This window comes from Adiantum capillus-veneris, chromosome 16 (assembly GCF_014529385.1).
Source record: "Adiantum capillus-veneris isolate H3 chromosome 16, ASM1452938v2, whole genome shotgun sequence".
In the NCBI taxonomy this organism is placed as follows: Eukaryota; Viridiplantae; Streptophyta; class Polypodiopsida; order Polypodiales; family Pteridaceae; genus Adiantum; species Adiantum capillus-veneris.
In genome coordinates, this window is record NC_140946.1 from 46,864,963 (window position 1) to 46,937,051 (window position 72,089).

General features: G+C 40.9%; 1 protein-coding gene and 2 pseudogenes across 2 annotated transcripts; 2 read left to right on the top strand and 1 right to left on the bottom strand.

Moving 5' to 3' along the window:
- Positions 1-11,216: 11,216 nt before the first annotated feature.
- On the bottom strand, positions 11,217-24,460 carry LOC147438981 (branched-chain-amino-acid aminotransferase-like protein 2). 2 transcript variants are annotated; one of them, XM_086484229.1, is made up of 3 exons: positions 24,108-24,460; positions 23,633-24,009; positions 11,217-11,489 (listed from the first exon to the last, which is right to left on the bottom strand). In XM_086484229.1, exons 1-3 carry the CDS (start codon positions 24,456-24,458, stop codon positions 11,345-11,347), a joined length of 873 nt encoding a protein of 290 aa, XP_086340355.1. In that variant the 5' UTR covers positions 24,459-24,460; the 3' UTR covers positions 11,217-11,344. The 2 variants fall into 2 exon arrangements, with proteins under 2 accessions (XP_086340355.1, XP_086340356.1); XM_086484230.1 differs by lacking the exon at positions 11,217-11,489 and adding an exon at positions 13,190-13,484.
- Positions 24,461-25,038: 578 nt separating this feature from the next.
- On the top strand, positions 25,039-26,275 carry LOC147438982 (ruBisCO large subunit-binding protein subunit alpha-like; annotated as a pseudogene).
- Positions 26,276-26,798: 523 nt separating this feature from the next.
- LOC147438983 (uncharacterized) lies at positions 26,799-30,943 on the top strand (annotated as a pseudogene).
- Positions 30,944-72,089: the final 41,146 nt, after the last annotated feature.

A 72,089-nucleotide genomic window follows, 5' to 3' on the forward strand; every position in this document is an offset into this window, starting at 1 on the left:
TCTACATCAAAGATTCTTGAAAGTCAAAAGAAACTTTACTCACATGCGATACACATGATCTCCTTTCTTTAAACCATAAGAGGATCTAGTAATCTTATCTACCTCAAGCAAGGAAACCCATAACAGTTTGTTGAAGACAGGAGCGTCATGCATAACAATCAAGTTCAGTTTCTCAAGCGTAGCCCCCAACTATCAGGACCCCATTTGAGTGCAAGAACTTGAACCATCCAATCCGGTCCAAGATTCGGATCAACAATATTTAGCAACTGTAGTTTTTGAGCAACGACAAATAGAAAACCAAGTTTAAACAGCTATTACACTATGTGCAAAACACCCAAAACAAAAATAATTCAACCACCTTCCCAATGCGCTCTCCATATTTGAGTGCTAAATCATTCAATATTTTTTTCTCCTCTTTTATAAGTTCTTCATTTGTCATTGTGTGTCTAGCTTGCTCTATTCTTAGGCCCAATTCCTTGGACATTTGAACCTTCAACACATACTTAAAAATAAATAATTTGCAAAAAATAAGCACATACTCTTTGGCTCAATTACTTCGATATTTTATCCTTCAATACACAGTTTAATATATGTAATTTTCACAAAAAGCAAATATAAGATCGTTCCAAAAAAGCAAGCCAAAGACACTCACATCGTATAAGAGCTTTCCCAAGTATCGATGAGTACGTGGGTACCAAGGCTGCACACCCTTTGAGTATTTCTTACAGACTGCAGCAATCAACTTTTGATCTTTTTTTGGTAGCCCTGTTACATAGGCTTCATGATCTGCTGCAAAAATGTGGGAGCAGTTGACAAGCTCATCCCTAAGATACGTGACTACAAGAGCATGTGTATTCATGCTATTCCAAAGTCATATACAATATATACAAAGTCAGAAACACAACATTGAAATTTTCAGCTAAAATATATAGAAAGTCATGAAGCTTACAAATTCATTCTTTGCAAGCTACTAATCAAAGCTATCTCTGGCACTCGAGTAGGATCAATAACTGTACAAAGCACACTACAATGTTTCTCTCGATCAATGGAGAATCTCTCTTTGATAGCAGCCATCCAAGTGACCGTTGTATGATTACCCTCCCAAACATAAAACATTTGAGAACTTGAAGATTTGGTCTTTTAGAAAGCTCAATTTCAAACTCTTCATGTATATCAACCCATATTGTGTCCCATGAAGTAAGAAGGTCCTCTGTAAAAAAGATAATCATAGGCAAAAAAGCACACTCAACTACTATTTATGAGAACAACAAAAAAGACCATAGAAACAGACAGTAGGAAAAACCAAAGCAGAGAAATGAAATACCTGTCGCATAAGCTTCCTCCTTCTTGCAATTCCAAACTGAAACAATAAAAGCTCCTTTTTCTTACATGTAGCCCTCCTTTGCAAAAGCAGCTTTCAATCCACTAACATCATCTTGTAAGCCTCTCACCCTTGCATAAGGGATCAATTGACATAAAGGAATTGGTGGACAATCAAAACAACTAAACATGCAAGTACATTGAAGAATATCTTGTCCTCTATGCATGTAAAGTTTGTGCTCTTCCCCTGTCTCAGTCTCTACTGCTACTTCATCTCTTACGACATAAGGCACTATTTGAAAACTTGCCTCTTGTGGGGCAAGAGATTCATCAACTTCAGGTATGGAGCCAAGCGCCAAGTCCTGACTTTGCATCTCCTCCTCCTGTGTCTCCAAACCATCTGTCATATCTATGACAGAGACTGCACTTATTTGATCGCTGCTCTCTAAGATACTGGAAGTTTGAGTTGAAGAAAGCCGTCTCCCTCTGTGACCTCATCCACGAATTGAAGGACTTGCAAAATCAAAAAAATCAAAACTTTATCTTATTGATCTCCACCTAAGCATCCATGTCGGCTTGGATTGCTAGAGGGGAGCTAACAATTAAAAAAAAAGCATGATCAATTATAAAATTTAATCTTGAGAAATTCCCTCTAGACATCCATGTCAGCGTGGATAGCTTGAGGAAGCTTAATGAGCTTCATAAAACATGATTAAATTCAATGCGAGAATGAATCACTACTTCTAAACCAATGTCACAAGAAACTCCTTCTAGCCATCCACGTCGGCCTGGATGGCTTCAGGTAGTTTTAAGAGAAGCTATGCAGCTTTGAAGATTTCTAGAGAGAGCTTATAAATAGGTAGATTTTCACATTCAAAACTCCTTCTAGCCATCCACGCCAGCGTGGATGGCTACAGGTAGTTTAGGCTTAGAATCATAATGATAAGAAAGCCACACAAAGTTTAGTTAATCCTGGCAGAGATTTGGCAACTTATCCCAACACAAGCACTGGCTAGAAGAGTTGGAGGTCCGACTTTGGAAGGCAAGTGGAAGGCCATGGAGTACCTTGCCTTGATTGAAAGATTGTCTCTGAGACTCTCTGTCTCTCTGTCTCTGTCTCTCTCTCTCTCTCTCTCTCTCTCTCTCTCTCTCTCTCTCTCTCTCTCTCTTTGCGGGGGGTACACTACCCCTCCAACATCTCTCTCGGGCTGTGCAGGGCACGCTCCCAAGGCTCTAGGTTGTGGGAGGGCTATATAAGCCCAGGTTCAACTCCAATACAAGATTTATAGAGAGCCTTACAACAGAGAGCGTTACAGTTATAGAAGGCTTCTAATTTGTATTTAAACATAAGCTTTACAAATGTTATCTAAACATTGAAAAAAAAACTACCTATAGCCATCCACGCCGGCCTGGATGGCTACAGATAGTTTGCAAATGTACCTGGCAGGAGGTTTTCGGGCCGAGGTAGACTCCCTTCTCCCCATGGCCGAGGCAGACTCCCTTCTCCCTTCTCCCTTCTCCGAGCTTGGTTTGAGTTGCTCCCGACTCTCGAGATTCAAGAACGGCGAGGTAGTAGCGGTTGTCAATGAAGACGAAGTAGTTGTGATGGGCTAGGCTTGAGAGATTACCTAATTGAAGCTAACATAGTAGGGGAGAAACCTTGAAAGGGTGCAAGCAAGAAGGCGCAAACTGGCGCAGGCAAGAAGGCGCAAACATTGAGAGGGCGCAGCAATTTGAGAGCTTGAAAGGGCGCACAAACTTTGCCAAGGAAATTGCACAGAAAACGCTCAGAGATGCCTATGAGAGAGGCGAGCAGATAGATGCATTAAAAAGTTATATTAAGGACCTGCTAGCTTTAAAAAAATACAGTAGGGGCCTACAAGCCCCTTTTCACATAATGAAACCATGACCCTTGCATCTATGTCCATTGGACTGTTCAAGATTTTCTAACTTTAATTCTTTTTGACAATTTAGATCCTTTTTTGAGTTCTTAGCATGTAATTTGTCACAAATTACCATGCAGAAAGGGCAGTTATATCTAAAAATAAAAACGAAATTCGTCTCCAAAGCCTATGTAACATACCTAAACTCTATTTTTTAGCATCTTTTATTGATAGATAGTCAGTCTTCTTATGAAAAGCTACAATTTGTTTTGCCATTCAAGAAATTTAATCTCGCGACCAGGGGTACTTTGGGAATTTTGGAATACTTGAAGGGCATTTTAGGAATTTGTGACAAAATATTCGGGCTTTTTTCGGAATTTTTGAAATTTGAGGGGTATTTTGGGAATTCTCGCAAATTAGAGGGGTATTTTGGTAATTTTTCCTTTTGTTAACTAAGAGCAACCATGAACTGACACACCCCCATCCTTTAAACCTAAGCTATTGTTGCATGCTCTGTCTATCGATCCCCCATAGTGCTGTGGTGTAGCTCCTTTTAATTTCATTGGTGGCCTCTCTAAGAAACTCAATATGCAACCACTCTTTTCACCACGCAAAAACTTGTCTTAGAACACCCTTAACTTCGGCATGGGATATTGTGCATGGGACATTTAACTGGGTAGGTGAAGCTCGAAAAATCATTATTATGCTCGATTGACTGAAAATCGTAAAACTCAAAGAGCTAGAAACATGCTCGTTTTTCAGTGTTTTGAAAATTAAAAGCAAGCTCGTTTTTTAGTGTTTTTAAAACTAAAATAGGTTCTTTTTTAGTGTTTTAAAAACTAAAAGCAGGCTCGTTTTTTAAGCACTTTATATTTCATGTTGTGACTATATTATATAGTGAGTTGTTTTATAAAATAGTAATTGTTGTTCATGGGAACAAGAACGTGCAATATTCGTGGCGGCTTGTGGTTATGGATAGAATTTTAAGGATATCAACCTATTCTATTTACACCCTCTGTATCAATCATAACCATGCCACTGCTCTTTGATATTCTTACCTTTTGCTAAACACACTATTAACCCATGGGGAGATGCATTACAGTTTTTGGTCCAGGGCGTGGCCAGAAGCTAGTGCTTATGTTTGATACCAGAATTTATTCTTTGACAATTGCTTCTTTGCAAGAACATTTTGAACTTCGTGATGCTAATTTCTGTCTTTGTCCACTAACATTATCTGGACTGCAAGTCAAGGTAGAAGCTACCATATCATCAGATGGTGAGCAAACTTTTATGCTTGATCATGAACAACACCAATTCTACAAGGTGGATATGAGAAGTGAGGATCAGATTGATGCTGGCATTGGCAGAGTTTCTCAAGACATGAAAGACAATAAAGTACCTCTCTCTGAGATCACTATGAGTGTTATTGACATGATTAAGTGCATGCCATTGCAAAAGAAATTTATATATTGCCCTCCATCAAGCCAAGAAAGTGGTATGTACTGATGAGCTCCCAGCTCATTATGATGGGTATATTGCTTTTGAGTTACCGCCATCTGGTAATTCTTCAGGTATGAGTGGTATGGAGCAAAGACATGATAGTCACATGTGGACAGAGTATGTCACTTGTAGCAGTGATAGTTTTAATGGCATTGTCATATTTAGTAGATGCTCTGGGCATTTGCGCTGCATCAACATTGATTGTCCCTTTTATTTGCGCTCAAATATGTTCAATGAGTCTCAATGGCAAGGTCGGCTTGTTAAATCTAGTTCTAAAGGATTGATCTCTTCTCAGTATGGCACACTGGTATGCACTCATTGTGGACAAATTCTCGAATGTGTATCTATATGTCCTGCATTTATTTACTATTGTTTGCCTAGAGATAAGCATAATTGTACTAGGTGTGCTTTGCATCTTGGAGAACATAATCATCCATGTGCAGAAGGGAGGAGTCGAATGGTTGAAAGTCACATAGTTGCTTGATCGAGCAAGTCGGAACCCTTTGGTGACTGCGAAACAATTGGAGCGGGCCACCACTAATGATCTTATCATGGAAAAGCTTATTGGAGCAGGTTCAACTGCAAGTGCTATGATTGAAGATTTGGAATTTGCTGAATTCCTTGACAATATGACTCCCCTGTCAAATAAAAGGAGAGTCGAATGAAGTTTGGAGTCTGCAAAAAGATCAAAGAATATCACTTCAAAAGGTCTTGAGGCAGTGCTTGACTTGAAAAGCAAGTACAAATATCCTTTTATCCATAGTATCCTTTTTCCAAGCCAATTGGGTGATAAAGTACAACCTCATGTATTTAAAATGTCAATTAAGGGACCGGGCAGTGGAGTTGATTTGGTGAATCGCATGCGTCCTGGAGGTAATTTGGAGCAAATGTGGGTGCACTTTGATCATGTTCACCGTGTTCAAGGATGGCCGACTATGTCAGCACATGTCTATGACCCTTATGTACGAGAGCTACTCACCATTGCAACTGCTGAGTTTAGCGTGGAAAATAAATATGCTCAGATTGAATTTTGGAAGATGCTGAACAATGTGGTTAAGTAACAGGGTTTTGATAAGCCAGAGTTCAGGGGATTTATGGCAGATGAAGCCAGTGCCAATTGGATTGCTGTGCGTACTGTTTATTTTGGAGGAGCAAAGAAGTCTACTCCAAACAAAGAGAGATCATGTTTGTTTCATTGGGAGAAAAGTATGGTTTGACATACTGTCAAGTGCATCCATCCAGCATTTCAAGAGGAGTACAAGATTTTGTGTCGCAAGTGGAGAACTGCATCTATAGAGAATGCGGCTGAGAATTGTAAGGGAGAGCTTAGAAGATTTTGGACAACAAGAATGGCCATTGAAGGGTAGATTGCTTCATTGGAGACATGGTTGGCTTGGTGCGATGTACGAGTGCCTCATTGGGGGGAAAGATTTGTATCACAAGATGCTGCAGGTATCTTTGTCCCTAACACAAACTTGTCTGAGTCAAAACATGCTAGTTTGCGTGCCTCAGTTGGTTACAAGGATCACATAAGTTTGTATGAGTAAGCATGTGCAGATATGGCTTTAGCTGTGCTTCAAAGTGTGAAATATAATGCCTATTTGAAAGGTGTTGGGAGCTCCACCGGTCCCGACATTAAAGATTTGGCCGATCGCTTCATGACCGGACCTTCATCTACTTCCGTGGCAGCTGGAAAGAAACTAGTTGACCTCACACATTCTTCAATGCATGAAATGGGTATCAATAGTCCTGAAATGAATAGAAATATACTCCAAGAAAAGAGTATTAGAAAAAGAGGCCAATTTTTGCTGATGCAAATATTGTCTTGGAGGAGGATAGCCACAGGCCAGAGTATGTTACAATGACAACTTCAATTGGTGGGCTTCAGCACAAAAAAACAACTTCAAAGGATGTCCCATATCCCGAAGTAAATGTAGCAAAGTCAGTTTGCGCAATAAGGAGAATAGAACCTGGGCGAAAGATGACTTGTTTTGGTGTGGTGTCAAAAGATGGAGATCGATGTGGGCGGTTCATTAATGCCTGTTCAACGGATACCAAAATAGGGGTGCTAGCTCCTTGTTGTTGGGGTCGCAGGAAATATCCTCCATCTGGTTCACAATTGGGAGGCCTTGTGGAAGGGTTCATTTGGTTTTGTAACTCCAATAACATGCACACCTGGAAGATTCACAGCATAGTCGAAGGGCCACCAGGTCCAGCTCCCGGTGTTTGGATGGTTGCAGAGGGCACAAATTTGCAACCTCAAGAGGCAATGCAACTGCAAGCCAATGGTTTTGTTTTGCAAGCAAGAGTTACCTCAACATCAAGAATCCATGAAACAGTTCCATTGAACCAAAGAGTTTTTAGCAGCATCCGTCCCAAATTTAGAGCTGGAAAGATTGTGAAATACAGATCACGATCAACAAAGGAGTTTCATGGCAAGATTGAAATGGGTAGAACCATGGCAGCAGAGTTGGTGCAAGAGGTCATTGTGGTTTGCAATGAAACACATGTTTTCTATGTTAATACTGTGGGGTCAAGTGCAAAGGGAGTGACATACTCTGTGACAATGTCAGATTTTCCTAGATGTACTTGCGAGGATTTCAAAATCGGGAAAGCAAGCGCCTTGTGTGTATGCCATGTAAGCACATTTACTTCATATTTCTGCAAGTACTTGGCCTTGACCCCCATGCTCATGAGTTCATGCATCAGGTGGCTTTAACAAAATTTCAAATTGGAGTTAGTCCAAGCACTTGGAGGTTCACGGGTGCTGATGCAGCCTTAAAGGCTTGTGGACCTTGCTATGGTTTTATAGAAGTAGTTTTTACGGTGATAGTGCTTATGGCTATTAACTTTTGCCCCAAATATTCTACTGCGGCAGTATTTTTTTTGTTGCACTGTCCATTTTGATTTGTAGATGCAATACACCTTCTTGGTTAATTTCAATGTTGATGGAAGGTTTTTGGCATGTGTTAGAGATAGAACAATTTAAAATTATTTTTATAGGTTAACACTAGAATGGTAACCTAACAGGACATAAAAGTGTCCTTTCAAGGTTTTGGGAAAAAATTCCAAAACCATAGTAGATCCACTCATTTTGAAAAATCCTTTCATGAGCTTATAGTTCAATAACTACTACATATGGAAAAAATGAGAAACTTGTAATTTTTCTCATCCCTTGGTCACTACAAGCTTCCAAAGTTGATGGACCAGTGCATTTTGCCCAAAACAACAATTTCTTACGGTTGATTGCATATAAATAAGCGTGGAGATTTTTGTAGGACATGAGATAAAATGCCCCGTTAACTTCAATGGGTTGGTGACCAAAACAAATGGTTGCTTTTACCTCACTAAATTTTTTTTGGGCAAAAAAAATAGGTACAAAAAAGTTGCATTTTTGCCATTCTGCGGACCTATCATCAAAGTTTCTATAGTCACGCTCAATACAAATACTATATACATGTTTTCTTAGTTCCCTTTGGGCCTCTGGATTCAAAAGGAGCCATGGAGCATGTCAAAAGGATAATGGATCTCTTACAATTGGAACCTTGGGGGCAATGATAAAGTGCTAAATACAACAAACATAAAAAAACTGGGTTTAGCATTATGACCTCTAGAAACCCATAGAAACTACTCAATATCTAGCCAAGTTTGTAGTCTATGATTAGATATGGTCACTACCTACAAAATACACACAATTGGCCTAAGAAACTAGCAATATTGAGAAAGTTATACTTGCTACTCTAAAATGTATCGTATTCTTCAACAATCAAAAAACTCAACCATCATCATATACTATGCTATATAGCATATTAGGTCCCCCAAAACTCAAGGAAGATTAGCTTTATGTTATACATTACACTTACACAATCAAAATTGAATTTGGATATCAAGAAAGCCACCAAAAAAATCATAAAAGTGCTAATTTTGGCCAAAAAACAGGATCATGCAATTCTTGTAAATTGGTCATAACTTTCAATTTTAACACTTAGCTCTCCCTACAAGCATCAAAACATGTTGAGAACTATGAAGGCCTAACCTCTAGCCATCTAAACCTCACAAACATGAAGTTTAGAGTGGTATAGTTGCCAAAAATTGAAAAATAGCCAAAAACAGAACCCGTTTTTTCACACAGTTTAGGTTCAAAAATGTTGTGCAAGGGTAAGGTTGATGGTGAGATCGATACTAAAAAAAAAAAGCTAAGTTCTTTTCAGCTCATAAGGCAACTTTGTGGATATACAGCACCTAGAAATTCATTTTCATACTCTTCAAATAATTCAAGCAAAATGGTCACTTAACAGGACACAAAAGTGTCCAAGGACATAAAAGTGTCTTGTTACCATTCTAGTGTTAAGAAACTAAGTAGGGAGTATTTCTAACCAACAAAAATCCAAGATATTGTGGTGTGTGGTCGACTCTGTCTACACGACCAAACCAAGTGTGCCTCTCTCTCATCCGGCACCTCCTTATATTACCATCAAGCAGTTACAACCATAACATGTCTGACCACACTAGGTGGCCGGCCTCTACCTACACAACCACAGACCACAATATATACAAGTAATATATTGCACAAGGATATAAAAAAACATTGTAAGTTTTGCAAAGTTTATGGTTTGCGTAATTTTGTATTGCAAGGATATCAAAAAAAAGTTTGCGGATTGCATAATTTTGTATTACAAGGATATCAAATTTTTTTTCATGGTTTGCGTAATTTTGTATTACAACTAATATATTGCACAAGGATATAATTTTTTTTTTGTATTACAAGGATATCAAAAAAAAGTTTATGGTTTGGATAATTTTGTATTACAACTAATATATTGCACAATGATATATAAAAAAATTGTTAGTTTTGCTCGGTTTATGGTTTGCTCGCTTTTATTGGCTCGGATTTTGGGATTCCTCCTATGTTTTATTAAGGAAACATTGGAATTTTTAAGGTGTTGCTTCTTATATCTGGCCAGCACCATTCTAAATGTTTCAAAAATGTCCACCATTTTTTTTGGGTCACTACTGGTCCGCATTTGAGCCATGTACTTTCCATTGCAAGGAGCTTGAAAGAGAGATTGAGATAGGAGTACCTAGTCCCTTGTTACAAGTCAATCCAAAGATATTATGAGTGTGCTTTGGTACCCCTATTAGATATCTAATTCAAATATCTAACCTAACTTCTAATAATGAAATTGCTAAAACATTCTTATCAAGATCATCCTTGCAATTTTTTTTTGTCAATTATCAAAATAAGAATCAAAGCTAGTAGACTAGATAATCAGGAAGATTCTAAAAAATACCAATAGCGAAGACATGATGTAGTGCATCTTTAATAGTACACTAGTAGAAATAACTAACATAATCATGTCCAACAAGGGCCACTAATCCAAAAAGGGAGTGCAGATAAAGTAAAACACTACTAGCAACCAAATTGTAAACCACAGTAGCAACAAGGTTGTAAACTAGATAATCAACTAGATTATAAGACCAATGTAGCAATTAGGTTAATAAATCATTTGTTGCAAACCATAGCACTGACCACTAGAATCACTAGTTAATAACTAAAGGAATCATGCCCAAAAAGAGCCACCAAACCCAAAAGGGAGTTTTGATAGAGTAAAATATAAGTAGCGACTAGATTGTAAACCATAGTAAGACCTAGCTTGTAAAACCTGAGTAGCAACTAGATTGTAAAGCATAGTAAATTTAAGTAGGAACTAGATTGTAAACATAGTAAGACCAGCTTGTAAAATCATAGTAGTAACCAAGTCAACAATCCTTTTGTTTTAAACCATAGCACCAAAGGTCTAAAAAATAATAATTCCAAAAGACTACTATTGTAGCAAGCTAAAATAAATTAGGAAGATCCTTCCCAAGGTAGACAATAAGCATCTTGAAAAAAATAGGCAGAAAAAGTAAAAAGGGAAGATCCTTCCCAAGGTAAACACTAAGCATCTTAGAAAACATAGTTGGAAACATTCAACCTACACTAGGTTAGCAACCCAAAAATTCTCCGCTACAATGGACATGAGGGCCAATAAACAATTTTAGCCGACGAAAATATTGTAGAAAAACACATTTTCAAGGTGAATTATCATCAATAAAAAACCCTCAAGTAAAAGAATCTCTCAAAATTAATTAGCCGTCAAAGCATACCTATTGGGGAATCCGAGGGAGACCGGTTGCTTAGAACACTTCAACAATTGCTCACAAACATCACCATCAACCTGTCAACCTCTTTTTCCAATTTCCAAGCACGCGCACACACACACACACACACACACACACACACACACACACACACACACAGCATGGAAGAAAAGATGTAGACTTAATTAAGGAGTACACAGAGAACATAGAATAGCTTAAGAGTTAGAATTGACAGAGACAAGCTATAAGAGGGTATAAGAGCATGGAAGAGAAGATGTAGACTTAATTAAGGAGTACACAGAGAACACATAATAGCTTAAGAGATGGGATATGGAAAATTGAGAGCATCTACACAAGAAATGCTTAAAATCATAGCCCTAAACTCCACGACACCTCTCTTGTGGAGTTGGTATTTGATATTTGATTTATTCTTGGTGCCAAAATTGGAGGCCCCTCTTTTACACTTTAGTTCCACTTAAGTAATGAGTGGTACACACTAGTTATTGCATGACCCTCTTAGGGTAGGTTCTCACTGTCCTATTTACAAGGAGCCATAGTGGATTATTTCTAAAATACTGTGCTAGGATAAAATGACAGAGAATTATTATTTGCCAGCACCTCCTTGTCAACTCCCAGAGTTCCAACCTACAAACCATCATGCACTCATTGTTAGTAAAATTTAAATAGATAGCACATAAATAACCATTAAGCCAGCATTCCCAATTGCAGTTAACCACATGCAATAGGAGGGTGCCTAGTCTCATAATATCCCTCCGACTAGGGGTAGCAACTGTCCTCAGTTGCTCACTAAAGAATCAACTGGATCGTGAGTGATGGAAATGTGGAGAAGGTCTGGGAATTTGCGAAAAAAATTAGAGGCATCCATTTGCATCCTCTCAAGGGTGGCCTTTGAAGGCCAGAAGATAGCGGTTATAAACCATGCCAGTACGTGTGGTGGTGGTCTCGTGATCAACTATTTGTGGAGGGGTGAGTTGTTCTTCTTGGTCCACAAGTGAAGGTGGAGGTAAATGTGGTGTGTAGCTAGGGCTCTCTAAAAGGTCTTAAAAGACTAATGTGGAAAGCATTGTGAATGTGCCAATCTGAAGGTAGGCCTAAACAAAATGAAACGTCATTGATCACAACAAAAAGTTTGAACGGTCCGTAAAAATGAGGAGCAAGTTTAACAAAAATATTAGTATCAACACTTTTGATCCTTCGATTTTCAATGCGAAGCATAACATAATTACCTTCTTTAAATTGGTGTGCCTTGCGGTGCTTGTTAGCATGCTTAATGTGAAGTTCTTGTGAGTGTTTAATGGCAAAATGCACACTTGCATAAATTTCATAAAATTAACAATAAAATCATCAATGGCAAGCACAATATTGGAAAGACGTGAAGTAGGAGTAGGCATAGAATGACCATACACAATTTCAAATGGAGATTTACCTATGGCAATGTGAGTGGCGTTGTTATATGCAAACTGTAGAATATACAGATAATCATCCCATTTCTTGGGTTGAGAAGAAACATAAGCTTTTAACAAGTTAATGATGGTACAACTAGTGACTTTGGTTTGACCATTAGACTCAGGGGAATGCAGAAGTAAAATCAAGTGTTGTTCCATATTTTTAAAAAACAATAGTCCAAAAAGCACTACAAAATTTGGAATCTTGATCAGATATTATAACTTTAGACAAACCATGATGTGGAAAGACATCTTTAAGAAATAGAAGTGTAGCTTGATGTGCTATGAGAGTTTTCTTACAAGGAATGAAGTATGCTTGTTTGGAAAAATGGTCAATGACAGTCCAAATCATATCATGCTTGTGAACAGTGAGTGGAACTCTAGTGACAAAATCCATTGAAATATGCTCCCAAGGTTTTTCAAGAATAGGGAGAGGGTGTAAAAGTCCCAATTTCTTACATGTTGTTTGTTGCTTTGACCTTTTGACGAATTGAACAAATTGAAACATACTGTTTAGCATCAATTTTCATAGTAGGCCAAAAGAAATCACGACATAATTTTTGAAAAGGATATTTGATTTATTCTTGGTGCCAAAATTGGAGGGCCCTCTTTTACACTTAAGTAATGAGTGGTACACACTAGTTATTGCATGACCCTCTTAGGGTGGGCCGTTGGGGAATCCGGGGGAGACCGGTTGCTTAGAACATTTCAATATTTCTCACAAACATCACCATCAACATGTCAACCTCTTTCCCCAATTTTCAAGCACACACAGACTAAAGCATAGAGTTGATAGAGACAAGTTGTAAGAGCATGGAAGAGAAGATGTAGACTTAATTAAGGAGTACACAGAGAACACAGAAAAGCTTAAGAGATAAATTGAGAGCATCTACACAAGTAGGCCTAAAATCATAGCCACAAACTCCACGTCATCTCTCTTGTGGAGTTGGTATTTGATATTTGGTTTATTCTTGGTGCCAAAATTGAAGGCCCCTCTTTTACACTTAAGTAATAAGTGGTACACACTAGTTATTGCATGACCCTCTTAGGGTGGGTTCTCACTGTCCTATTTACAAGGAGCCATAGTGGCTTATTTCTAAAATATTGTGCTAGGATAAAATGATAGAAAATTATTATTTGCCGACGCCTCCTCACTAACTCCTAGAGTTCCAATCTACAAACCATCATGCACTCACTATTAGTAAAATTGAAATAGACAACACATAATTAACCATTAAGCCAGCTATCCCAATTGCAGTTAACCACATGCAACAGGAGGGTGCCTAGTCTCGTAACAATATCAGCGTTCAAAGCAACATCAACTAATCCAATCCTTTTGGGTGCAAGATCTTATTGTATATGAGATCATTGGCTCAGTGCTGTTGTTTATCACACTCAACTAGTCAATAAAACCACATGAGCATCAAAAGTATAAGTTGAAAACTTGTTCAAGAAACCATATATTTTGTGTAAAGAACTCCATGCATAGGCCACTAGCTCATCCAGTACATAAGCTAGCCTCAAGATTTAGGTATAGATTGTTAAGCTTGCCAACAACTGGATAAGCTTAGTAAAGACCTCGTAAGTGAGTTTATATCCAAGTAACGAGTATCAACATCTTCCCGGTTAAGGTTAGGCTTAGTAGAAACCACCAAGGAACTACTCAAATATCGTGATCACAAACAAAAATAAACAAGCGATAAAATCACGAGGCCTGCCTAGTAATGGTGGTTAAAGGGAGGAGAGAGAGTCATAATCTCGATGAAGCTAAGAAATTGCACCTTGGTAGTGATACATAAAGGATCTACATACAAAAGATGATGGTGGTGCAAAAGAGCTACTATGGCCATGGATACTCTACTCAATCCCTTATTACCTAAACTCCATGGATGCCAATATAATTTTCCTTGAGATTACATTGGACACCAATAGATATCACCGACTTCCTATAGTTATCAAGGCACAAGTCGAAGTAAAAAGTGATCACCTCTCTCTCTCTCTCTTATGGTATCATGTTGAGGTAAGGCAAACTCTCTCTCTCTCTCTCTCATGGTACCATGTTGAGGTAAGGCATGCTATTTGGCTACCAAATAAGCAAGTCCAACCTTGATGTATATCACCTTGATGCCGAAGAACTTTTTGAGAGAGCACACATGCACGAGCCTTAAGTAGTTAGTTGTGTGCAAGCTTTTTATCATATCATCACTAAATGGTAATATTGCAAGGTACATGGTAAAATCTTCTCCTACCTCAAAACCCAATTGATTCACCCTATGAAGCAAGCTTTGTGTGTGTGTGTGTGTGTTTGATTCCTAAACGTCTTTGGGAAGGGGTGATTGCCATCTATTCTTTCCATGATATCATCAAACTTTCTTGAGCTTTTCTCATCCCCTTCTCCACGGAGATCACTAAACAAGTGGTCAAGGACACTAATGGGGAGGATGTCATGATGGACTACATTGCAACACAGTAATTTGGGATTTTCTATGCAACATTTCTATTGTCTAAGTTGGTGAAGTTGAGAGCAGGGGAGGGTAATGTAGAAAAAGCCAGGCTAAGACGATCAAAAGCTTTCTCACAACTATCTACCTAAGGTTGGTCCATGTGTCCTCTTTCAACAAGGTCTTGTGCATCGAGGTGATATACATCAAGGTTAAGCCTGCTTATCTAACAACCAAGCTCATGGGGCTAATAACACTAGGGCTACATAATAGCCTATGTCGCCTTGTCGATAAGGATCTGTTAAGAGACAATCGAACGAGCGTCCACCTGGTCGGACACGTAGCTGGACACCACATTTGTACTCTATTAATTAGTTTTCCAAGCTAGTGTAGTAATACTCTGTGTAATCCTGATTCCAGAGTAGTGGATCAATTTCCTAAGTTGTAATGTTGTAATGATATTTGTAAAGGTCCATGTGAATTGGCCACTGGCCATTTAGAATGCCCTAGGTATAAAGGTCAATAACCTTAATGTGAAAAGGAGGCTTATTTTTAGAAGAGAAGAGTTCTGTTGTAAGTATGCTCGAGCTACGAAGTTGCTTCAACTTGTAGTTAACTTTTCTAACGATTGGGTAATCCATTTTCAATTCTGAAACTTGCATTGTGTTTCTCTCTCTTTGCTCTTTCATTTAAGTGTAAGCATTGTCAGTTTTGTTGTGGTTCGCGATTACGCGTCTGTGAGCTTTAATTGCAGATTTGAGTGCTTAAATCACTGCTTTTAGTCATTTTGACCATAACAGGGTGTTCTTAGACCATAGGCCAACCTTTCTTGACTGATTTGTTGTAATTTTCAGGACCTTTTTCATGATGGATCGTGATTTTGGTACCTTGTTGGATTGCGACCAGACTTGGTAGAATAGTGACGCTAAGTCTCCTAGACCTCTTCGCAAAGTTTCGTTGCATTTCGAATCCGTTCGAATACCGAAATGGCGTGATGACCTAGAGCTATGAGAAAGAACATAGGCAGATTTCCCTGATCTGTGAGTGTTGGTTTGCTTGTTGAGCTAGTGTGTTTGCTTGTTAAGGTTCACTTCTTGAGATTGACGATCTCAAAGAGTCTCTGTGCCCCATCCGAGTCATCCCTGAGTATTGACATTATGTTAGTGCCCGATAACTATGCTACAAACGTTCGTTGTGGCGCCAATGTTAGGGGTCTTTTTTAGAGTTTCATTCCTCAAGCCTTCTATGAAAAAAACTGATAGCCTGTCATCTTATGGTAGCTCTCTCACAAAACATCTGCCGATGTATTGTTTGAAGTGAAGCAGAGCTTCCTTCACTCTTTCATCCTTTTTTTGTTTGAAAGCGTAGATCTGTGACACCGTGTTGTGCTTGATTCCCCTTTTCAAGAACTCTTATGTGAATTCTTAGAAGAGTTTTTCTATGTTTGGAAAATCATCTTTGTTTAGTGGTTGGAACCACGTCAAGGCTGTTCCTTCCAATCTCAACCCAAATCCCTCGTACTGAGTATGGAAATTCGTAATTTGTTCAGCTCTCAAAACTTGTTTAAAGAGTGAGACATGAGCATATGGATCCTCTGACCCATTGCACTTTGTTTTAACACATTAGGCCACTTGATATGGTCTTAATCGTTGTGGTCCAGTCACTAATCTAACCAATTCGTTATCTCTTGCAAAGTCGGATCTTGTCGTCTCCTCTAGTCTTGGAGAAAATCCCGATGGTATCCTCTCTGATATGTGCTCCGGTATCGTTCTTGATTGAAAGTAAGTAGAGATCGGAGTACCCTCGTATGTGTATCATTCTAAGTCAGTTGGATCGACAAGTTTGTACTCACGTCCATACTTATCTGCCATCAAAACGTGTACTCCGTTGGCATATGTATACGTAAATGCATAGAGGTTCTTATGTGGGTGGTCAACTCTCTAGCATTGGGTTCTACACACTTGTAGAAGATATATGGATCCCCATTTGTGAATCTATATATGCCCTCATGAGGGTAATTTAAGCACTGTCATGGATTCATTGGCTTTGATGAATCTCACTTTCGGTTTGTTGATTAGAGGATGCCTCTCCTCTATGTATACTCCCAATCCCCCTGTTGTCGGTATTGCAGCGTTTTCATGTCTCTGAGTGGAGTAGAGAACCCTGGTGGTGGATGATTTGTCATGGTCAAGGCTCACTCAAAACTCTCAAGATAGTCCTTGACAAGCTCACTTGGCTTAGTGCAACTTATCCCTTTTTGCCCCTAGTAAGGTTCTCTCAAAAGTTAGGTCTTTGTGACTTTTTGGTCTGTGCTCTACTCCACTCAGAGACATGATTCACCCTCTTATTTTATGTGTGTGTGTGTGTGTGTGTGTGTGTGTGTGTGTGAGAGAGAGAGAGAGAGAGAGAGAGAGAGAGAGAGAGAGAGAGAGAGAGAATCAAATACTGGGTAGCACACCCACGTGACTAAAGGGTACGGGGTCTTCAATGAAGACCTCGTCATGGGATCGACGGCGGGCGTAGCACGTGGGAATCTCGAGGAGGATCAACGTCCAACAGAAAAGGTAGGTCAACGGCCTCGCCTGTGGTTCGAACCCACAACCTTGGCCATGGCAACACGATGAGCTAACCATGCATGCGCGTGTATTTTGTTGTCACCAACGTAAAAAATAAACTATATAACATAAACTACTATAGGGAAAAGTAAACTAGGACAGAAAAAGTAAACTCGGACACGTCCGTTAAAATCGGACGGTCGAGCCTACCTCGTGTTTTGCGCGCGTAGCTCCTCGTTGTGGATCCCATGATGGGTTCTTCATTGAAGACCCCGTTGTTCTTTAGTCCTGAGGGTAGCACACTAGCATAGCTCACTCTTCCAAGTTCACCTAGGGCCATGCCTCATCACTGTGAAGTGATGTACCTCTACTTTTCATGACTAAGTGTTAGAGCTGAGTTGCACCATGGGTCTGTGGGGGTAGCGGAGGGAAGCAAGAACCTTTTTTAGGAAATCCCAAAATCTGCTCCAAAATCGTGAATGCGCTGATGTGGTTTCACTAACCCCTTCAAAAACGTTGATATTAAGCTATATTTCAGGGCAACAATGAAGCAATGCAACTCTCTCAAGATCAAGGCAATCACTTCAGTTGCTTTTAAGTGCTGTTCTCGCTAGCTGCGTTACACCAGGCTTCCTCCCTTCAGGGTGTGACCAACTACCTCCTACCACACTGTTAGTCCTACTAGGCATGGCGCGACCCGGCTCTTAGTCTAAATATATTACCGTGTCTTCATAATCAAAATCTTCACAATCAATTATATATGCTATCATCCAACCGATAAAAAATTGTGCATTTTTTAAAAAAAAACCTCACTTTTCATTAAGAAAAAGGGAAGGCATCACTAAGACCTCACCCCTTTGGTACATTTGGTACAGGCCAAAAAAAAAGGCTGAGATTTCAATAATAGAATCATACAGCAAATGAAACCAATAGCTTCATGTTTGCTTATCATAATTATTTAACCAAAAAACCAATTGATCACCAAAGTGGGAGACTACATGTTTTGTGCAAATGACTTCATGAATCGGCCAATAGCCCATCACCATTTTCACAAATCAAATAACCACTATTAGTATGGCAGTTTAGAAATCCAGTTGGGCCAGTATTTCACCTTAGAGTCTATTTTCAAGCAATGGAACATTCAATGGCCATTTCCAAGTAGGAGAACATGATTTCATCAAATGAATTTAAGCTAGTTTTGTTTTCTAAGTTCAAAACAAGGCCATTATAGACAAAATTTGAAGGGCAAAAAGCGACATATCAGGTGGTAAGTATTACTAAAATACTTGTGAAGATGATGCTTTCCCAATCATCCCCATGTGTTGCACTAGTGAGTAAAGCCAGTAAATTAGTAAAATATAAAAAAATTAATCCAAGAATAATTGAGTGAAATAGAGTCCCTCACCTTAAATAGACATCTGAGAGCTTTGTAGTGTGATAGTAGCCACCATCCACAAAGCCAAGTCTTAGCTAGTCAAACAAAATTGTCATTAAGAGGAGGAGGGATAATCGGTGTACTACAAGGTTGATCCCAGTATCACATCAGAGGGAAAAGGATACATTCATGTATTCCATGGGTGATGTGGAGACACTGTACAGAGGGGAAAAGAGGAATAATCCATACAGTGTAGCATCGGACAGAGAGGCAAGTGGTAGATCCATGTACAATAGCATCACAAACTTACGCACGTCAAGGAACAAGGAGAGAAAGAGTTAGGCCACATTAAATTTACCACCATCTTATAAGTGACCAACCATCACACTTAAAAGATCTTATGTGAGACTACTATTCTCTGTATTGGCTTGCCACTATTGCTCTCTTTTGGATTTCCATAATATCCTAATAAGGAGCCTAGGTATGGACGAGAGGACAAATTTAGGGAAGACTAATTTGTAAGGATGAAGGACAAGATGACAAGGGTAATAATACACATACGAAACCATGCAAAATCACAAGACCATGTGGACATGATATCTTTCTGTTATGTGCGCACAATGTGTGTGTGTGTGTGTGTGTGTGTGTGTGAGAGAGAGAGAGAGAGAGAGAGAGAGAGAGAGAGAGAGAGAGAGAGGGTAGGGTAGGCATTAAGATGCATGGATTTTTGTTGTTGTCAATATATATATATATTTTGGCAAAACTCACAATTGTGAGTGATTGTATTAGAAAGAGAACAAAAAATTACAGATCAATCTCAAACCTAGGCCGAGCCTTGAGAGGTGGAAATTACATCAGACTTTACAACCATAAAGGTTTTGATCGAATGGCTTGTGCTACCCAAATCCAATCATCCGAGTCATGACTTTTACTTATCGTATATATCAATGCTTTGCTTTCTTGAATAATTACTGAAAAACTGACCACAGAAACTTCATTATTGAAGACACAGCAGTTCCTCCTCTCTCATGTTCACCTTGAGATGATCGTACATTCCCACATTTTATAGCTATTATCCTGGATGGGATTTGCAAGATGAAACAAATTGTTGTTCGCCATGTCTTGTGTCACATCATAATCTTTTTTTTTTCCAAAACTCACAATTGTGAGTGGATAGTATTAACATCAGAAATATACATCAACCTCAAGCTCAGACCGAGCCTTGAGGGTCAGAGGATTACAAGTTCTCTGCTTGGCAGAGCAACCGCTACTCCTAGGCTTTACTTATTACAAGATGTCATCATGATCTGTATGGTTCTGGACCAGTTCTCTGAGGCTTGTTTTCCTTTGATCATATGGATCGTCACTCTGCTCTCTTGTATGATTTCACAAAAACTTGCCACAGCCAGATCCCCCTCAAACACTCGGCGGTTCCTTGCTTGCCAAATATCATGAAAGAAGTAGTACCTGATTATTTGAGTGCAAACCATAATAGCGGGACTTCCCATCCCGTTACTACCAAAGATCAGATCATTCTTGAAGAACTTAATTTGCCAAGTCCTTTGAATCCACTTGCATATTTTTCCAGCCAGGCCACTGATAGCTTGGCATCCCATGAACAGGTGGGCTAGGTCTTCACTAGCTATTCTGCACCCCGAGCAACGAGAAGACCCGATTCCTCTTTCTTGTATCTTTACGCCCGTCGGCAAAGCACCCCACATCACTTTCCACAAAAAAACCTTCATATACTGAGGCCACCTTGGCTTCCAGATCTTCTCCATGACTTCCTCCCACCGTTTTTCCGTCCAGTGCCTCTTCCATAACTTGTTGAGGGGGCTACACCAGTTCTCCTCGTGCATTAGTGAATGGTAAATGCCTTTAGAATGAGGTTTCCAGAAGAGGCTACTCTCGGGCCATCTCCAAGCATCCCACTCAAAAATGGATTCACAAATTGGCATCACCACCTTATCAAGCTCCTTTAACACCTTGTAGACTAGTAAGATCTCAAAGCCATTCAGTTGATAATGAGTTGCTACAGAGTCGGCAGTTTTCTAGCACTTATTGTTACCATCCCATAATTGCTTCAGTCGAACGAGCCCCTTATTATTCACATTCCTGGCTATTTCTACCCAATAGGGGCTTTGTGGCGGCCCCAATATTTTAGAGAGCCAAGGGGACCAGTGCAAAATGGAGTTCTTGAAGTATCTGGTTTTTTCCCCCCATTCCAAAACCTCAGCTGCTCGTTTGCACTTCCTCACCAGTTCCCCTGAGAGTCCACCTGAACTAATATTAGACCACTTCGGGGCGAGAAGTTTGTCGTGCATCACAACCCCCTTCCACTTTCCCCCTTTCGATCCTAGATTAGCTGCATCAAGCATTTCCTTGGTCATGATAGCCCAAGCTTGGTCCTGTTTAACCAATGAGACCATAAATTTGGCACACAGGGCCTCAGCATGGGATATAGGGTTAATAATGCCGAGCCCTCCTTGGTCTACCGGCCGAGCAACTATCTCCCATCTAGCCCACTGCCATGGCCGGGAGGTTTTTGTGCCGTTCTTCCAAAGAAACCTTTTCACTGGTTTTAAGCATTCTTTAAAGTGACACTTGGCCATCTTGAGGACAGGGCTGAGGAAAGCAATATACGGGATCATATAAGAGTTTACCACTCTAATCCGGCTTTGGAAGGGGAGGAGAACAAACTCCCATCTTCTCATTTTTGAGCTTATTTTTTCCAGGACCCATTGAAATCTTTGCTTGTGGGTTACGTCCACCCCTAAATCTTATCAAGACCAACAGCCTCAGTCTTCATTCCCATTAAAGTAGTTTTTAATGAGAGCGTAATTTTCGTTGTGGATGCTTGACAAAAAGGTTACTTATGAGACTATCTTTTGTATTTCAAAAGGTAGTTGTAATGAGGTAGGTTCATCTGTATGGTATCATACACCAACTTGGGATATGGATACTCATGAATGATGGGAGGACTTACAAACTTTCCAAACCCAAAACTTTGCTGCGCTTCCCTGAAATATAACAAAATAGATAAGGGACATAATTATGACTCTTGTTAAGCACTAACAAGACTTGAGATGAAATGAGGTCAAGGAAAAAAAATCAAAAACTTGGTCATGGTTTGACTAACACTCACTATGAACGTCCAATTTTGATGCAAATATTAGAGTTCACTACACAAGAAGTTTTGGACAAATTCTCCCAATAATTCCCACATTGTGACTTACGTGAACATCATGAGCTTCTGTGAGGGACCACTCCATACCTAGCTAGGTACGATTGGGGGCAGGGGACCGCCGACGGCCTGGTGGGGGGGGGGGGGGCGATGGTCCTCTGCCCCCAATCGTACCTAGCTCGGTATGCAGCGCCTCTCGATTAGAAGCTCTTGACGTTATGCATTGTATGAAAAACACTGAAAAAGACTGTTTTCCTACATGAGAAAATTTCTAAATCTTCTTGTGCTATACTTGATAACTAGGTCGGTGGTCCTCTGCCCCCGATCGTACCTAGCTAGGTATGCGATGCCTCTCGAGCATAAGGTCTTGATGTTATGCATTGTATGAAAAGCACTGAAAAAGACTCTGTTTTCCTACATGAGAAAATTTCTAAATCTTCTTGTGCTATACTTGATAACATCTTGTACAGGATTAATGGGCAATGAAAGAATGTGAAAGGTGGTGCCTCGATCCTAAGGAGTGGCTCATGATGTTTAACACTAAAAGGATAAGCAACAATAAAACAACAAACATCCCCACATGGGAAAATGAATGTCAACAACTCCTTATGAGTACCACTCTTGCCATGGTGTGTACACACGTAGATAGATCATGTTTGTTTGAGTTTCATGTGGTACTATCTACAAACAACTCTACAATAAGTTTTTGGCACTTTATCTCGTGGAAAAATAAGCTTTTGAGCGTTTTCCTTCCTTAAGTGTTGTGGGATCATGAGATATTGGTAGAGAGAGACCCCATTCCTATGAGCTAGATGTAGTTAGGGGCCCATGATTGATTGCAAGCCCCACTCTAGACTGGCAAGCCCTTGGCAACGAGCTAGAGATAGGGTCTCACACTCAGAGGCCCTTTTCACATTCGGACAGGGTGTGCAAGGCCATGTTGAGATGGCATCACTCCATTCGCCATGACAAAGGCAAAAGTTGGCTGCGAGCCATTGTCAGAGGGGAGATCAAGAGAGGCCGGCCAACTTTCCATTGAAGCGGCCAATTACTACAAAAGTCGTGCGCACGAAAGAATCTCAAAGGATTTGAACTCCGGCCATCCGCATGGAACATGGACGCCCTACCACTTGACTACAACCAATTTGATGTAGGTAATAGGCATTAGGTTTACTAATGACCCAATGTGACTCTCTATGGTTGGCCACCTTCCAAAATAGGTGTGACCGCCCATCCTAGTGTCACAGGAGCCATAGTAACACATTTAGAGGTACTGGTTCACAATATAGAAATTATAGTGGGTCAAAAAATCTTCATGCGGTGCATAGTTAGGGTATAGTCACGCGAGGCTTAGTTATCTGTAAGCCTCGACAATTCCGAGTCCGACAGGTACGGTAGTTAAGAACGTAACGGAGAGTAGGAGGTAGAGAGAGAGAGAGAGAGAGAGAGAGAGAGAGAGAGAGAGAGGTTGATCGGCAAGAAACCGGCATAGTTTGAAAAGTATGTCCTTTTAGGCATAGTAACAATACTAAGCATGTGGAAAGTTGTACGCTGTCAGCAATGGTCGGCCGTTGTAATGGGCAACTAAGCCTCGCGTGACCAAAGCCTTATCAGTTATGGAAGACCTTTTGTAACTATTGGCTCACAACTTACTTATAAGAAGTTATAACTATGCTTTTTGTGACCACAAGATTAAACGTGTCAAAAACATAATCTAGAGTAAATTAAACTAAACAGCATTGCAGGAACAGAGATGAGCTGACTCACCGATGAAAGCCTGGCCATGAGTCAAAACTAGGGATGCGCTTGGCTTCCCAATGGAGCATGCCAGGCACAAATGGTACGCCCATGTGGTGACAATACAGGTGCATGGTGGAGACGGGGTCCTGCAGGAGCTCCTCGGCAGTGAGGAGGAGGGGTGTCTCATGCGTCAGCGTGCGCACATACTCAAACAGGGTACGCAATTCCAAGTAGCCAGCCTCGTTGGGGTCGTAGAAGTGGAATCCAGTCGCTTGGGAAGCATCTCCCACCACACACATACGCCAATAGGAAGGAATGCTCTTGTGGGGATCTCGCAGCAGAAAGCTGTGCCTCACTTTGGCCAGTAGCCGCTTGGGTATGACGGTAGGATTCCCTTCTTCAATCTGCATATCATTATCCATGCCAACCCAGCACTTTAATATACACAGATCTGCCGGCTTCCTTACAATGTGTCAGTTGTGATAATGAGAATCCAACGTACCTGCATATGTGGCGCCGTGCCTGAAGGAAGCACTATATACTGCGCCATGTTTTTCACAAAGACGCGCTTGCGCTTGATCTCGCCCCCATCAATACTGCTGACTGCCGTATGTTCCTTCAGCACTTGCTCTTGCATGACTTGCATATAGGTTAGCGCTTTTCTTGAGTGACCATTTGTGTCGGCAATGTAGCGCGATGACAATGCTTCCTCGCCAAAGTAGTAGGGCTCCCCAAAGGGCTCGTGATAGCAAACAAAATCATCGTCCCTCTCCAAAAAAGCCCTTTCAAAAGCCGTGGATAGGGACCGGGGGTGGCACCATAGCACTATAGGAGCAACGTCTTCTCCATCCATATATGTCCTCCTATGTGCAATGTTGCCCACCAGGAAAGCTCTCTCCACCAGCAATTTGCACAGCTACACACTGCAAAATTGCATATAGCTGAAGAGCTCTCTCTCTCTCTCTCTCTCTCTCTCTCTCTTCAGATAGAAATCAGCGTCGGCACTCTTCAAAACTGTTGGTGCCTCGCACGTCTGTAGACTCCAGAGTTGGTGTGTTCATATCTCAACTTCTCGAGTGGGCAGAGGAGATGAAGGGAGGCTATTTTGGCCGTGCCGAGTTTTTTTTTTTACTTCGTTAGTGTAGTGTCCATTTTCCTCTCCTTGGCCCCTCAACAGCCCACGTGGCTCCAGCTAATCTCGCTCAAAAGCTAAAAACGTGGGCCTGTAAAGCTCTTAAAAAAAGGTGGCCTAGCTAAAAACAACGGCTTTTGCAGTTGTTCTCTCTCTCTCTCTCTCTCTCTCTCTCTCTCTCTCTCTCTCTCCTTCCTACGTTGTGACAGAAAACCCGTCTCTCTACGATGTTTAAATACTCTTCTTCTTCTTCTTCTTCTCTCTCCCTCTTCCTCTCTCTGCTGACAAAAATCTCGACCTGTCAAGGGCCGTGATGATATCAAAGCTGTGGCGACTATTTCTTTCGGTAATGATGTTGCCATAGGTACCATGATTGCTGATGCCATCGACAACGTTGGTCCAGATGGTGTGTTGTCAATTGAATCATCATTGTCCTTTGAGACGACAATCACAGTCGAAGAAGGAATGGAGATCGACAGGGGGTATATCTCCCCTCAATTCGTGACTAACTAGGAAAAGCTCGGAATGGAGATCGACAGGGGGTATATCTCCCCTCAATTCGTGACTAACCAGGAAAATCTCATTGTGGAATTTGATAATGCAAGAATCCTTGTCACTCATCAGAAATTAGCCACCATCAAAGACATTCTATCAGTTCTAGAGAAAGTTTCACAGCTCAATGCTCCTTTGGTGATTGTTGCTGAGGATGTATCAGGAGAAGCTTTAGCAACTTTGGTGGTGAATAAGATGAGAGGAATCGTGAAAGTGGCTGCTCTCAAAGCACCAGGATTTGGTGAGAGACGGAAAGCCTTACTGTAGGACATTGCCATCGTCACTGGTGCTGAGTTCATAGCCAGTGATCTTGGCTTGAAGCCTGAAAGTGTTACTGTTGAGCAGCTGGGGATTGCCCGGAAGGTGACAATGACCAACAACTCAACGACCATTATCGCCGATGCAGCCACCAAGGATGAAATCCAAGCTCGCATTGCTCAAATCAAGAAATAACTTGCAGAAACCGACTCTGTATATGACCAAGAAAAGTTGTCGGAGAGAGTAGCAAAGCTCTCTGGTGGGGTTGCTGTCATTAAGGTGGGAGCAGCCACAGAGGCTGAGCTGGAAGATAAGAAACTCATAATTGAAGATGCAAAGAATGCTACTTTTGTTGCAATTGAAGAGGGCATATATTGTTCTGGGTGGAGGGGCAACCTTTGTTCACCTTTTTGCCTTGGTCCCTGGTATCAAGGACACAATTGTAGATCCTGAAGAGAAGCTCGGTGCTGATATTATACAAAAGGCTCTACCAGCTCCCGCTGCTTTGATTGCAGATCACGCAGGGATTGAAGGTGCTGTTGTTATTGAGAAGCTTCTTTACAATGCTATGACTGACAAGTATGAGAACTTATTGGAGGCTGGTGTCATTGATCCTGCAAAGGTGACCAGATGTGCATTGCAAAAAATCTGGCTTCTCGTCCTCCCACGTGGCACATGACCGTTCCTTTGCTCATCTTTTTTATTGACGTCTCGCTTTCACGCAGTAATTTTGGAGCAGCGGCACATAGCGTAGCGAAGGGCTCTCTCCAGATGCAATCACCTACGCATGTATCTTTTTTTATCGATGCCTTGCTTTTCACGCAGTGACTTCAAAGCATCGTGGACTCTTGGAATGCACTGATTGTAGCAGGGTAGAAAACTCTACTCCAACTACAATCACCTGAGTAGCATGGTGAAGGCATGTGGCTCTACACATGCATCTTGAAGGCATGTGGTTCTACGCAAGGTGCTGATATGGGCACGGAAATTCACAATTATATTGTTATTCAGAGGCTGTTGAAAAAAGAAGCCGTGCTTGGCTTTGTCTTTGTCGATATGTGTGCCACTCAGCAAATGCAAAGTGAGGGTCTCTCTCCAGATGCAATCACCTATGCAGGATGCTGAAGGCATGTCGCTCTACGCATGCATCTTGAAGGCGCTGGTGGTAGGACACAAAAATTCACAATTATATTGCTAATCAAAGGCTGTTGAAAATAGAAGTCATGCTTAGCACTGTCTTGGTCGATATGTATGTCAACGTTGCCTCTTGGACTGCATTGTTTGGAGGATGTACTCAACGAGAGCAGGGCTAGAAAGCTCTGGGCTATTTTCAGCAGATGCGAAGCGAGGGCCTCTCTCCGGGTGCAATCACCTACACATGCCTCTTGAAGGCATGTGCCTCTACTCAAGATGCTGATGTTGGTAGAAAACTTCACAATCAGTCGAAGACTCTTGAAAAAAGATGTTGTGCTTATTACTGCCTTGGTCAATATGTATGTCAAATGTGATGCGCTTGAGAAAGCACTAAGTGCTTGAGGAGCTCCCTGTCCAGAATGCCACCACTTCCAATGAACGCAATGATTCCAGAATGTGCACAACGAGAGCATGGCAAGCGTCCATGTGAATGTCCTCTTTTTTAACGTTTATCAGCTATGTGGGCAATCTCTTGGTCGATATGTATGCCAAATGTGGTGCGCTTGAGAGAGCACAAAAATTGCTTCAGGAGCTTCCTATCTGGAATGTCAGCATTGGTTGCGGGATGTTGCAATAAGAGCAGGGCCAGAAAGCTCTTGGCTGTCTTCATTGGATGCAAAGCGAGGGCCTCTCTCAAGATGCAATCATATAAGCGTGCATCTTTACTGCATGTGGTTATACACAAGATGCTGATATGGGCTTAAAAATTAACTCTGAAATTGTTAGTCAGGGGCTGTTGAAAAAGATTTCCATGCTTGGCAATGCCTTGGTCGATATGTATGCCAAATGTGCTACGGGAAAGCTGTAGGTTGTTTTTAGCCGACGCAAAGCAAGTATATCTCTCCAAATTCATTCAAGGCATGTGGCTTTGCGCAAGTGCTCAAGGAGCTTCGTGTCCTGAGTGTCGACTCTTAGAATGTGCTGATTGCATGATTTGCTCCACAAGGGCAGGGCCAGCAAGCTCTATTTTGTTTTCAACAGATGTGAAGCGAGGGCCTCTCTCCAGATGCAATCCCGTACACATGCATGAAGGCATGTAGCTCCACGCAAGAGGATGATATGGGCAGAAAAAGTGGTTGGGGAGTTTCGTTTTTGGAATGTCGCCTCTTGAAATGGATTGATTACAAGTTGTGCAAAACAGATCGCAAGAAGGGTCTCTATCCAGATGCAATCAACTACGCCTACACACGAATCTAGAAGGCATGCGGGTCAGCAGATGCAATGACATACACAGCCATAGATATTAAAATTCACGATATGATCGCTAGTCCACGTTTGTTGGGAGTACGATTTCATGCTTGGTGGTGGTTTGATCGATATGTATACAAAATGTGGTGTTCTCACAATAGCACAAAATCTTCTTGAAGGGTATCCTCCCAGGGATGTCGTCTCTTGCACAGCGGGTTAAGTGCAGGAGATGCCCAACATCGTTGATACAAGCAAGTCCATTGGCGATAGACATTTAATCCCGCGGTGAGTAAACATTATTATTTTTTGATTTTGGACACTCAGAATGCAGTCAATGAACACACTGAAAATTGCACGCTACTGTGGGAATGCCACGTTCCCTTGTATTATAAAAATTGGGGAGGACTGTGCAAACTCCCCCATGCAACGAGACTTGCATGTTTCCTTTTTTTTAAAAACATAAAAATGGAACAACAAACAATTAATAACATTGTATGATGATGAACATTGAGCTTGACAAAACTCTTAACACTCCTTGTGGTTTTTGGCGAGGTATCCCTCTGAAGCACTACGATCGGTAACCAATTTATGCAGAGCTACACGACTAAACCACGACGATCGGTATCCCAAACAATCTCAGGTAAAAAAACCTAACCCTCTTTCATGAAATCTCTCTCTCTCTTCTCTCTCTTACTCTCTCAGTTTCCAATTTTTTGTTCGATCTCAATTCGATGGAACATAGCTAACGAAGCAAGCTAGTTACCTTGATTATGTAAGAGCGATTTTGGAAACTCTGAAAGGAAAGGCAGTCCACTTGGATGGGTTTAATTGGACAGAGAAGTTGGAAAAGGGAAGGCATAAAAATAGAGTGAGAAAAGGCAGGGAAGTAATTTTTTTTTGTAAAATTTTGAAAATAAAGCGGGCGAAGGTGCATAAATAGAGTGAGAAAAGTAAGTGGTCGGGCTACGCAATCATTGTTTATGTGTGTTTAGGTAGAGGAGAGAGATAGAGAGAGAGAGTAGCTATTGCTGCAAACAGCTGAGAGCACTTGCAGAGGAAGCACAGGCCGAAGAGAGAGAGAGAGAGAGAGAGAGAGAGAGAGAGAGAGAGAGAGAGAGAGAGAGAGAGAGAGAGAGAGAGCAGCTATTGCCGCAAACAGCTGAGAGCACTTGCAGAGGAAGCACACAGGCCGAAGAGAGAGAGAGAGCAGCTATTGCAACAAACAGCTGAGAGCACTTGCAGAGGAAGCACACGTAATTTTGTTTTTTTTTCTACGTTGCCATCATCTATTCTCTTTTCTTGGGCTCATTGCAGGCCGGAGAGAGAGAGAGAGAGAGAGAGAGAGAGAGAGAGAGAGAGAGAGAGAGAGAGAGAGAGAGAGAGAGAGAGAGAGAGAGAGAGAGAGAGAGCGCATCAGACATCTTCTCTCCTTTCCTCGGGTCACTGTAAGCCGAAGAGAGAGAGGGAGATAGAGCTTAAAACTCTGCGCCGTCTTCAGCAGGTGCCAAACGGCAACCAAGGTCTGAGAGAAAGAGAGAGAGGCCATCTCTTTGCATCCGCTAAAAACAGCCTAGAGATTTTTGGTTCTGCTCATGTGGTGCATATTCCGTAATCAATGCTCTCTAGGAGAAAACATTACAGACAGGAATGTCCTCAAGAACTTTTTGTGCTCCCTAAAGTACACCAGATTTAGCCTACATATCGACCAAGGCATTGCGAAGCACGACAATTTTTTACAACCCGAGACTAACCATATCAGAGTGAATTTTGAAGCCCATATCGACATCCTGCATAGAGCCACATCCCTTCAAGATGCACACGTGGGTGATTTCATCCGGACAAAGGCCCTCACTTTGCATCGACCGAGCCTCCATTGGAAAATGAGGACTACTGTAGCACGATATGGGAGACACCAAGTACGGCTATTTACAAAGGTGAGCATAAAGGAGTAGAGCAAACCTTGGTGCGGAGTCTTCAGCTGCAACACACACACACACACACACACACACACACAGAGAGAGAGAGAGAGAGAGAGAGAGAGAGAGAGAGAGAGAGAGAGAGAGAGAGAGAGAGAGAGAATCAGAGAGAGAGAATCAGCAAAGCTTCCTTGTCTCTTCGAGTGCATTGATCGCACAACAGGGGCAGGGCCAGGAAGCTTTGGAGTCTGTACTATTTTCTGCTGTAGCAAAGAGAGAGAGAGAGAGAGAGAGAGAGAGAGAGAGAGAGAGAGAGAGAGAGAGAGAGAGAGAGAGAGAGAGAGAGAGAGAGAGAGAGAGAGAGAGAGAGAGAGAGAGAGAGAGAGAGAGAGAGCGAGAGAGAGAGAGAGAGAGAGAGAGAGAGAGAGAGAGAGAGAGAGAGAGAGAGAGAGTTAGCAATAGGGAAAACGAGCTGCACTTCTTTTCTTGCCTACACAGTAGGATTCATGTTGATATTGTTAGCAAAGTGCTGTTGACAAAAAACGCCATGCTAGGCACTGCCTTGCTTGACATGTATGCCAAATGCGGTGTTCTTCATAAAGCAAAAAAGTGCTCGATGAGCTTCCTGTCTGGAATGTTGTCTCTTGGATTGCTCTGATCACGGGATATGCCCAATAAAGGCAGGGCCAGGAAGCGTTGGGCTGTTTTCAGCAGATGCAAAGAGAGGGCAACTCTCCCAAATGCAATCACCTACGCTTGTATCTTCAAGGCATGTGGCATTATGCAGATGCTGATATGGGCAAAAGAAGTCATGATTATATTGTTAGCCGGAGGTTGTTGGAAAAAAATGAGGTACTTGGCACTGTCTTGGCATGTATACCAAATGTGGTGCACTTGAGAAAGCACAGAAAGTGCTTGAGGAGCTTAATGTTCGAGGCGGCATCTCTTGGAATGCACTGACTGCTGCAGGATATCCACAAGAGGAGCAGGGCTAGGAAGCTGTGGATTGTTTTCAGCAGATGTGAAGCGAGAGCTATCTCCATATGCAATCGTCTACGTGTATATCTTAAAGGCATGTGGCTCTATGCAAGATGCTGATATGGACACATAAATTCACAGTGATATTGTTACTCAGATGCTATTGAAAAGAGATGTCATGCTGACACTCCCTTGGTCGATGTGTATGCCAAATGTGGTGCACTTGAGAGAGCACAAATAGTGCTCGAGGAGCTTTTTGTTCGGAACAACATCTCTTGGAATGCACTTATTGCGGGATACGCACAACAGAAGTGTGGCTAGAAAGCTCTAGGCTATTTTCAGCAGATGCACAGTGAGGGCCTTTGTCCAGATGCAATCACCTACACATGCATCTTGAAGGCATGTGGCTCTACGTAAGATGCTGATATGGCACAAAAATTCACAATTTCTTTGTTCGTCAAAGGTTTTTGAAAATAGAAGTCGTGGTTGGCATTCCCTTGGTCGATATGTATATCAAATGTAGTACGCTTCAGAAAGCATGAAAAAGTGCTTGAGCTGCTTCTTGTCTGGAATGTCGTCTCTTGGAACGCACTGATTACGGGATATGCGCAACATGAGCAGGGACAAAAATCTCCAGACTGTTTTCAGCAGATGCAAAGTGAGTGTATCTCTCACCATTCAGTCAACTATAATTTTGTCTTGAAGGCAGCTGAGATTATCAGTAAGAGAAGGACAAGACCATCACTCTTCTTCTTGTAGCTAGCTAACTCCTTTGCTAAACATTACCAGTCCTTCAATCACTTAGAGAATTTTGATAGCAGCTCATTTGGCTCTAACTTAGTGAATACCACGAACTTCGTGGAGATTCCTGTTGATACCACGTGTGGCTCTCTGCTACATGAGCTGTAGGTTTGCTCTTTTGTTTCCTCGTGTTGAATGTCGTTTAGGCCCAATGCTAGTGTAGGATGATCTGACAGACATGCGTATGCAACAAGTATGCTGTTACGACTCCAGTAAGGCCCTTCTGCCTTCTGCTTGCCTCGTTGACAGTACATATGGGGTGAAGTTGGAGAAAGCGATGGAGAGAGAGACAAGATGTTGCTACAACTCGAAAGAAAGTTGACCAAGCAAGCCATTCCAGGGCTCCCCTGCATCAAGCAATTGCAGATGCTGAAGCAGAAATTGATTTTCTTATTTCGGCTCTAGTTGAACATGGGATCGTTGTAAGGGTAAGAGGATTCTCCTGTACGATTATTCTGCAAATATGTTGTGCATTGGGATACTTGATTTTTATCTTAATACTTGAATGTGATGGAGGTGCTAGTATTTAGAATGAGAATTCTGTGGCTATGTTGCAAGGTGTGAATGTTTAAATGGATCTTGTGAATCCTGCCGATCAAAAAAGAGGGTTGCGGGGTGTTTGGGAAAATATTGTGTCACTGCTCAGGAAAACAGATATCAACGCATGCAAAGAGAGTGCCTTTGTCCTGATGAAATCCCCTGCGAGTGCATATCTTGATTGCATCAAGCAAGGGCCTCTCTCTTGATGCAATCACATGCGTGTGCATCTTGAAGGCACATGGCTCTACGCAAGATGCTGATATGGGCATAAAAATTCACGTTGATATTGTTGGTAAAGGGTTGCTGAAAAAGATATCGTGCTTGGCAAAGCCTTGGTTGACATGTTCGCTAAATGTGGTGCACTTCAGAGAACACCATAACTTCTCGAAAAGCTTCCTATCTAGAGTGTGGACTGATTGTGGGATTTATCCCAAAGGGGGCAGGCCAGAAAGCTCTACTTTGCTTTCAACATATTTGAAGTGATAGCTATGGTCTGTTCTCAGCAGATTAGAATCGATGGCCTCTCTCATGATTGCAAGATTTTCTCCAAAAGGGAAGCGTAAGAAAGCTCTAGGCTGTTTTCAGCAATGCGAAGCAAGGAATCTTGGAGAAAGATGTCATGCTTGGCCGTATTAATACATATATCAAATGGGGTGCCCCAGAGACTACGACTTTGTGTATGTTGCATGTGAACCTACGGACGAACAATATAGAGAATTCAACATCAATCGACATGTTTGGAGAAGTTGCAGAATGGACGACGATGGTAGAATGTATACTGGTGGAAAGGTGGCGGAAAAATGTAAGGAAGGTCTACAAGCGGCTCCATCCAAGATTGTGCGTTGATCCACACGACCGATACCAAAGGTACACTTATATTCCGTATTTTGATTTCCTTTATGTGATCTCAAAAGTACTTAGATTAAATCATGTATACATTAAAACAATAAATTAACATCATTTTTATTCCCGGGGCAGTCACTTATCAAAAGACCCCTATATCACGTGCGTTCAAGAGGTAATTAATAATACCCCAATATACATACTATACTTACACTGTGAGCCTATTTAAAAAACCCCCACCCCCCTCTATATGTATACATTTTTATACATTTTGGTCTTTTAATAATCCTCTCCGGTTAACTCACGTGATATCATACACATTCTAAAAAGTGACCGCCCCGGGTTTTTATTTAAAACATTGTAGATGAGGGTGACAAAGGCTGAAGAATTTTTGTGATGCCCAACAAAGGGACACGTTGACAATACGCAACGGCAAGGCAACGTGGAATGATACATGTCTTCATAGAACATTGGTAATGAGTTCTTCCTTGTAAAGCTGTATTATTTTTACAATAAGAAAGTCCCTCTAACATTTGAGGAGAAGCATAAGTCCCCTTCAACACTGAAGGGGATAAAAGTGGCGGGGGAGGGGCACGCTCCCTACGTATTATTATAAATGTGGAGAACGGTGCAACTCCACACCATACATATGTATGGTTTTTTCTTTTTTTATGGGCACAAGCATTGTAAATGCACGAAATGCATTTTGTTTCGTTTTTATTATAATGTGAAAATGTTTACATTCACACAATTAGGAAAAATATGAACCCTCTAGGGGCCCTTTGGGATTAAGGTTAATTAGAGGCCAGCCAATGAGAAGAGGGTGGTGGACACACTCTATGCCCTAAAAAATGTAGGGGGACAAAGTAGTCTTACACTTCTTAAATGGGCTCTTACCTAGTGAGAAGGTGGGGTGGGGGGGGGGGTAGGTGGGCCATATGGAACCTCCAACTTCCCTCCTTTTTTATCCGGTTTGAAAAAATCCCAAAAATTTAAAAATTTTCAAAATTTTCAAAACTCAAATTTCATCTTCTTAAAACCCCCCTAAAACTATTTTATGGTCCAAAAAACATTTTTTGACTTCAAAAAGTCAAAACGTGCACCCAAAAACCCTAAAATTCAATTTTTTAAAAAAACTTTTGAAAAATATTTTTTTTGCTATCCAGAGCTCCCCCAAAAGTAGTTCTTAGGCAAAAAGTGATTTTCTCTCTCTAAAACCCCTTTTCCAACCCCTCCTTGGTTGCAACCATCACACTCATCCTCTACTCCAACACTCTCTCTCTCTACACCATCTCCATTGCTGTAGCAAGGAAGCTCCTCTCTCCTCCCCTACCACCTTCCATTGCCACACCAAGCAAAGGTTATCCACCTTCTCCTCCCATTGCCACACCAAGTAAGGGTTATCCACCTTCTCCTCCCATTGCCACAAGGGTTAACCACCTTCTCATATCACTTTATACCACCTACATTGTAGCAACAAGAAAGTTCCTTCTCCTCCTCCTAGTTTTCTTTGCTCAACCATGGCCAACTCTACTTCGCAAAGGCGGCCAAAGGATGAGGTCACAGCACTTGCATGCCACAACACTAGAGGTGCAGATGATGAGTGGGTGCCACAAGAGTTCACCAAAGGTGATTGCGTATACATGCAACCATCTGCTATTGGCCCTCATTGTGTGCGGAATCGTGCAAACTTGGATCTTCATTGGAAAGGAAAGCTCCTTGGCTTCAAGAACTGCAAAGAAAAGGGGACCGTAGCCATTGTGCAACATGTTTTCTCAATGTCAACCATGCATTTGCAACAACCACCTCGATTTCCAACACATTGTAAGTACATGTTTTGAGAATACAAAGCTAGGTGTGAAATCACAGTGTAATGTTATTATGGATTCATACTTAAGATTTGTCATGCATTTATAGTCATATTTCCATCCACGTTGGTGGAGGAGCAGCCACTACATAGTCTCTCTGGCACATTCAATGCTATACATGTGGATATTGGAGCAATAATGTTCCCACATCTTTGCCCAACCAAACTGGTTCAAAGAAGGATTTTCTTCTATCCTCACTCCTATATTGTCCCTACTTCTACACAAGTGTTTGGAACACTTGAACCCATCAAAGTAACTTCCTTATTAAGTATGGAGTGGCCGGTGCCAGATTTGTGGTCGGTAGCATCTTTCAAGCAAAAGATGATAATGGATGTCCAAAACTCTTTGAAATACTCTAAAGCTTCTAGGTCTGTGGGCTTGAGTTGGTGTTTGCCTATTCATTGTTTTGTGCACATTTTTAAAGAGTTTGGATTTGTGGAGACTACCACAATGCTTGTATGTAAAGATGCGCATTACGAGGAATTAGGAAGGCTTTTAGAAGAGGATTGGGGTTTTGTGGAGGGCGTGCACAACGGGGACTAGTACCGTTGTAAGGTTGGAGCTTCAGGTATTGGAATGCGCTATTTGAAATCCCGCACCTCCTTGTACATACGATTTCACTATGATCGTTGGATGTGCAAGCTTGGAGTGTGGACTCCCTTACAGAGTGTAGACGGCGCTATTGCAAGGTTTGACATTGCAGTGAAGATATCCAACGATGCTTTGGAGGCAGTCCAAGTGAACAAGCATTGGACTCTTAGTAATGTTCGAAACATTTGGTTATTATGGGTTTTGAGGCCCTTCAACAAGCACAATTTCATTTACAAGGTCATAAGGTGAGAATCCTTCCACCACATTTTCAATACATCATGGTTTGTCGATCATTGGATGCTTATTGTAACAAATGTCCGCAGATTGGGAAGAGAATGGAAGACAAATTGAAGGTCGAGTAGGACTGGGGGATGGATGGAACTATGCTATCGATCTTATAAATTTGTAACTCTTGCAATTTTCAAACTGATCCCCGCTGTAATCAACATGATTTGCTTCGGCAAATCATGCCTTTGAATATAATTTTTTGCATTGAGATGAGAAATCATTTTTTTGGTGAAAGTGCTTTTTTTTTTTAATGTCTTAAAAAAAGGGTCCATTATAAAAGGGGGGCCACCTAACTCATTCACTATTTTCACTTTTGCAACTCTTGAGCTCCTCCACTCTCTATCTACACCCCAGGCTAGACATGGATGCTTCCACAGCCTCTGCATCTGCAGCCACATCCACCCCTTTGTCACGATTCATCCTCTTCCTCGAGGACACCAAATACAAAGGGAAGTTGGACCTCCACACCTTTTTTACTCGTCTCCCTGACCTTGATGCCACAGTTGCCCTTCACATGGATGCATTTGCCGAGATTTTTGCGTTCATGGAGGAGCACATCATAAAATATTCTGTATCTATCCCCCCACATGTAGGGATCTGGGTGCCTTGCAATCTTTTGCGCTATATACACAAAGGTGATCGCCCATTCTCCAAGCGGTTGCAACAATTCCAAGAAATTGCAACCGATGCAGACCATTACTTGGACGAGCAAGCCTTAGGGGTGTCAGCGCTCAAGAAGCGCAAGTTGGGGGTGGAGTACCTTTCTCGGCTCACAACATTTATCTTCTTGGTGAGCGAGGAACCTGATTTGGAGGAGCTTCGCTTACCACACCTTCAGGTTGGGTCCTTTATCAAGGACACCAAGGAGCAGCAGGTTATCCCCATGAACCCTGCACAGCGGAAGGAAAGGCACACCGGCTCAAGTATCCTAGGGGTCTTGAGGAAGTGGTTGAGAAATCCATAGTTGCGGCTGGCCCTAGTGACACTCCAGTGCCACTACCACTGACGGATGTGGCTATCCCAGAGATAGAAATCAGCCGCTTCTCCTCACCGTTAGTGGATGGGGAGGATTACGTGTTCCTGCATGATTTGAAGAAAGCATTTGGCCTACGCATGCATGAATGCTTGAGCGTGCTATGCAACAACACCAAATGTCCCTTAGACAATACGCCAGATGCCCTAGAAAGCAAGCTCTTGCCAGATGGGGACTCTGTTGCTGACACTATTGCAGTTGTATGTGCGGAGGTCCTGGCAGTAGAGCAGTTGCACGTGGTTGATGAAGAATTCCAAGCCATGCAAGCCAAGGTTGAGGATGCTAGGATGCCTATGCCATTATGCAACCTCCCATCTGATGATCCAAAGGTCGTATCTGTGGTGCATGGGAGCATTGACTTGGATGCAAAGGGCAACAGGGAGGAGGACGACAAGGAGCAGGAGGTAAACTGTATACTAAATTTCATGTTACTATTTTATCCTTCATTGTCTTTTTTCTCAACCTTCATCGGTTTATGACAGGATGTCGTGGAGGTTGATGATTTTGCTGCAAGGACGGGTGGCAAGCGGACGGGCTTTGGACCTCAAGCTTCCCTTGTGCATTACCTAGGACAACTCCCCCTTGGCGGTGTGGCCATTATCCATAATGAATTTACTCCCCAAGACCATTTTATGACTTGGTCGTTAAAAGCTTTGAGCAAGTTTTTGTGTTTGAGCACCATTGCTCAAACTGCGCATCAAGTGTTCCTAGTGCGTAGATCCCTTGTATGCACAACGTTTGGCAGTGGCTTTCGTGGTAAAGTGCTTGCCCAGATAGGGATACATGCTTCCATTGGCTCAACTGACCCAAAGGCCATAGCGCAGTCCCTCTTGACTGGGGAGTTGTCTTACGCGCAAAATAGGTGCCAGGAAATGGTCAAAAAAATTATGAACTCAGATACATGATGTAAAATCACCGTTTTGGAAGTAATAAAAAATATTTGAAATTGTCTCTCTATCTTGCAAATTCTTTTGAATGTGATTTGTCAATCTTGAAAATTGTTTCAATTGGTGATATGAAAATTGTTTTGATTAGTGACTTTGTAATTTTATGTTATGTATGTAATTTCAGTCAATTTCAGTAAATTTAGGCATTTTATGTTCCCTAGGGGGTAGATAAGCCTACCAAGGGCCAAAAAAAGCCTGGCCACAAGGTCGCGCAAATGGCCCATCCATCAGTTTTGGATGGGCCATTTGAGCGCCCTTGTGGCTTTATTTTGCCCCTAGTAGGCTTATCTACCCCCTAGGATACTTACAAAGCACAAATTTATTGAAATGAATTGGTTTTGCATCATTAATTTAGATGCACCCTTTTTATGGCAATTCCAGCATATGTTCACACTCAAGGACACTAGAAAAGGTGAAATCAATTATGAAATGAAGTTTCCAGCACACTATCACCTGCTTTAGCTCTACCTAGTACACCCCTGCACCAAAAAGTCCAATTACATTGGACATTTGAGAAATCCAAATTAATGTTGCATAGACACTTGGTTTCACAATATGTTATTTTTTTTGATATCCTATAGGGAATTCAAAGCTTGAAATGGCAAAAAAAGGGTGTTCACAAGAATCCATGTAAAATAATGTTGCAAAACCAATAGGTTTGAGTAAATTTGTGCTTTTTAAGTACCCTTGGGGGTAGATAAGCTTACAAGGGGCAAAAAAAAGCCTCGCCACAAGGGCGCGCAAATGGCCCATCCAAAACAGATTGATGGGCCATTTGCACGTCCTTGCGGGTAGATAAGCTTACAAGGGAAAAAAAAAAGCCTGGCCACAAGGGCGCGCAAATGGCCCATCCAAAACTGATGGATGGGCCATTTGCGCGCCCTTGTGGCCAGGCTTTTTTTTCCCCCTTATAGGCTTATCTACTCCCGAGGGTACTTAAAAAGCACAAATTTACTGAAATTGACTGAAATTACATGTAGAACTTGAAATTACAAAGTCATTTCATTACAAAGATAATAGACACAGTAGACACAACTGTTGATCATATTTTCATTGGAAAGTCAAATCATTACAAAGATAAGGGTGTGCAATACAAAAAGAGGGGTAACTTCGGCTAATGCTTGAAGTCTCATCGCAATCGACGTGCAAGCTACATATCTTTTGGCTGTATTGTCACTCGCTTTGCATGTATGGCGCATAGGTTGGTATCTTCCAACACCGAAATGATGTGGGCCTCTGCAGCTTCTTGAATAGCCTCTAGCGCTATCCTTAATTTTATGATTGATTATTTTTCAAGAATCACATAAAAAGATCAAAGCGGGCAGCGATCAAAGGCCACGCATCATTAGCAACTATCTGCTACGACGCAGGGCGCGGATTGGGCAGTGACCATACAGTAAAATTATCAATTGTATTATCATTTTGGGATAAGGGAGATCGGACGCTACAAAATTCGGCCGGCTCGCTGACGCACCATCGGACCACTCCCTTTTCTGGCAATTTTCTAGCGCATCGCCATTTCGGATTGGACGCCACCGAAATTTTTCAGCTAAGTACATTACATTTCTATAATCTATTTTACTCTTTTATTTCGCATATTGTATCTGTAAATATCACCAAATAGCCCTTTTTAAGCATTATCATTAGAAACCAAAAAATAAAAAAATAAAAAAATAAAAAGAGAAAAATGTATTTAAAAAAAGCACGCAATCATGGCGCACCTTCCTCAGGCACCCACGATTGCGGAACAACTTCAAAATCTACAACAATCCCTTACACATGAACGCATGCAAAGGCAAGAACTTGAAGATAAATTACTGCATTCTTCACGCACCCAATCTGCACGGACACCCAAGAAAAACAAAATTAGCAGAAAAGCCTTCACTTTCAAGGATTTTGATGGCACTAAAGATGCTAGCACGGTTCTAGCATGGGTTAGTCAACTAGATGACTATTTTTATGATGAAGACTTCCCCGAGTGTGAAAAAATGTGCATCAAATCATCTCACTAGTAGCGATGCATTATGGTGAAACGCCGTCAAACAGCATGGGAGAAGACCACGCACCTGGCATGCATTTAAAAAAGTGTTTTTATCCCATTTTTTGCCCACACAATATAAAGCTAAAGCACGACGTCAATGGGATTTAATTCGATAGGGTCGAAATGAAGATGTACAAAGTTACACTGACCGTTTTGGAATTGTTTAATTCAATTACAAGCTATTGAACATGTTAGTCGTAGGAAATTGAAGGGTAAGTACATATCAGGCTTGGCACTACAAATTGGTGCTGAGGTAGATATGTTTGAACCAGATTCTCTATGAAAGGCTATTAATTTGGCTCTCAATGCAGAAAAGAAGAAAGGTGGACAATGCTCTCACACTGATCAACCTGCTAACACTAACCGCAATAAGAGACGTCCTTTCTCTACTAACTTTGACAGAAACAAACACCAAAGCCGTACTTTTTTCAAGAGACGTAGATTCGACAATTCTCCTACAACTGCTCAACCTCATACAAGCAACAACAACAACAACACACTGCAACGAGGCAACCAAAATTCTTTCAACCAACGTCCTCCTCCAAATTCTAATGGTAACAAAAAGGTGAAATGTTTTAAATGCTTTTAGTATGGTCACTATGCAGATAAGTGCCCAAATGGTCCTGCTAAGGGCAATGGTCAATCCAATGGCCATTCCAATGGAGCCAACAGAAATTCAGGTCAAAAACCCTTCAACAACAACCGCCCCAATGGAGCTACTCTTAACCTCATCGAAGATGCTACTCCCGACGACAATGAAGTGGAAGCTAACTACGGTGAGGGATATGATCCTAATTATGATAACGATGAAAACCCATCCTCAGGTACTCTTATATCTCCTCACACTTTGTTTAAAGTGCAAGGCACTGTTCAGGGTGAAAGTGTCACCATTCTGTTAGATGATGGTAGTAGCCATGATTTCATTTCCACACGTTTGGCACACCAACTATCTCTCTCTCAAAATCTCATCACCTCACAAGGTCAAAATTGTCAAGACCGAGGCCTAATCCAACCTAGTAGTTCATGATATGGAGCTCCAATACTTCTTGTCAAGAAGAAAAATGGAACCTTTCGTATGTGTATCGACTATAGGGCTTTAAACAAGATCACCATTAAGAATAGGTTTCCTATTCCTCGAGTGGATGATCTATTAGACAAACTGAAAGGGGCGAACATCTTTAGCAAAATTGACCTTAAATCAAGGTATCATCAAGTTAAAATGTTTAAACATGATGTCTACAAAACTGCTTTTAGAACATAAACTGGACACTATGAATTCCTTGTCATGCCATTTGGTTTGACAAATACACCAGCCACCTTCACATGCATGATGAATAGAATTTTCATTGACCATCAAGATTTTGCGATTGTATTTTTTGATGACATTCTAGTATTCAGTAAATCTGAAGAAGAGTATAAACAACATTTAACACGTGTATTTGATCTGCTTGCACAAAATCACTTGTATTTGAATCTTGAAAAGAGTTCATTTTTCCAATCTGAAATTGAATATTTGGGACACATGGTGTTTGTCAAAGGTTTCCTTGTCAAAATTGGAGCAAATCATAGCTAAATTGTTGGTGTTTCTTCCCCCTTCTTGTGTTTGCTCTGTTCCAACCATTTGGTGTTAGTGTGTGAGATGTGTGTGCCTCCCCGGGCCTCTATGTGTGTGAGCAAAAAACAGAGAGCAATGTGAATTGATGTAAATGGGAAAACTCATTGTGGTGTGCTATCAATAGATTGTGCAAAGGGTGCATGCATTGGTATGCATGTAGATAGTGATTTGTATGCAGATCGTGTGAGTTTTGAAGGTGAACTCTAGTGGATTGGGGTCCAGTGATCATCATGTGCTATAGAGAGACTGATTGTTTTGGTTTTGGGTGTGTTCCTCTTTCCTCCTAATGATGGTGCAACAAAAGTGTGTCGACCCTAGCAGAGGGAACAAGATGGGAAGAGCCTGGGGAGGAAAGTGGTAGCTAATATGTGTGCTTTATGTGGTCCTTTAGGCCAAAAGGGCTCCATAAAGGGCTTGAAAGGATGAGAGGTGAAGGATGTCCAAGATGCTAGGTTTTGTCCAAGATATGTAGAGCTTGAGGTGGTGAAGCAGTGGATCTAGAGGGATCTTCAAACGCTGCTATGGTGTGCAAGATATGACAGCTAAAAGCTAGAGTGCATTGCAGATCTAAGATGGACAAGGCAAGTGATGCCAGGTGGATAAGGTGGGTTTGAGCATATGTCTGTGAAGAGATCTTCATGTGGAGTACGTCTGTACTTTCAAATTGGTGATCGGAGTATTGTATGTTAAGTTATTGCCCGATAAAATTTTACCAACGCCCAGTTCTATGCCAATTTGGTCACCTCGATTAGTGTGCCATTTGAGGTTTTTGGAGCATCTCCATGGTTTGTATGTGAATTTACACGGTGTATGAAGGCCACATGAAGTGATGGCATGTCAAACAGAGCCCTGGTTTGCAAGTTATTGCGAGGTGAATTTTGGACCAAGTGACAATGAGGTGATGCCAACTGGTTTTTCCAATTTTTGGTTGGCTTGGTTGGTGGGCCCAGAAATCTCAAACTATGGTCAATTCCATGCAAATTGAAGTCGGCAATGGGGAGCTCCTGATGTGCTTACAGGTTCGGTGACCCGGTACCAAGTGGCAACAGTATGTGTGTGAGAGAGGAGAGCTCGGAGGGGAGCTCTTGGCAGCATTTTTGGTGAGCTCAACGAGGATCTCTTAACGGTGGTTTGGGAAGGAGAATCTCTCAGAGGAGAGTCTTGGGACTATTTTGGAGCCAACAAGGGCACCAACACAAAGGTCTTTTCTCGATGCTCTCAACAAGGAGAGCCACGCATAGGAGCAAAGCCAGTGATTGCCAAAGTTTTTGCACTCGTCATGGTCATGCTGAGGGAGCCACATTGTAGCAAAGATTCACAATGTTTGTAGAAGGTTTTTTCCGTCATAATTGAAGAAAATCAAACCAAATTTTTGTGTCGTTTCATCCCCCTTTCCCCCTCCTCTTGTCTTTTCTATGTTCCAAACATTTGGTGCCGGTGTGTGAGATGTGTGTGCCTCCCCATGCCTGTGTGTGTGAGAGAGAGAGGAAGAGAGAGTGGTGTCTGCTTTGTGAAGGTTGTAGATGGGAATAATTGTTGTGGTGCGTTGTCAATCGATTGTGAAAAGCATGTGTGTGTTGATGTGCATGGAGACAGTGATCTGTATGTGGATTGTGTGAAGCTTGAAGATGAACTCTAGTGGGTGGGGTGCTGTTAGTAGTATCTTGGGCTATAGAGATTCATAGTGTTTGTGTTCCAGGTGTGCTCTCCATTACCCCTATCCAAAATTCCTGATTGTTACCTTATTGAAGGGTTGCATGTCATGGATAAAGAAAAAAGATCCATTTTTCTTTGGCACTATGAACCAGTTGTTTGAATGTGGAGCACAAGAAGGATCCAAAATACCCATCTTGATCTTTTCATTAAACAACATCAGCACACTGATTTTTTTGGCAAAAGAGGCTTTGGAATTAGAATAGTCCGTCAAGGTACATGAGGGATAGTGAAGATTAACATAGGAGAAACAATAGAAGGATCAACACAACCTATCTCATCTAGATCAAATGGAAAATCCTCTCCATGTTTGGCAAACATCTCTTCAAAACATATCTGTTCAGTCTCTATCAAAGTTTAATAGCAACCAACCTTTAACTCCAAAGAATCTTGCATAAATAAATGCCCAATTTTGCTCAAGTCACAAAGACTAGGCTATAAAGCAGCTTGATCCATCTTATTTTTGCATTCTTTTGGTAGAGGTAATGCCACTGGTTTCACTTTCTTTGCCCTACATTTATACTTGGTCTCCACATGTACTTCAACACCTTGAGAATTTTAAAAGCCCTTAATGACTTTGTACATTTCTATGGAGCATACTTTCGAAACCTCATTTCCAATACACAAATTGCAATCCACTAAAGAATTCATGTCTTTCATGGTATCCACATATGAAAACTCATAAAAAACACCTATAATACATTCATATTCTTCTAACAAACGTTGTTCCTCAACCCTAATTGTATACTATATACATGTTGTTGTTCACCTCACTGCAAGTCCTCATAGTTTGTGAAAGAGATAGATCCACAGTCTGTTAATCCTACAAAACTTGTGGAAAACACCTCCTTTGCATATATATCATGAAATAACTTTTCTCTTCTTGTACCACTGCAATCTTGCTCTACAATGGTACATTGCCAAACCCATCATATCCCTATAGTCCTTGAATTCTTTTGCATGGTTGTTCTCTAAGAGTGTCAAGTCTCCATTCATGGTCCACACAAATAGCAAGGAATTGCATTGCATGCTTCACATCCCTACTCCTTATCATAACATAAACTAACCCATCATCCGTCACCTTTGTTTCCATACAAGTAATAATGATGTATGGTTGCCCAAGGATAAGAGGATATGTAGACATCTCCTATACAAATAATTTTTTGTCAACTTTCACATTCCCTATAGTCACCTTCACATTTAGAAAAGATCCATACACCTCCCTAGTGATTTATTTGTTACACAAATCACCCATCCAAGATTTATATCTATTGGCCATTTTCTTTTTTATATATAGACTTTTTGACATAAGATTTATCTCTAACCCGTGATCTATTAGTGCAATGTATGGCTCTTCTAAGTCTCTCACTGTTATCAGGGTCTTGATAGTTTCTCTTGTCTAATGACTCATATAGTAATAACTCTTGTGATTGGTCTCAACTTCATCTTCATCATCTAAGAAGTGATCATGTTTTGATCCACCTATGGATTGGTAACATTCAAAAACATTTTCATCACTTTGCTTACCATAAACCTGTACACCTTGTGCATTCAAAGTTTGTATTTCACCCTATACATGGATAGCCTTAGTACAAGACTTCCACTTTCTCTTGATAATGTCAATGATTTCTTCATGGAACTCGAGCTTTGCTATGCCAAGGACCTCACCCAAGCTAGATTTAACCTTACTGCTCAAAATCCTCTCTTCCAAAAAAGATCTATCACTACCTCTATATCGGATGCTTGTAAGCTAGACCCTTTGCTTTAGTATTCATCATTTTCTTCTTCTTCTCTTTACAAGATTTTTGCATAGGTACCTCGGGTGTAGGAATATCTTGAGGAGAAGCTAATCTAGGAGGAACCATGCCATTTCTTCCTCCACTCCTTATGGACCTTTTTAAAGGTCCTTCATCCCCATTATACACGCCTACATTTCTCTTCACAAATGGCATCATTGGTTTGTATACACATGCATTGACAAAGAATCCATGGGGTCATCCCAACCTATTTCTAAATGAATGCAATCTCTAGCTTCATGCAAAACCTCTTTAGTCATTTTACCCTTCATAAATAGACTCTATTGTGCATGGCCACAACTCTGCAATCTCATTCGATACTTCTTCTCCAACCTTGACTCCTTTCTGCTTAATAGGCTCTACCTTCAACCCATAGGTAGCTACCTCAACCATTGAAATGGCATGGTTAGTAGCCATGCCCTTGACTACCTTCTTCATCCCTCCTTGCCAAAGTTTGGCCGTAAGGGCTTACCTATTTTACTTAAGTGAATCCTACCATCTTTAAAGAAAACAAGCTCCTTTTTCAAACCATCACATTCAAAAATTTCACGATCTCTCCTTTCAAGGTTATTACCATCACACCATATGCATTTGTGTACAAGACTTCTCCATCTTGAGGAGTCTTACCATAGCCCAAGCAATACTTCAAGATCATAGAAAAACTCGAGCGAATATCTATGGTGGCTCAAGTACTTGGCTGCAAAATTCATGGTTCTTATTGTCCTTTAGAGGTGGCAAAGGATGTGGCAAAGAGAGAGAGAGAGAGAGAGAGAGAGAGAGAGAGAGAGGGGGGGGGGGGGGGGGGGGGGGGGGGGGGGGGGGGGGGCTTTTGCAGTACTTTGTTCCATGCTAGCCATTCCATAGTCACCTCTTCATACTAGGTTTCCCATTGGCTATTTGAAGATATCATTGTTGGTCTATTGGCTCAGGGTGAGGTGGATAAAGAGCTAGAAAGAAGCAAGTAATTGAGCTTCTTTGGCTGGGATGGCATATAACAGTCCTGGAGAATCAAGAACAAACTCTAGAAAATTCAGCACCATCTGGTTTTCTTGCTGCATCATTTTCCTTGTAACCCTTACGAGGTGGAAAAGAGTCTTCAAGTGTGTTTCGTCTTCTTGTAGAGTCGTTCTGGTTTGGGTCCTCTACTGCTGGCTTCATTGTCCTCTACTGCTGGCTTCAGTGCTCTCTAAAAGAGCTTTGACCCTCAAATCAAGAACACCCCTGTCACTTTGCATATGTACAAGCATCTGCTTTAATCGATGCCAAATGCCAGTCATGCATTTGTATGTTGGTTTGTTATCGACGATCATCATTCCACTTGAAGCCCTAGTGACTTGGTCTGATGTGGTCAAGTCTGTAGCCATTGGATTAATCCTTCTGTCATCATTGGTAAGATCCCATTCTAGAATTCTTTACAGGACTTGGACACACTGCAGGATGTATTAGTAATTGAAAAACTGCTTGGTTGTGGTAATTGGTTGATTTCTAGTTTGCAACCATCCTTCTTGCTCCGACATAAAACATCTGGAATCTCTCCTGTAGGCGGAGTGATCGTTCAAAAATTGCTAGATATAAAGATTTTTATCTCTTCACGATTGTTTGCTCAATGCGAGAAGCTCAGTAGAGTGATATGGTTAGATTCATAGTCAATGATTAACAAAACATCTTTCCCTTTATTCTGATTGTGATCTACCTAGCCTTTCGATCCTCCATCCTACTGAGGTGGATTTTGAGGTTTTCTAGTTGGTGAGTCGTGATCTTCACTTGGATTTACAAAAGCCTGATCTGGAGGTGTGCTCCTAGTTGTTGCTGAACCCCCAACAGATGAACCAACATTGTGACCACCTGTTCCATCCTCATCATCATCATCAAGTTTCTTCTGGTTTTGTTGGTCTTGCTCTTGAGTCTTATCCTCAACATCATCATCCTCATCCTAATATTGTTAATTATCTATATATTTAATGATGGCTTCATTGACCAGTGTTGTATTGTATTGACCTACTTTTTCTAGGTGCTCAGACTAAACGATCTCAATGAAATTATCAAAGTCAAACACATTGAGAGTTAAATCCCCATTCTTATCCATAGTCTACACCAAACTATCCCCATTCTTATCCACAATCTACACCAAACTATGATAAATGTATTTTTGGGAAATAGCCTCTTTTGTCAATTGATGTGTCTTGAACAGGTCCCTATACTCTGCTCTTTTAGCCTCCAAAATTGTCTAGAAGCGATCACCACCTCACTGGACATCCTTTTTTTACTCCATAATTATTCAATTTTCATGTGTGAGGTTATGGATCTTCTTCTCAAATACCTCTTTCTCTCATCTCTGTTGTTGTTTCTGTATTTGCAGGGCTAGATCTCTACATGACCATGGAGCCTTCTCCTCCTTTAGCTTCTTCAACTCAGCCTAGGTATGTTGAAGTTCATTCTGAAGTTGTTTTGTATCAGCACTAGAGGTAGATGTCTGGGATTCCAGCATTTGACAAATGGAATTTACAGTTGTATTTCAACTAGATTGAATGGCTATTGCACACCCTTGAGTGATGACATATGGGCTAGTTTGATCTGTCTCATAGACTGTCATTGGGAACGGTCCAGCCTCATAATTGGTAGATTGCTGGTCTCTAGTGTTGAATCGCTGCTAGAAACCTGGTTGCCCTCTTCAATTTTGGTGGTTGTTTGTTGCTCCATTTTATTGATTGGCTGATTAGTAGGTTTCTCCTTTTCATGTGTACTTTGTTTAGTAGTGGTATCAATGCTAGCTAGTTTTTGACTTCTCGCTTTGAATCCTTTGATTAACTCCGATGTCCTTCTTGGCAATAGATCTAGTGGATTTGTCAGTGATAGGTCATTTCTTGCCAGCTAACTCCTTTCCCTTTTCTTTGTCATCAGATGGCTTTGCTAGACTCTCCTTTACATGTGAACCAGCCCTATCCTCTCTGTCCTCATCAAATGAATCCAGATTAATCCTATTTTCTCTTGAAGCAGACACTTTGTCCCAGATGGTTTGAATAGCAGGTAGGTCTACCCAATAGACAAACTTCCACACATACGAAGCCTTAACTAAATTCTTGGATTTGTCCTTAGCAATCTATTGAATCACACTATTATACAAAAACTGTGTGATGTTGATATGGGCCTCTAGGTTTAGGAATTTTGGTCTGTAGCACCGTGAACAGTTTCTCCGACAGATAAGCCGGGTTATTTTTCAAACTGATGGTCTCAACAATGAATCTATATATTGTGGTGTGTTCCAGTGCTGCTGCTGGAGTGCCTTGAGCACCATCTTTGTGCTTCTTTTTGGATTTTTGTTCTTCTTTTAAAACTGCCTCACTTTCTTAGTCATTGTTGGTGTGGCTTATTGCATGATGCGAGTACCTGCTATGTGATATGCCCATCAAAGGGAAGTGCCGCAACCTCCATAATGACTTCTAGATCCCATGATTTGAGCAGAGCCTGCTCGTTCTCTTGGAACACATACTTTGCTATTTTGCTGTGTTCAACCATACCCAAAGATTCCTTAATGCTCTCTATCTCTTGTCAAGGGTTTCTTGCATGCACTGTGACTTTGACTTTCTTCCCATACACGACATAAATGAAGAAGTGTCGATTAAAGATGACTTACTTGTGGTAGCTGTCGTGAATGAGTTGTTGAAAGAGTAGCGAGGTGTGTCGGGGATGGTGACTATTGAAGGAGTTTGGCTACACAGAGAAGAAGTAGGTATTTGTGGACTCAAAGCATGCTCTTTAGGTTGAGAAGCAAGTGACACTAGAGGTTGTAAGTAAATTGTCGATGGGCAAACCCATTGCATAGTTATACGTATCCTTGCCATGAATGTTTCACTAGCTGCCCACCCTTGATCTATGTGCTCTGTTTATGACTTGTCAAACATGCATTGGCTTGTCCAATTAATCATTATTGGCAGATTTGTTTCGAGATTTGTTGCATTTTCCACTTGCAACTAGTCGTCAGTGTTATTAATGGTGCGGTTGTATCTGACTAAATTGATCGGATAGCTAGAATTTGCATTGGTGTTGGAATTGATGACTCTGGTTGAAAGGCCAAAATTGGTACTGGTGTTGACTCCTCCATTGGTTGCGTAGCTGAACTAATGTAGAACAAGTTCAATAGTTCCCCTTTTGGTTTTCCATCCGATTCAATTGGAATCTCTTTTGCTCTGGAATAATATAATTAAATCTTAGCCCCATTGTATACTCTGAGCAACAATAAACCCAAACAATCTCTGAGTCTCACTGTCTTGTTTGAGAATACCCAATCTATCTCATAGGGCCCTGACCAAGCTATTTTTAGATATATCTTATTTGGTCCTAGTTTGGACTGGTATAACAATACTAAGTCACCTTGTTGGAACTCTTTGACCTTCATCCTATTATCATGCCAATTCTTTGTTCTTTGTTGCACCACTTCTTGTTCCAATAAATCCCTCTGTCTTATCTCATCCAACTATAGCAAATCATACAGCCGTTGCTTCAAGTTTTGATTAAAATCAATCCCATGCTCAACTGCCAGTCGTCGTAAGCTTGGAATAACAAATTTCATGGTCACCACTGCTTTTGTTCATAAACCAGTTCAAATGGAGTCATTTTACTAATGACTTTGTAAGCAGTGAAATATGCCCATAAAGATGTCTGAATTAGTTTGGCATCCCATTGATGTGGTTCCTTCTGGACAATCTTAGCAAGAATGGTTTTGATGGTTTTATTACTTCTTTCAGCATGTCTGGCCATTACATCTAGGATAATATTGCATTGATTTTCTATGTTTGACTAAAAACATCTCCGGATCTCCATTGTGTCATTAATAAACTGACAGCCTTGGTCTGACACTATTTCAATAGGACAACCATATCTACAAATGATATTCTCATAAATGAATAAGGAAATGGTGTTATTTGGAAGTGCTTTAGACTCCACCCTTTGCTAACATAGCACGTAGCCATAATGATGTATTTGTTCTTTCTAGGAGGCACCTTCTTGAATGGTCTCATAAAGTCAAGTCCCCATTCCATAAAGACTCCTAGTCACACTAAATTGGAGTCAGAGGTTTCATATGAGTTGTTGTAGGTCTACCCATCCTTTGGCATATATCACAGGTTTTATAAAAAGTTTTGACATCAGCTATCATTGATTTTCACCATAATCCTTCTCGAAGGATTTTCTTATAGGTGATATCACTTAAAAAATGACCCCTCCTGCATCTCCGATACGTGCCTTAGTGATAACCTCCATTCGTCCTTTTAATGGCACACATCGCCAAAGAACACCATCATATGTCCAACCTATAGATCCAGCAATAATGGTAAACTTTAGACTTTGAATAATCACTACCTTTTTCTTGTTTTGAGATCAATCTGAACTAGGAATTTGCCTAACTGAAGGAAATCATACACTTCTTGCCATTTTGGATCAGGCTCTTCCTCAATTGTTCTCTAAAATAATTCAGCATCTATTGGTTCATCTCTCAAAGATGTTTTTGATTAGTCTTTAGTGCTTATGGAAAGAAAATTAGCTCAACAATGTAATTTTCGTGGCTTGTGGAAGATCTTGAATTCAAATTCCATGAGAAACATCATCCGCCTGATTAACCTTCCTTCTATTTTTACTTTATTGATCAGAACGATGATGATCAACATAGAAGTGGAATAGCTTTCCCCCAATAATGTTTGAATTTGGTTGCATTGAACACCATTCCCAGTGCCTCTCTCTCTATTGTTGAATATCCTTGTACTACTAAAATGAACCTGCTACTGGCAAAGTAGAGTAGATAGTCTACTTTTCCATCAAGTTGGGCCAATATAGCCCCAATCTCCATACCTGAAGCATCAACATGTACATGGAAGACTTGATCCCAGTTGGGTTGGTGAAGGACTGGCTTCCTACTGATCGCATCTTTTAGAGATTGGAAACTACGTTCACATTCTTCAATCCACATGAATTTATTCCCTTTCTTTGTGAGCTCATGTAGGGGTAATGCTTTAGCTGCAAACATATGAACAAATCTTTGATAAATATTAATGTGCCCCAAGAATGAACTCAATTTTGAAACCGTGGTTGGTGCTCTGGCCTTATCTCCAGCCATCTCAATACCATTTCTTGACACAATTTATCCTAGTAGCTGACCCTTCTAGACCATAAAAATAGATTTGAATGGATTCAAACAAATCCTCTTCTCCCTGCACCTCTCAAAGACCATTTCCAAAAACAATAGATGCATTTCGTTAGTGGAAAAGACAATAAATCTTCCACAAAGATGTCCAAAAACTTGTGCAGAAACTCACTCAAGATCTCCATCATATATCATTGAAAGGTTTTTGGAGCATTGAAAAGTCCAAATGGAATTATCAAATACGTAAATGCTTCCCATTTTGTGATGAATGTCGTTTTAGCTATGTCTTCTAGTGCAATCTTCAGCTGATTATAGCTAATGTAAACATCCATGAAGCTATACATCTCATAGCATGCAATCTCATCTAACATCATATCCATGAATGGTAATGGGAAGGGATCTTTAATGGTTTGGGCGTTCAGCTTCCTATAATTTACGCATACTCTGAGCTTCTCGTTATTTTTTGGAATAACTACTATGGGAAATAATCAGTCGGCTGCTTGCCACCTCTGTCATCAACCTAGCTTTAAGCAGATGATCAATTTCCTCATTGATCTTCTTTTGCATAATTGGATTCATTCTGTACCGCTGCAGTCGTACTAGTCTGGCATTAGGCTCAAGTGGTATCCATGCTGACACATTTCTAGATGTACTCCCTTCAAATCTGTATGTTCCCCAGGTGAATACGTCTTTGTATTTTGGAACAATATCTTGAGCTTATACTTAATCTCTGGCTTCAGATGTTTGTTGATTTTAATCATTTTGGGACTCTCTTCTGCGTCAAGATTCCATTGTTCCAATTATTGATCATCTAGAAGAAACCAATTTGGCTCACCTCCCTTTCTCTTGGCCAATGAATTTACTTCCTTGGCTATCTGAATATCACATCATCGTCATTAAATGGATTGCTGACTTCCAGTAGATCATCATGAACATCTAGTGTGAGTACTACTAGAATTTATTCATCAAAAGCAGCTGAATCATTTACTGAACTAGGTTTTGGTATGAAGTTGAACCTTTCCAATGTAGATTGTTCTAATACTCAACCATCAATCAAGTTGACATTTCTCCAGTGTCAATAAATTGTTCTAGATATTGTTGCTTCTGTTGTTTAACCTATTCCTTGTCCATCAACACTGCACTGAGATCAATTTTTGTTAAGGAAAAGATGTTCATCGACGCTAGCTTCCTCTTGATCTTCCTTATTCCATACTTTTTACACAATTCCTCTGGTCTTAGAGCTTTTCTCCATAATCTGGTGTTATCTATCTTTATCTAAATTCTCCTACTAAAACCTTGAAATGTTGAATGTTTGGTTTGCATAGTCATGTATGGCTCCAGCAGTCCTAAGCCATGGCCCTTTTCAACAACATACCATAGGCTCCTTGAATATCTAACACCAAAAATATGGTTTTGAACTTTTCTTTCCCTACCCTTATTTGCATGTTTTTAATAAGACCAGTGGTTTGGACTACTCACGGGGTATTCACTAAGGGTTACCATATGGTATCACGTACGTGTACAATAGGGGGGTTTCTAAGGCCAAATGGATAGATTTTACATAGGAGGGTTTCGTATATAGGGGTTAAAAAGGAAATTTTTGTTGCACCCAGGTGGCGTCCCCCTATTACTACTAGTAAATCCCCCGTGGGACTACTCTATGATTTGCCATCCTTATTTTGAATGGAGCTAGCTTCATCTCCATTGTTCCTAATTTTTTTCTAAGATGCTTGCCAAGAATGTTCACTACAATACCTCCATCCAGAATGACACTAGATAACAGTTCCCTTTTCTTTTGAGCTTATAGTCTATCTCGATCACTGGAACTTCATCATCTCATACCGCTGCCAAATCCACTGTTCTAGCCTCTGCTTCAACTTTTCTCTTGTATGTGATGAAGTTGGCTGCTTAAGGAAATGTGCATTGGATGTCATCTAGTTCCACTGTTAATTTTTGGATTCGTTCATAGACCTTCACATATATTTCATCTTGCCCATTGCCAAAGCTTCCATTGTCTAAACTAGAAGACTTCTCCTCTTGAGAATCTTGACAGTTCCACTTCATTGGTTTGCCTCTAATTGCTGGTGGCTACTTTGTGAGGAATTCACTTGACTCTTCATCGGGCTAGTATTTCCAGCTTTGGCCAAATTTGCTCTCACTTGCCTTGTTTAATCCACACGCTTTGTACTACAATAATAATAGACTCCTTGAGTTTATCTATTGCCTTCTCCTTTATTGGTTCTGAAGACTGGGGTGGTAACTTTTGAATGGTTTGATCTTCTGAACATTTTGGTTGTCTTGGCAATTTTCTTGAGAAGTTCTCAATGATTTTCATTGCAAGCTCCCTTTGTTCGTGCCATTCATCTACAGTTTTCTCTTTACTCTTACCCTTCCATACCTTTCTCTGTTGTTTTCACTTTTTGCCTTCAGTAGTTTGATTCTCGTTTTCAATAGGAATTTCTTCAATCACTCATCCCTTGCTTCTGGTGACCACTCTTATTGGTATTGGCTCTACTGCTTTCTGGTCCGCTACCTCTAGCCTCGGCGAGTCTAGACAGTGAGCTGCAAAGTAGCCATACTTTGCACAGCCATAGCAGTTCATGTTCCTCTTGAATAAGTCTCCTCTACTCTACCCCTTCCAGCTCCATTCTGGTAGCATCCACTACCCACTCCAATGGTCATATTGGTTTCACTTTCTCTAGACCCATTGACTCCATCAGTCTTGGGCACTTCCGATTTGGTCAGTGCGCCCATCATTGACAGGTCCTTTCCCTTCTTAAAATGATGGATCCTAATCCCGCAATTGTTCCAGACGACATGACCCAAGACCTTGCAATATGTGCACTGGGAACACTCATTTGACATATGATCATTTGATCAACATTTGGAGCACCAGATTTTTTCTTTTTGCATTGAGGGTCTTATCTTTGCTATCCCACCAATTCGTCTAGACATTTCTTCAATCTTTCTGGTTTAGGACCCTTTCTTAGCCTTGCTTTTGTCATTTGGCTTGCGTTTAGAAGAATTGGAGCTGAAAGTGTATCTAGAACTCTCTTCAGTAGAAGATTCATTGTCACTGGATTGTCTTCTCGTATGGCCTTTCTCCTTTTCTTCCTTTGCTCCAATTTCAATCATTGTACCACGTCATCAAATTTCTTTGTCGGTGCCGGTACCTCCCGCTCTCTCAACTTATTACTCTTAAATCCAATCAAGAACTGATCCCTCAATCTTTTCTCAGAGGGAGGTTCTTGCAATTGTCTAGTCAATTCTTTTATTTTTTCCATAACTTCGGACCAAAAACTTGCCTTGCTTGATCTTATCAAGCTCATAGAGAATATCTTCATCCCCCCTATTGTCTAAATATTCCAACGTAAAGGATTTAATGAGCTTGTCATATGATCTTAGTCGGCAGGCTGGCTAATGGTAGTACCATTTCCTAGCTGCGTCCTTCAGTGTTTGAGAAAAATATTCCCCCCATTCATCTTCATCAATATCTTTCAGCTCTGTGTACTGCTCAAAAGCTTGTATGCGGACATTAGGGTCATCCTTTTTTCCACCTTTGAATATTGAAAAACAAATTTTCAAGTCATTGGAATGTTCCTTGCTTTTGCTGACTCTGATGGTGTGTGGTGGCTTCCTGTCTCGTGACGTCTTCTTGTCATACTAATTTGTATCAGTCTCATTAGTAAAACATTTAGAATGAGTGTTAAATATTAAAATAAAATTAAAACTATCTTTATGTTTTACTTAATCATAGATCAGGTGCTACACAAAATCTGTAGTTGGAGAAGTCATGTATAGTCCATGCTATAATTCGACAAACTCTAAATCTATATGTATTACTTATAGCAACTAAAGGGTAGCAAGTAGAAGTTAACAAGAGCTAGTGGCCAACTAGACCTTTCACTTGAATGCATAGAGACTGAATTCACTTGAATGCATAGAGACTGAATTCACACCACCCTTGAAGGTAACACCTATCTTAATATGTCGTGGTCAGGGATTTCATTAACGTAATCACGATCGTGTGATTACGTCAATAACTCTAGTATTTACACAAGAAAATCACGTGATCACGTTAATTGTTAACGTGACTTTGACTATGACCTGCAAAAACCCATACAGCCGGTTAGCCCTCCGGGGTTTTAATTTTTCCCTGCGAGGCCTGCCGGCCTTTTTCATTTTCGCGGTAGGCCCGTCGGGTATCTGCAAAAGCCCATCGGGCCCGTCGGGAAAATGAAAAAGCCCGATGGGAGTAATTATATATAGTGAACAGTGTGCTAACCGCGATCCTTTAGCTAGGCAAACCCTTGGGGAGTGTATCCGAGTGCCGGGTATAGTCATCTCCTTGTGAATTGACCTAAGGTTACAGAGTCACAGGTCCTTTTTTTTGGGTTGAACATGATTCTTAATTCGGTAACCACTTCTAAAATTTTTTAATTCGTTTACCACTTCTAATTTTTTTTTTAACAACAAAATCAAACAATTCAAACATTTGTATATGAAATACTCTTCACAACCGCGTTACCGACCAAGTATTTTATATACTTAATACTTATAAAAATTAATTGCACATGCACATATAAATTATATGATGTTGGTACGACCGGGTTAACGACCTGAATGCCACATTTATGCAAAAACAGATGCTTCTAGAAATGACTCTATATTAGCCGCATTACCGATCGAGTGGCGACTGAATCTAAGGAGATATAATGACTTGCATACGAACATCATATGGCCGCGTTACCGATCGATGCCCATATGTTTTTTGGGAAAGGGGAAGGGAAGTTGACTTATCATAAGGATACTAGATTCGCCGCATTACCTACGTAGTACCCAGACACTAAGCCAATACTTACCACAAGGATATACACCATCTTCCCCGTGTCACCGAGGTGATGCCCCCGTGGTAAGCACTGTTTTGTAGAACAACTTACGCACACACTCCCATTGTGTGGTAAGGTACCTTATGACTGCTGTGCAATACGACAAAAGGCACACTACCACACAACGCATACACACACACAACACATACCCGGATTGTGTGGTCAGGTACTCCGCTACTATTGCACACTGCGATGCAGAGAACACTCCCACACGACCCCCTCTCTCCCTCTCTCCTCTCTTCTCTTGACGTACTTGCAAAGGCGGTTGACGAGCTCTCTCTCTCTCTCTCTCTCTCTCTCTCTGAAGATAAAACAAACAAATAACACCTAGCAGACCCGATTGGGCCCATATATATATATATATATATATATATATATATATTGTGGGCCCGTCGGGCTTTCCAGTATTCCCGGCGGGTCTGCAGGGAAAATGGAAAAGCCCGGCGGGCCCAGGTTGCCTTAACCGGATTCTTTGTGATCATGTTTATTGTAATCATGTAAATGTGTCAATAAGACCTTGTGATCACACAAAGTTTATCGTAATTACGTAAATATTAAATCCCTAGTCGTGGCTCTTCTTCAAACTTTGTCTTGGATCATTCTTGAAAAGGAGTCTCATGCACTTAATTGATGAGGATAGATGCACATTTTTCTCAACATCATAAATTAGAACTTATCACATCATCGCATTAAACACGCAAGAAACCAACTTAATATGTATAAGGAATGCTTATCAATAAACAAGGAGACAAATTGATTAAACAAAGAGCACACTATCATCAAATATAAAGTGTAAATTTCAAAAATTTTGATAGATAATAAAAAAGTGCACATTTTATTTTTGCATATTTAAAACATTGAGAAATTATTTATAGAAAAGGACACCCCAAGAAAATAAGACCATCTTGAGAGAGAAAAGGACCATTTAAATTTTAGTTTAGAGGGGGAGGTACTCTTTCTAGCCTATGAAATCCGTAATTCACTAATAGTTCATCACCAATATGTAATAACGTAATGCTATTTACAAGAACATATTTTGAAACAACTCTACTTATTCAAATTTAACTAATTGGTTGTTGCGCTTCTTCCTCAATTATTATATAATTGGTTGTTGTGTTTCTTCCTCGACTACTATTAATTAGACCTACTATGTTTCCTTGTGTGTATATGGCTTGCTATTTACATAAAGTCTATGGATCTTTGCATGAGTATTACATCTATCTAAAACAGAGGCTTCATTGAGACTCTAAACCATAAGTGATCATCATATATGGATGTAGCACACCAACTATAATCAGGGACCCTGAAAAGCTAAAAACCTCTCTATCTCTAGAAAGTGATTATATATCCCATTCTCCATAGTATTTGTGAGTATATGTTTGTACTAAAGATCAAAGATGATCTAGAAAATGTATGATTTCCATGAGTCTTTCTCTCAAGGTTGGGAGGAACACGCTCTTGCAAGACATCTATTTGAAGTCGTTGGAATGAGTAACAATGCTGCGTGCGAGAATGATAAGCTTCTAGACTATAGATGGCATCCTCATCATCAACTAGATATGCACACACCTCTATGGGAAATATTATTTCTATTATTAATATACTTGGCATAAGAATCCAAGGAAATAAAAATAGGAATAAAGAACGCTAACCATAAGTTCATCTTAGTATATGTAGGTGGTGCCAGTGCATAAGCATAAACACCCCAATCTATCTCATGTGAGTGGCACTAGTGTCACGGCCTTCCATGTAAGCCTCAACATCTATCACATCAACATGGAATCAAATCCTCCTCATAGTAAGATGAAGGCTCACATTCACGTGAGTTGACACTCTTTGGAGCTGCAAATGGCTCTTCTCCATGTCCCATCATAAGAGCGTGACCTCCATGGCTATAATGTGGAGGCAATGGTATATGAGAAGAATCCAAATTTGCAAAAAAAAAGAGGTTAAACTTGATTTGAGTAACGTGGTGTAAAGTGTTAATTAATATAAACCTAACATACTACACTTTTTTTTCTCGTTGGTATAAAACCAATGTTAATTAACATAAAAATAACATTCTACATTGTTTCTTCTTGTTGTGAACACAAATAGCAAGTATGCTATGGTCCTTAAAAATAAAAGGACTGCAAGATTCCATGAGAAGCACTAGATCTTCATTCAACACGAGATGTGGTTATGAGTGAATTTTACGTAGCAAAGAGTTGGTTTCTGTAATGGAATTTGCCTATTCAATTTGAGAATAGCGGAATTTAATGAGAGTACTTTCAAGAAATGATTTTGTGAGCATAGCGGGTAGACATAATTGAAGATAGCAACATAATCATAGCAACTAGTTAACTTGGCATAGACAATACTTTTGCAAGAGAGAGAGTTTAGAGAACATGACAACAATTGAGGACCGGATTTATGTGGAGCCGGTCCCCCCTCCAATAGGCATTTGTATTATGATTTCTCCCATAAAGAGAGACTTGTTACAATACAGTCTTTGTGTTCTTTGTGACCTAGGTGATGCCATGAAGATGGAAGGCTTCATGCACCACAAACATAACATAAACTTGAAGAAAGCTTTAACTATCCCAAGCCTCAGTCCCAAGACCTCAAACACCTTCGAAGGTGGAGAGAGCTAGCAGGGAATGAGGGTAGGGAAGAGGAAGAAGAAACATTTCGTAAGAGAAAGAATTAGTTCCTCACTTATCATACTCTTGTTGCTAGCATACATAATAGCATAGTAATGAAGAAGAAGGAGATGGCAAGCTTAAGCATTGAAGCATGGCTCTTGGTTGGATTTGCACTCCATAGCCAAGAGTGTTGGTGTAGGCTCTCAACCTCTACTTGCTTGGAGAGGGAGCTCTTGCACTTTGCATAGCACACACTGAGAGTGATTGTGAGTGTGTGTGGGTGAGTATACCCCCTAGGAACCCCCCTAGCTTGCTTGGGTCGACCCCCCTTGTAGCTCATGCCTGAAGCTCATTGGACCCCTCCAGGCCTAGCCAATCACAAGCAGGAGCCATTACAAGCAACATGGGTAGCCTTGGGACAAGTGTCCCCCTTTCCCCTTTGAGAGAGAGGACTTGATAAATGCTAAAACAATTAGATAATTCATGTAATTTATCATTGGACCCCTTTGAAGCTTAGCCAATAGGCTTCAAGCAACACATGAAGGTAACATGGGTAGGGGCCTGACATGTGTCCTTGCTGCCTCTTCAAGTTGGGGCTTCCCTTGTGTGTGTGAGTGGGTGTTCTCTCTCTAGCTCCTAGGAAAAGGGCTCGCCCCCCCTCTTGTAGGAATGATTTTGACTTTAGGTGATCAAGCACCTTACTCATCAAGCATGACAAAGCACTTGAACTAGGGGGTGTTCCCACAAGCATCTCAGGCAAGCTTCTCAAGGCACCTCAAGTACCTTAATCATGCAGCAAGTCAAGCACCTCAAGCATGGAGCCAGTCAAGCACCTCAAGCATCTTAATCAAGCACCTCAAGCATGAAAAACACCTCAAGCATGACAAGCACCTCAAGCAGGACAAGCACCTCGAGCTTGGGCCGGGTTCCCACCTCAAGCTCAGTCCTAGCTTACTTAAGGTCAAAAGGACTTTTACACACATTTATTGGAGGTCTTCAATGAAGCTAACCCTAAGGTCTTATGCTCCATTGGTTAGCCTTTCTCTTTGATAGACCATCTCCCTTTTGGGCCCCTTTACATTGGCCCCGTGTTGAGATAGATCTAAAAGCACATACCTATATCTTAACACTTGTTCCCGTTTATTCTCCCACATTAAGTGATCAATTTAATATGAGAAAATCATTTGGGTTAGTTAGATATTAGATTTTATGACATTACCTCTCTCTTGAAATCATAGTCGTCCTCGACTATGAGGTAGAAGAGATAAAGTCTTAGTCATTAGTCAATCGTACTTAGCGGGTAAAGGATCCCTTTTTACCCTACGACATCTTTCCAAGATGGATGACTAATCCATTTGGTGCTTGGGAGACATAGCTGCCGCAAGCATGTCTGCTCTTTAGTCCATTTCATTCTCCCAAAGTAGAGTGACAAATTCTACTTGGTGTTTGAGAGACGTCGTCATCACAAACATGATTCTAAGCATGCATACTAGTTAAATTTGTGCACAATTAAAAAGAGGACTAGTCATATAAGACAAAAACATGAGTTATTTAAAAGAAATTTGTACATTTGCTTACTCTAATGTAGCATTGTAAGCATTGACAAGGTTCATACTATCCTTAAGTTGTACTCCTTGCATCCATTTAACATCTTCAAAAGGATAATTTTTGAACTTAATAAGATACCGTCGGATAATCTTACCATGTCGTAGTACCTTGTCTTCATGCCGAAGGATAGCTTCGGGTTGTAGCACCTCTTCTTGGTCTTCAACTTCGGGAGGGTCTTCAATAATTGGTTCAATTGGTGGCTCTCCTTTGTAGGGCTTAAGTAAGCTTACATGAAAGGCATTGTGTATAAGCCAATGGTTGGGCAACTTGAGTTGATAAGCCGTCTCATTGATAGGCTTCAAGATTTGGAAAGGACCATAGTATCTTTTTGCTAGTTTAGCATAATACTTTTGATGGCCCGTAGGATTTTTGCCCGTCGTTTGCCTTAATCGAGCCTTAGGAAACTTGAGTAAGACCCAATCATTTTCTTTGAACATTAAGGCTCTTCTGTGCTTATCAGCAGCAGCTTTTTGCCTTTGTTGAGAGATGGCTATAGCCTCCCTAATCTTTTGAAAAGATTCTTGTAGGTCACGGCTATACTCATCGGCGGCGAAGATCTTCCCATGTACTTTCAGTAGCAAGGGACTTTTAGGTCTTCCTTCTATGATCTCGAAAGGTGCTTTGCCCGTAGAAGTATGTACAGTATTATTGTAGGCATACTCTACTAGCGGTAAATACTTTTCCCATTGTGAGCGTTGATCTACTTCGGTAACATAAGTCTTGAGTAGATCGAGTATCGTAAGATTGGCTATCTCACTTTGGCCATCCGTTTGTGGGTGATAGGCCGAAGAGAAATTCAATCTTGTTCCTAGATTTTCAAAGAGACCTTTCCATAAATTACTGGTCATTCTAGGATCTCTATCTGACACGATGGATGTGGGTAATCCATGGTGTTTGAAAATCTGAGATATGAAGAGAGTTGCCATTTGATGTGCCTTAATAGTCTTTTTGACAGGAATAAAATGTGCTTGCTTGCTAAACCTGTCGACTATTGTCCATATTCCTGTATTCCCATGGATAGACTTGGGTAATCCAAAGATGAAATCCATGGATATACTCTCCCATGGTGAATTTGGAATAGGCAATGGCTGGAGTAATCCAGGTTGCTTCCCTCTATCATACTTGGTCTTTTGGCATACTACACATTTTGAAACATACTCTTGTATGTCCACTTTCATGGTAGGCCAATAGAAATACGTCTCTACTCCTCGGAGAGTAGGTTGAATACCTCTATGCCCTGCATATGGAGGAGCATGGGATTCATACATAACCTTCTCACGAAGGGAATGGGTAACACATAGCCTATTGCCGTGGAGAAGATAACCATCCTGCAAGGTGAATGGTTCCTCTTTCTTCCCCAAAGCAAGGGCTGACATTATGTCTCTAAAGTCAGGGTCAGTAGCATACTCATCTATCATAGAGGATAGATCATTGTGAGTAGCTATAGACACCGCATTAACTTTTGGTCGTCGTGAAAGTGCATCGGCAACTTGATTGTGCTTACCAGCTATGTGAGCAATATGGAAATTAAATTGCGAAAGAAAATTTGCCCACCTCATTTGTTTGTCGGAAAGCTTGGTTTGCGTCATGAAATACTTGAGACTTTGGTGGTCGGTTCGTAGGATAAATGGAGTCCCCAATAGGTAGTGCTTCCATGTGTCTAGGGCATGTAGAACAGCTAAAAGCTCTTTCTCATAAATGCCCAAGACTCGTTCATCACCATTGAGCCTTCGGCTCTCATATGCTATGGCATGCCCTTCTTGAAGCAAAACTGCTCCAAGGCAATCACCACAAGCATCACATTGGACCTCAAATGGCTTTGAGAGATCCGGAAGCACGAGGACTGGTTGGGAAGTAAGCTTCTCTTTGAGTTTTTCAAAAGCATTTTGCTCCTTAGCAGACCATACAAACTTAACGTTCTTCTTGGTTAAGTCGTGTAGTGGTCCTGCTACTTGAGAGAATTTTGCTATGAAGCGTCTATAGTATGCACACATACCAATAAAGCTTCTTAGCTCATGTAGATTCCTTGGGTTAGGCCATGATTTTATTACCTCTAACTTTGATGGATCCATACGAATACCATCGTGAGAGATAATATGGCCTAGATATTGAATCTCTTGAAGGAAGAATTCACTTTTCTTTTGGTTGAGAAAAAGTTTGTTCTCCCTCAAGGCTTGAAAAATCACTTGGAGATGTTGCTTATGTTCCTCCAAAGACTTGGAGTAGATGATGATATCATCGAAGAACACTCCAGTGAATTTTCGATATGGTCTAAAAATTTTCTCCATCAAACGATTGAACGTAGCTGGTGCATTAGTCAAGCCAAAAGGCATGACTAGATATTCATAAAGACCAAATGTTGTGCGAAACGCGGTCTTTAAGATATCCTCATCCACTATCCTTATTTGATGATAGCCACTCTTAAGGTCAATCCTACTGAAGTAGGTAGAGCCTTGTAGCTTATCAAACAGATCTTCTACCCGAGGTACGGGAAATCTGTTTTTGATAGTGATATGGTTTAGTGCTCGATAGTCCACACACATACGGTATGTACCATCTTTCTTTTGCACTAAAAGGACTGGAGAACAAAAGGGAGAGGAACTAGGCCTCACCATCCCTTTGTCTACTAGCTCTTGTACTTGCCTCATGATCTCCTCTTGTTGAGCTTGAGAGACTCGATAAGGAGGTTTGTTAGGCGGTGAGCTTCCTGGAAGGAGCTCAATACGATGGTCATCATCCCCTCGTTTTGGAGGTAGGTCCATAGGGATATCATCGATGAACACATCTTGGAATCCTTTTAGAAAAGTAGACAAGTCTAACTCTTCTTGATTCCTATCATTTTCATTTGATGAAACATTATTAGCTTTTAGAGACTCTTTGACATAAATCATGTACGCAGAAACTGAGCTCTTCATTGATTTATCAAAAGAAAGAGGATTTACAAGTGGAATAGTGCGACCACGCTCACTAGCATCTATATACATGTTCTTTCCCCTGTAGGTGAAGTAAATTCTCCTTTCAGGGAACTTCATGTTGGCAGCCATGCGATCAAACCATGGTGCCCCTAGGATAACATCCTGATGTTGGAGGGGAGAGATGAAGAAGTCTTCTTTGTCGACATAGCTTTGGACATGAAGCCTCAACTTCCCAATCAAGGGAGTAACGGAGGCTTGTTGTCCCTTGAAAGCTGCATCGGCTGTTACTATATCTCCCATCTCAAAAGCTTGAATGCCCAACTTGGTGGCCAACTCTATTGATATGAAGTTGAGAGTAGAGCCAGGATCAAACAAGATGAAGGCATCATGCTCTCTTACCTTTCCCCAAGCATAGGAAAGTGATGATCCTTTGCAATGAGCATCCTCTTTTGGAGCTTCGATGGTGGAAGCCCTAGGAGTCTCATTGCGAGTATTCTTCTTGGGGCAAGAACGATAGCCATGTCCTTGCTCCCCACACTTGAAACACTTATGGTCCTTGCGAAAAGCTTCAAGCTCTTCAGGAGAGAGTTTGTTTTTACCTTTGTAAACTCCCTTCTCCTTGGACCGGTTGTTGTTGTTGTTGTTGGAAGTGCCTTGGGAATTATTTTGAGCATTGGATTTCCCCTTTGCATCATTTTTATCTTTGTTTTCCATGGGCTTGACATTACGTCTAGCCCCTTGATGGAAATTGATGCGTGAAGCAACCATGGCGTGGTGGATTACTTCGGTAATAGTACCGGGCCGTTGAGAGTTGATATATTCGGCCATCTCTTCAGGTAATCCCGCACAGAATTGTTGTCTTTGCTCGGCAAAGTCTATCTTTTGAAAGACAGTAGCTTTGAGATGTAAATCCCAAAACTTATCTACATACTTGTTGATAGACTCATGAGAGAGGAGCTTCAAGCCGCGCCATTCGGTAAGAACTTTATCTTTAGTATCGCTTGGAAGAAATTGCTTCATGATGGAAACTCGTAGAGTTTTCCATGTCTTTGGGGCTTCTCCATTGCCACGAAGGCTAGCCCACCATTGACGAGCTGATTTTTGGAAGTGCATAGCTACATGGCGTAGCTTGGAGGACTCTGTGAAGCCCTCGTCCCCAAAGGCCGCATCAAATTGCTGGATGAAGGCCAACACTTTGTCGGTAGCACCAAAGGTGCCATCGTAGGTGAGAAAAGAGATACTCTTTCCTCCCTCCTTGAACTTCTTTAGCTTTTGTGACCTTCGCCATGCAGGAAATGATTTGCGATGTCCTCCCCTCTTGTATTCTCTAGGAGAATAGCCATAACTTTCATCGGAAGAGAAGGAAGGTGAAGAAGAAGGAGAAGAGGGTGACCTCTTCCTAGCCCTTTTCTTCCTTTGTTTCCTCTCTTGCCTTTGAGAGTGATGAGGAGAAGGACTATGGGTTGCTCTTTTCCTCTTGGGAGGAGTAGGCGATCGTCTAGACCACCTTCTTCGTGGAGGCACATCTTCAGAAGAACTTAGACTTTCATTGCTTTCTTTCTCTTTGGATTCCTCCTCTCGAATGGGAGAGAGTCTTCTTTTGGGGGTCTCTTCAAGAGGCCTCCTAAGCTCTCTCTCCTCTTGGAGAGGAAGGGAAATTCCATAAGCACGAAGTTGTTGAGTAACTTCGGCTTGCAAGGTAGGGTTGCCCATAGCTTGTTGCAACCTAGTCACAAGATAATTCACAAACATGGGAGCATCATCATTAGCACCTTCATGTGCAAAATCAAAGCTATCAATGTTCATTCTACTCTCTTGATTATTGTCAGCCATGATAACAAAATTTTATGTATGTACTTAGTGTATGCTTTGGCAATTCAAAACCTTAGTTGCCACTCCTCTTAGCCTTTGAAAATCGGCTCTTAAGTATCTACACCCACGGCTCAAAGTGGTTAATTATAGAGAATAGAGGAGTAGGTCTAACATAGCAGAGTTGCCAAGGGCTAGCTCCTTTCGGACTTCTTATGGCTCAATAATGGTAAAGCCGTAGGCAAGTCTAAAAAGACTCCATTATTAAGTCCAAAGCTCCCGAGGTGTGCACCATCCCCCACATAGTGGGCTTAACAAAACCGGTATTAGATCCCAGTTCCACTTACTCTATTATAATTTACAACAACAACCATTTATAGGCTACTTAAGGACCTCTCTTCTTAAGCAAGAAAAGAGAAACCAAATGCTCTGATACCAATGTAATGGAATTTGCCTATTCAATTTGAGAATAGCGGAATTTAATGAGAGTACTTTCAAGAAATGATTTTGTGAGCATAGCGGGTAGACATAATTGAAGATAGCAACATAATCATAGCAATTAGTTAACTTGGCATAGACAATACTTTTGCAAGAGAGAGAGTTTAGAGAACATGACAACAATTGAGGACCGGATTTATGTGGAGCCGGTCCCCCCTCCAATAGGCATTTGTATTATGATTTCTCCCATAAAGAGAGACTTGTTACAATACAGTCTTTGTGTTCTTTGTGACCTAGGTGATGCCATGAAGATGGAAGGCTTCATGCACCACAAACATAACATAAACTTGAAGAAAGCTTTAACTATCCCAAGCCTCAGTCCCAAGACCTCAAACACCTTCGAAGGTGGAGAGAGCTAGCAGGGAATGAGGGTAGGGAAGAGGAAGAAGAAACATTTCGTAAGAGAAAGAATTAGTTCCTCACTTATCATACTCTTGTTGCTAGCATACATAATAGCATAGTAATGAAGAAGAAGGAGATGGCAAGCTTAAGCATTGAAGCATGGCTCTTGGTTGGATTTGCACTCCATAGCCAAGAGTGTTGGTGTAGGCTCTCAACCTCTACTTGCTTGGAGAGGGAGCTCTTGCACTTTGCATAGCACACACTGAGAGTGATTGTGAGTGTGTGTGGGTGAGTATACCCCCTAGGCACCCCCCTAGCTTGCTTGGGTCGACCCCCCCTTGTAGCTCATGCCTGAAGCTCATTGGACCCCTCCAAGCCTAGCCAATCACAAGCAGGAGCCATTACAAGCAACATGGGTAGCCTTGGGACAAGTGTCCCCCTTTCCCCTTTGAGAGAGAGGACTTGATAAATGCTAAAACAATTAGATAATTCATGTAATTTATCATTGGACCCCTTTGAAGCTTAGCCAATAGGCTTCAAGCAACACATGAAGGTAACATGGGTAGGGGCCTGACATGTGTCCTTGCTGCCTCTTCAAGTTGGGGCTTCCCTTGTGTGTGTGAGTGGGTGTTCTCTCTCTAGCTCCTAGGAAAAGGGCTCGCCCCCCCTCTTGTAGGAATGATTTTGACTTTAGGTGATCAAGCACCTTACTCATCAAGCATGACAAAGCACTTGAACTAGGGGGTGTTCCCACAAGCATCTCAGGCAAGCTTCTCAAGGCACCTCAAGTACCTTAATCATGCAGCAAGTCAAGCACCTCAAGCATGGAGCCAGTCAAGCACCTCAAGCATCTTAATCAAGCACCTCAAGCATGAAAAACACCTCAAGCATGACAAGCACCTCAAGCAGGACAAGCACCTCGAGCTTGGGCCGGGTTCCCACCTCAAGCTCAGCCCTAGCTTACTTAAGGTCAAAAGGACTTTTACACACATTTATTGGAGGTCTTCAATGAAGCTAACCCTAAGGTCTTATGCTCCATTGGTTAGCCTTTCTCTTTGATAGACCATCTCCCTTTTGGGCCCCTTTACATTGGCCCCGTGTTGAGATAGATCTAAAAGCACATACCTATATCTTAACACTTGTTCCCGTTTATTCTCCCACATTAAGTGATCAATTTAATATGAGAAAATCATTTGGGTTAGTTAGATATTAGATTTTATGACAGTTTCTTATCGCTCTAATGAGTTATTTTGCAACTTAAATCTTCTATCATATGACAATTATATGTATTCATATATAATGAAACTTTAATACCATTTGTATTTCAATGAATCCAATTTAGGAGATAGCACATGTCAAGGTGGCGAGCAGCCACATATCTTGCTTGGAATGCATGGGAAAATACAACTTCATATCCACTTTTGTAAATATATACTTACAAGTTTACAACTTTTCATAATATACAATCCAGGATCAAAATGAAAATAACATATACATTTGGATCTTTTTCGTTCACCAACACAACGTTTTTTTAGTATTGTTTGTAACTTCTAGTTATCTTTTCAAGTTGAAATGATTTTTAAGTAGTTTTAATTGTCAATCACCCTAGACGAGGAGCATGATCACACATCCTCACAACAAAAACCTTTGTGTGCTCGAGCCAAAGCATGCATTGGTGGACCAAAAAGTGGTGTCTTGGACATTACTTTGATAGCAACTTACGGATCCCAATTTCATATGTCCCGAATGAGCATACCAACCATGTTGTATATCATTGGAAAGCTTTGGACAAGGAGAATCCAAAATTGCAGTGTCCGAAAATTTTTGATTAGATTTGCAAAAAAATTACCGTGTCCTACTAAAAAGTGAAATAGTGGTACCACCAATACATGCTTTCACCCGCTCAGAGATAGCAAGACGACAAGTTCGATGGTGATCGCCGCCATCAACATTAGATAGCATTTTGTTGTATTTTAGACAAATTGATAATTTGCGCACATTGACATTATATATATACATACAATTTTGATCTATGTAGTCAGTCTACTTCAACCAATCCTTATTTATTCATAGTGTCAAGTTTATATAAGTTTCGATCATCCATATTCAATCTACTTTAATTGTTTTGTCTATTCGTATGGTGTCAAATAGGTTAAAAAAACATACCATGATCATCCATGCTTTTGATTTTGTTGCATCCAAACACTTTGGTTACTGCAGCCTTTTGTTAGTGTATGTGAAACGCTCCCATGTGTTTAATAACCACTTCTAATCCGCGTCCTTTTTCATGTTTTTCTATGTGATTTATGTGTGTGTATGTGTCTATGTGTGAATGGCATGTGTGTATGTATTGGACATGTGTATGATGTGTATATTGTATGCCAATTGTGAAGAGAGAGAGAGAGAGAGAGAGAGAGAGAGAGAGAGAGAGAGAGAGAGAGAGAGAGAGAGAGAGAGAAGAAAGAAAGTGAGTGAGAGAAAGACGAAACTCAACAATCAAGGAGCTCTTGACTATGAGAGCTCCCCTATTTTACCAGAAAAATTAATGTTCTAGAGTTAGTTAAGCAATGTAATTATGTTGGGTGTCGCTTAAGTTATGCATAGACAAAAAATGTGTAGTGCATCTCTTAAGCGATGCACTTTTGATTGCTTATGTGACGCATGAACATCGTGTAAGTGATGCTTTTGGCATCACTAACTATGTCTCCTATGGAATGGGACAATAGAGATATGTGTAGCAATGAAAAAGAGTGTCCCTACGAACAAAACCTCGTAGTAGTGATGATGACACAACCAAAGTACCCAAAATCGACTGATTAATTGTGAACAAAGAGGTAGAGAAGAAAGAGAATTGATGCTACGCACATGCACCACATACTCATGCAAATTTGCACAGCCTACATAGCTACACACACATAGCCACTAACTTAGAGTTAACATAGTCCACATCTCCATTATCTCTTATGTCTTTCACTTAAGTACATGCCCAGCTATAATGTGTCTCGCCATAATCACCATACAAAGTCTATGATAGTTCAAAGTAAGCATTTTTTTTGTATTTGTAAAAAGGTAGAGAAATCTCAAGCTTACGACTCTAACCTTTTCCATCATGCTAGAGGGCGATCAAGGGTGCTTCAAGTTTTTTATTTTTGGCATAGATTCAATGACGGATATTTTAATTATGAGATACATAAGGTGGCTTGCTTGTTTAAATTAGAAAAAAGATGTCAAGCTTCCTAATTGTATGTATGTTGGGAGAAGAGGGGGAGATCGACTGCTTAAGCTATTCAACATATGCTTCAAAACATCACCATCAACCTGTCCACCTCTTCTTCCAATTTCCAAGCGCACACACACACACCTAGACTATCACACACACACACACACACACACACACACACACACACACACACACACACACACACACACACACACACACACACACACACACACAAAACATAGAATTGACATAGACATGCTTGTAAGAGAGTGTAAGAGATGGAGACTACATTAGAGACTACACAGCAAATAGAGCATAGCATAAGAGAGCAGAGAAGAGAATCTAGAAGAGAAAGGCCTAAATCTAGCCCCAAACTCCACGGCACCTCTCTTGTGGAGTTCGTATTTAATATATTATTTTTGAGTTTAAGGTGCCTAAAATTGAGGCCCCTCTTTTTACAACCACTTCACTTTTGTAAATGAGTGAAGCTCATTAGTTCTTGCATGATCCATAAGGGGAGTTCCCACTACAACTATTTACAGAGCCATAGTGGCTTATCAAAATGATATTCTAAAATACTGTGCAAATATAAAATGGCCAAGAGTAATCGCCGATGCCTCTTCATCAACTTCCCGCATTCCACTCTACAAAATCATCATCAACTCAATTAGAAAATAAATAGACAACACATAATTAACCATTACGCCAGTTATCCCAATTACAGCTAACCACTACAACAGGAGGGTGCCCAGTCTCATAACATCCCTCCCACCAGGGATAGCAACTGTCCTTAGTTGCTCAATAGAGAAATCAATTGGTCCGTGAGTGATGGAAACTGTGGAGAAGGTCGGGGAAGTTGCGAAAAAACTTTTCAGGCATCCATTTGGCATCCTCTCTAGGGTGGCCCTTGAAAGTCAAAAGGTAATGGTTATAAACCATGCTAGTGTGTGTAGTGGTGCTCTCGTGATCAACTATTTTTTTAGGGATGAGTTGCTCTTCTTGGTCTACAAGTGAAGGTGGGTCTTCATAAATGTGGTGCGTAGGTAGGGGTCCTCTGAATGGGCGTAAAAGACCAATATGAAAGTCATTGTGAATGTGCCAATGTGTAGGTAAGATAAAAGAAAAGAAACATCATTAATGATAGATGAAATTTTAAAAGGTCCATAAAAACGAGGAGCAAGATTAACAAAGACATTGGTATCAACACTTTTGATCCGTCGTTTTTCAATGCGAAGTAAAACATGATCACCTTCTTTGAATTAGTGTGCCTTGCGGTGCTTGTTAGCATGCTTGGTGTAAAGTTCTTGTGAGTGTTTAATGGCGGAATACACACTTGCATAAATATCATGAAAGTCAGTAGTGAAATCATCAGCGGTAGGCACAACATTAGAAAGACATGAAGCAGGAGTAGGAAGAGAGTGACCATATACAACTTGAAATGGAGATTTACCCGTGGCAGTGTGAGTGGTGTTGTTGTATGCAAATTGTAGAATATGCAGGTAATCATCCCATTTCTTAGGTTGAGAAGAAACATAAGCCTTTAACAAGTCAATAATAGTGCGGTTGGTGACTTTGGTTTGAATTCAGGATGAAATGCAGAAGTGAAGTCAAGTGTAGTGCCAAGATTTTTAAACACAGTAGTCCAAAAAGCACTAAAAAGTGCTTGAAGATAGGAGGTCTCTTGCATCCATTAGAGATTCCTAATGGTAAATGGAAAAGTATCTCTATGGATTTCCTTGTGGGTTTACCAACCACTGTACGAGGTCATGACTCAGTATTGGTGGTCGTAGACCAATTGACTAAACTATGCAAGTTTATTCCAACCAAGTCAACAACTAAGACTTCAAAATTAGCTCATTTACTTGTGGACAATCTATACAAGTTGTATGAACTGCCAAGTAACATTGTGAGTGGTCGTGATCCCACGTTTAATAGTCATTTATGGAGGGTTGTGTTTAAACGATTGGGTACACAACTCAACCTCAGTATAGCAGATCATCTTGGAACAGATGCTCAGACTGAAAGGGTCAATCAAGTGCTAAAAGATATGCTACAAGCATACGTTAGCAAGCAGTGATTAGAGTGTGAACAGTATCTACCTATTCTTGAGTTTTTTTACAACAATGCTAAGCATGTAACGACGTGATTTAGTCCTTTCATGCTAATGTACAATTTTCAACCCGTGTCACCAGTTACAATGGGGTTGGCAACTGAAAAACTCCAACAGGTCAAGGATTTCATCCAAGACCATATGGAAATGGTGAAACTTGCTCATCAAAATGTCCGAAAAGCGTAGGATTGGTATAGGAAGTATGCTAATGAGAAATATTGGCAAGTCACCTTTACGGAAGAGAAAGAGGTGTGTTTGCGTGTGCTAGAGTATTCAAAAAGTCTAAAGACTGGGCCAACACCTAAATTATCTGCGAGATATTGTGGGCCTTTCAAGATACTCAAGCGAGTTGTTGATTGAGCCTACAAACTCTCACTACTGGCACACTCTCGTATTCATCCGGTATTTCGTGTAAGTTGTTTACGTAAACGCTTGCATGGGGATGACAAGGTCATTGGACAGTAGATTCTGGTTGATTTTGTTGAGCCTTCTACCCAACTGCATGAGCCTAAATGAATCTTAGACTATCATGATCTATATTACTACCACATATGTAACATTTAATGGCCTAAAATCTTATTTGGAGCGGAAATTAGCATGAACATAGTGGGCATTTCATTAGAATAGATTCCTAATGAGAATTACAAGAGTGCTTGGGTGGAGAGAGCAACAAAAAGCATAACACCTAGTTAGATAGCATCGACAATACTTTCAAAAGAGAGAGAGAGCAATTAAGCTATTGACAACAGTTGAGGACCGGATTTGCATGGAGCCGGTCCCCCCTCCAAAAGGCTTTGTATTATGGTTTCTCCCATCAAGAGAGACATTGTACAATACAATTCTTTGTGTTCCTTCAAGACTAGCTAGTGCAATGAAGATGGAAGCTTCATACACCAAGCAAAAACACTTAATCAAACACAACTTGAATTATCCCCGTTCTCAGACCCAAGACCTCACACACCTTCGAAGATGGTGAGAGCTAGCAGGGTATGAGAGTAGATTGAGAGGAAAAAGAAGTATCTTACGAGAAAGAAGTACA

Coding starts and splice junctions, on each gene's coding strand:
- LOC147438981 (XM_086484229.1), bottom strand. CDS start 24,458: ATGGATGGAGAAGACGTTGCTCCTATAGTGCTATGGTGCCACCCCCGG. Junction 24,010..24,107: donor GCACGGCGCCACATATGCAG/GTACGTTGGATT, acceptor AATGATATGCAG/ATTGAAGAAGGGAATCCTAC. Junction 11,490..23,632: donor TCATGGCCAGGCTTTCATCG/GTGAGTCAGCTC, acceptor GATGGTTTGTAG/GTTGGAACTCTGGGAGTTGA.